Source organism: Neovison vison, chromosome 4, assembly GCF_020171115.1.
Source record: "Neovison vison isolate M4711 chromosome 4, ASM_NN_V1, whole genome shotgun sequence".
NCBI lineage: Eukaryota > Metazoa > Chordata > Mammalia > Carnivora > Mustelidae > Neogale > Neogale vison.
The window spans coordinates 41,321,094-41,393,182 of NC_058094.1; the positions used below are offsets into that span (position 1 = coordinate 41,321,094).

At 42.6% G+C, this 72,089-nt stretch overlaps 1 protein-coding gene, 1 non-coding gene and 2 pseudogenes across 3 annotated transcripts; 2 read left to right on the forward strand and 2 right to left on the reverse strand.

Annotated features, from left to right (window-relative positions):
- The first annotated feature begins 20,162 nt into the window (after positions 1–20,162).
- TRNAS-AGA lies at positions 20,163–20,244 on the forward strand. The gene has a single exon. It is a non-coding gene; the product is annotated as a tRNA-Ser (tRNA).
- A 470-nt stretch (positions 20,245–20,714) lies between these two features.
- Positions 20,715–41,190, forward strand: CFAP418 (cilia and flagella associated protein 418). 2 transcript variants are annotated; one of them, XM_044245257.1, is made up of 7 exons: positions 20,715–20,876; positions 22,835–22,894; positions 23,784–23,871; positions 26,886–26,950; positions 27,496–27,561; positions 35,769–35,864; positions 39,433–41,190. In XM_044245257.1, exons 1-7 carry the CDS (start codon positions 20,722–20,724, stop codon positions 39,584–39,586), a joined length of 684 nt encoding a protein of 227 aa, XP_044101192.1. In that variant the 5' UTR covers positions 20,715–20,721; the 3' UTR covers positions 39,587–41,190. The 2 variants fall into 2 exon arrangements, with proteins under 2 accessions (XP_044101192.1, XP_044101193.1); XM_044245258.1 differs by lacking the exon at positions 22,835–22,894.
- A 722-nt stretch (positions 41,191–41,912) lies between these two features.
- Positions 41,913–43,471, reverse strand: LOC122905314 (annotated as a pseudogene).
- On the reverse strand, positions 43,375–44,443 carry LOC122905548 (annotated as a pseudogene).
- Positions 44,444–72,089: the final 27,646 nt, after the last annotated feature.

Sequence of the window (72,089 nt, forward strand, 5' to 3'; positions counted from 1 at the left end):
GCTGGGAGTCACAAATGCAAAAGTGCTATTGTCTATATTATGTACAGATCTAGAGCCTCTGAAGTTGGCAAAAGAAAACCAGAGATAGGGAAAAAAAGAATACATTTCCAGGGATCAACATGACCGAATAGAACTCATCCTAACTGTACTTTCATGAGCACGTTGGGGGGGTGGTCACCTGGAGAATGGCACTAGTACACAGAAGTGCTAAATAACAATAGCCTAGATAGGCTGGGTGCTTACTATGTGCCAGGCACTCTTCTACGCACTCTCATACATTAACTCCTTTATATCTCAGGAGAGTGGTGTAATCAGCTCCACTTTACAGATGAGGAAACCGAGGTATGGAAAGATTAAGTAACTTTCCTAAGATCCCCAGTGAATAAGAAGGAGAGCTGGGATATTTTACCTAGGCAGTACAGCATCAATTTATTGACTTGAATACTGTGTTATGGGGCCAAACAAAAGAACCCCCTTAAATAAGGGGGCTAAGTTTTGCCTTTCAAGGTCAAAACCACTTGACCTTGGGGCACCTGGGTGGCTCAGTGGGTTGGGGCCTCTGCCTTCAGCTCAGGTCATGATCCCGGGGTCCTGGGATCGAGCCCCGCATCAGGCTCTCTGCTCAGCGGAGAGCCTGCTTCCTCCTGTCTCTCTGCCTGCCTCTCTGCCTACTTATGATCTCTGTCTGTCAAATAAATAAATAAATAAATAATTTTTTTAAATGCACTCTGGGGTCAAATGAGAAACTAAGGAATCTATCAAGTCCTTTTTGCCTTTGAAGTGCCTCCAACAAGGAGGCCAGCGTTTGCAAAGGAGCAGTCATCTAGACCAGTGGAGCAAATCCACTGACATCTTTAAAAGACTCGGAAGGGGGAAAGTTAGGAAGAAGTTGGTATTGTGAAAAAATACTCACCAAGCATCACTCTCCCTTTCATAAACTTGGCACAGCCTCGACAGGCCGACCACATCCACAGGATGCCATGCCTGCGAGGCACGGCAAATATTCTAAAGTGGGTTTCCATCAGGGTAGAAGAAAGGTCAGACGTACAAATCAGCAATAATAAAGGGCAACAGCCTGCCTGAAGCCTTGCCAGGCCCTGCGAACTGTGGGTAGCTCCTAGCACCTGTGGGGCCCTCGCGCCAGGGCGAGGCAGGCAAGGTCCCCTCTCCAATTTCAGAGAGATTTGGAAGGAGGTAAAGGGTGATGAAGCCTGTTGTGCGCAAAAAAAGATCTCATCACAGGGAAAAGCTATACTCACCTGAAAGGGAAAAGTATTTAGCATTAGCGAATAACAGAATACTCTGGGAGCAGATGAACAACGGAGTACAACCCTCAGAGAACAGTCCAAAAACAACCAAAACGGAGATAAGTGCGGTTATTTAGAAAGAGGGAAAAAAATATCTATTTTAAAAAATAGTCCTATACCCAGCTGCATTTTTAAAATGGCTGAAATCTGAAAGTGTATTCGCAAAAGGAATTGACTGGAAAACCAGAGAGGTGTCCTGTGTCTGCTCAGAGTTCTCATTGGATCCTTCTAAGGAAGAGGGAGGCCTATTCTGTCCTTTGTCCTCAGAAGCAGAGTGTCCCGAGCTGGGAAGGGCAACACCACCCAAGCCGCACGGAGCCTATACGGGAAGAAGGAAGACAGTGAAGGTAAACCTGCTGTCCCTCACTGCGTTAGAAAAACTTCCGCAGAACCTTCCCAGTGACAGTACATGCTGAACACACCAAAGAGAAAGGTCCCGTTGCTGTGGGATTGGAGAGTATTCTCTCCTCTTCCTTGTAATGAGGCAAACACTGGGGGATGCCACATGAAAATGAGGAAGCAGGGGGGAGGGAGGATCCTGATGGATCTTGTGTATGCAACATATGGAATAAGTTACTGAAGAAAGTGGCTCGAACAGTGTCTAAAAGTTGAGGAAGGGCGCTCGTATGCTTCTTTGGGAGACAGAGAAGATTGAGGGCGTGGTGAAAAAATAGCAAAACGGGATTAAGATAAACCGAAAACAGAGGAGAAATATTGGGCCAGATGAGCTTTCACCTTCCGTACAATGATTTATGTACTTATGAATAGCTAGACTGGACTTGATTTCTGGGGCTGAAAGTTGCTGGTGAACCCGTACGAAGCCAACATTTCTACAGGAATTCTAGGCAGATCTACAGTTCTACAGACTGCCCGAACATCAGACTTTCATGGTGATGAGGTTCAGTATTTACATGGGACTAACCACTACTAAGTCTCAGACTTGAGTGCCTCACTCTCAGGAGAAGAAAAGATGGAGGGGAGGAGGGAGGGAGAAGTCAAAGGAGAAGGAGAGAAGCCGATTATGCAGAAATCTGAGGAAAGAAGGGGCTCCTTTTATTTTTTAATGCTCTGGTCAAGTCTTTTTTCTCTGTTCTAGAAAAGAGCAGTTTCTATCTCATTTATGACTTATAGGTATCAGAAGTCAGGAGAGACCCAACTGGATCTAACTGGTGGCTTCCATAATAGTTTGGACCAGAGAGGGTTGGGCAGAATAAATACAGCACACTGGTGAGCTAAATGTCAGTGTATCTAACTATCGAATTGTCCACAGGGCTAAGTGGGAGCCAGGATGGTAAGGAAATAAAATGTAAGATTGAGAAATCTGGTGTCAGGTGTCAAGTGCTGGACGGGGAGATGGAGAGAATACAGACTTACCAAGTTTAAGGCCCAAAGAGTCAAAAATTTTGACCCTGAAAGATTTACTAAGGGTTGAGATCCATGGAAGGATTCATGAAATCAATGTAGTCCATTTTTCTCCAGAATTAAAAATAAATAAATAAAATAGGATAGAACAGACTAGGCTAAGATAGGATAAGATATAAAATAAACTATAGTAGACTGTACTAGAGGAGTATTACATTCTGCACTAAGAATAAATATTGTGCAATGAAATTTTTAATTCAGGGGTATTTGTGTGTATGTGTGTGTGCATACATGCATTGGGTTGTTATATAAAATACACATCTTGGGGCACATCGGTGGCTCGGTGGTTAAGCATCACCTTCGGCTCTGCTCATGATCCCAGCATCCTGGGATCAAGCCCTGTGGACTCCTGGCTCAGCAGAGAGTCTGTTTCTCCCTCTCCCTCTGCCTTTCCCCGTTGTTCATGCTCTCTATCTCTCTGTCTCAAATAAATAAATAAAATGCTTAAAAATTGTTTAATAAAATAAAATATACATCTTACCATGTGTGGTGCTTGCTTCGGCAGCACATATACATCTTACCATGTGTGTTTGCCAAAAAAGTCTGAAGCCTCTAGTAAGTAAAAGCGTCAAGGGAAATGGGGGAGGAGGGAGGAAAAAATTGTAAAATTCATGAAAATCAGATTTCTCTGCAAATAAAACAGTTCTAACGCCCTCCTTGAAGAATGGAAGCCCAAAGAAACAAAATAAAGTGCCCAAAGTTCTAGGGTTCATGACAATGCAGAAACTGCAATCTTCATGCCTGTACTATAAGCGCCTAGCATTAAGTTTTTGATTGCCAAGGGATCTATTTCCTAAGACATCCATCTTTTTTTTAATATTTATATTTTTATATTAATTTATTTATTTTCAGCATAACAGTATTCATTATTTTTTCACCACACCCAGTGCTCCATGCAAGCCGTGCCCTCTCTAATACCCACCACCTGGTACCCCAACCTCCCACCCCCCGCCACTTCAAACCCCTCAGATTGTTTTTCAGAGTCCATAGTCTCTCATGATTCACCTCCCCTTCCAATTTACCCCAACTCCCTTCTCCTCTCTAACACCCCTTGTCCTCCATGATATTTGTTATGCTCCACAAATAAGTGAAACCATATGATAATTGACTCTCTCTGCTTGACTTATTTCACTCAGCATAATCTCTTCCAGTCCCGTCCATGTTGCTACAAAAGTTGTGTATTCATCCTTTCTGATGGAGGCATAATACTCCATAGTGTATATGGACCACATCTTCCTTATCCATTCATCCGTTGAAGGACATCTTGGTTCTTTCCATAGTTTGGCGACCGTGGCCATTGCTGCTATAAACATTGGGGTACAGATGGCCCTTCTTTTCACTACATCTGTATCTTTGGGGTAAATACCCAGGAGTGCAATTGCAGGCTAAGACATCCATCTTAAATAAAGGTTTTGTCTGCTGTGTGACACAGCTACCAGCAGAACAGCCAGATAAGGAATTAGGCTTCCCTTCCCCCACTTCCCCACCTTCACTGACTTCAGAGACCTCTGGGTAACCCAAATTACTGAGCACTTGAGTGACCCTCCTTCTCCCTTCTGACACCCTAATTCCTGCTCTTATGCTTTAAATTAGCTAATAAAGAGTGAACTTGCAAAGCTTAGACATCCTACACTCAGTCCCTAATGAAAGCAGAATTCCAGGTTCATTCTCTCTCTCTCTCTCTCTCCCTTTCTCCCTCTCTCCCTCTCTGCACCTCACCCCTTTGATTTGACTTCACTGGGTGACCTTTGGGTGTGCCATAATCCCTTCAGGATTCCTGAGAAATGAACACCCATCTTCAAAATCCCTTGCCGGTTTTGCTGAAGTGGGTCCCATGTAGCCACAACATTGGCCCAGGCTGGGGACATGTCTGCAGGGACCCCCTACAAATAATACCAGCTGGGTCTGGCTAGTGCCACAGGCATTTTTAGCCGAGAGTTATCACAGTATAAGCTGGGACAACACAATAATGCCAGTAAATGCTTGTTTTCCCCTAAACTGTAAGGGAAACGGGTTGAGAGAGGAGACATAGGTGGAAAGGGAGGCACCGCAAGACAAACTTCTGCTTTGAGAACTGTGTTGGGCCAGTACTACCACTAAGCTAGACAACAGACTGGTAATGACAAGTCTCTGTTCTGCCACCCACCTAACTTGGGCACTCAAGTTCCATAACCCCCAGTATTCTTCCTCTGTCAATTGGCACCAAATACTTGAACTAAACCCCACTGAGGGCTACCAGCATCCATTCACTTCTGTTTGTTTCCTAACAGTAGCCAGACTTTATCTCCTTCCTCCATGTGACCCAAGGGTAATGGACTCCACACCCAGCTCCAAGACTGGATCCTGACTAGTCTATGCCAATCCCAGTAATCCCACCTTTCCTCTCCAGTAATTGGCTCAGGCACCCAAGCCAGTCACTGTAGGCCACCCCTGCATTCCCCCACTCTCTTATGCAACGGACACACTGCCCGTGCTGGCTAATCAGGAGAAGAGAATGACTTCTTTTCCATGGTTGTGAAAGAAATTTTTCTTCTCCAGGGTGCCTGGGTGGCTCAGTGGGTTAAAGCCCCCGCCTTCAGCTCAGGTCATGATCCCAGGGTCCTGGGATCGATCCCTGCATTGGACTCTGCTCTATGGGGAGCCTGCTTCCCCCTCTCTCTGGCTGCCTCTCTGCCTACTTGTGATTTCTGTCAAATAAATAAATAAGTATTTTTAAAAAAAGACATTTTTCTTCTTAATGAAATGGGCAACTCCAGTTGCTACTGACAGAGTTCTACTACCATGAGGGAAAGTAGCCTTGGCTGGAGCTGAAGCCCTGGACGGAAGAGTAGAAAGAGAGGACTAACGGAATCCTCACCAACCTGATGGGCTAACAACCATGAGAACACCATACCTCTGGATTTACAGTTGAGACAATTATAATTTTCCTTATTAATTAATGCAATTTTTGAGTCAGGTTTTTGGTTACTCCCTGCTGACTGAACCATAATGCGGTAAGGCAAGAGTGAAGATTAGATATCTATGTAAAAACATGTTATAAACTGCAGAAAATATATACAAATTTTCTCAAAATTATAAAGTTTCAACTAACCTAGATAGAGGGTTTTTTAGGAAAAGTCTTAACTACTATGAGCCTCACCTCCTTTCTTTTGGGATATATTTGCCCTCTATCCTGACCTCTGAACAGGGATTGTATTCTGTAACAACACCTAGTGCATTATCAACACTTAATAAATGCAAAATAATGTTGTGTTAACTACAAATTGCCAGCAGATGTTCTTAAGGCTTTGGAACCTTCAGGTGAAACTGATTGTACAAAATAGTAGTTGAATTATTACATCATCCATCTCAGTAATGAAGACTGTCTGTCTCAGCACTGAGATTTCAGGTTCGACTGTTGCTGCAGGGTTTAAGGTTTAAGGTTTATTCATGCTCAATATGCGTCCCCAAAGGCAGGTTTTGGGAAGAGCCAACAATCAGCTTCTCTGTACATCACCATCTTGAATTATTTTGTTCAAAGACAAAGCTCAGCATCCAAAACAAGATGTCAAACAAGAAGACGTCAAAAAAAGAAGTTTCAGGCTAAAATGAAGTTTAGGAAGACAAGTACTCCCAGCAATGCAGACAAGTAACCAGGAACATTACCCATAAGTGGTTAATAAGAAGACAGAATGGCAAGGTTCTTTAGAAGAGCTAGAAGGAATAATCTCAGGATTCCTGCACCCTCAGAAAATACTCCTCCCACCCAGTGAGTTTTAACCCTGTCTGTTGATTCAAGTCACCTGTGGAGGGTTTTTTGGGGAGGGGGGTGATTAGTACCATATGTCCCTGAGCCCCACCCCAGCTAATTAAATCAAAATTCCTGGGGGAGTACCAACATCATTAATAACACCACTAATATCACCTAGGAACCCACTAGAATGCAGAATCTCAAGCTCCACTCAAGCCCCCATCCAAGACCCACTGAATCATGATTTGCATCTCAACAAGATCCTCAAGTGATTCTTCTGCCCATTAAAGCTGAGATACAGCAAGTTCAGAAAACAAAGTTTCTTTTTACTCTCCTTATAGTTCCAGTGCTAACAGTGTGGAGTAGTAGGGAAGCCCGACTCCACAGAGTCATTCAGCGACCCGGGTTCTTTCTTTTTTTTTTTTTTTTTTTAAAGATTTTATTTATTTATTTGACAGAGAGAGATCACAAGTAGGCAGAGAGGCAGCAGAGAGAGAGAGGAGGAAGCAGGCTCCCTGCTGACCAGAGAGCCCGATGTGGGACTCGATCCCAGGACCCTGAGATCATGACCTGAGCCTAAGGCAGCGGCTTAACCCACTGAGCCACCCAGGCGCCCCCGGGGTTCTTTCTTTTATGTTGCTCTGTCTTCCCTAGGACATTGCTGACTACTGCCTGGATTACTGTGGGGTCCAAACAGCAGCAGGGGAAAAGAGCACTGAAGGAGAACCTTTGATTGCCCTGATGTCTAACACCAGAACTGCTATGCAATATTGCTGCTCTGAAACTTTTTTACAGGACCACATCTAAGTCAAAGGACATTGAGAAATCTAGTCTACTTATGTACCTAGGAAGGAGGAGAGGACAAATTTTGGTGAAAAAAGATCAGTCTCCATGTTGTACACATAGTAAGTGCCCAATAAATGACAGCCATTACCAGAGCTATTATCATTAACCAGGACATATGTTTTACTAGCTTAGAATACAAACAGTGTCACATTTATTTTATTATTCTAGTAAATTGCTTGAGATCCAAAGACCTTATCAGCAGAGAGTCTGAAACTCCTTCCTTAGGGCCTTTCTCATTCCTCCATTCCTACATGGTCCAACATCCTACAGCCTTTTTCAGTTCTAACAGGTCAATCATGCTCCCAAATGCCAGATGAGAGAAATAACTAGAAAGTTCTATTACCTCACCAGTGCCATTGCTTTTGTGGCTACCTCACGGGCATACCAAACACTGGCAAAATTACTGACTTCTACTCAAGACCACTTCTACATATACTAAGGGCTATGGCCAGGGCACTTCCTTTGCCAAACCATAAGCAAAAACCCCTTAATAACACTAACCCTGGGTCAAGAGGTGTCTGCTGGCCTTACATTTTTACAACTAGGGAGGCACTCATGTGACTTTTCCTATTATAATAAAAATCTGCTCCAAGACTGCTGCTGGATGTTAAAGAGGCTGGTACCATTCTTAAAATCTCATTTCACCAGTTCTCAACAGCATCTAACATCTCCTCAAAGCAAGTATCATGATTTCTGTTTATTGCTTCAGAAAGGAGAATCTAAAAGACTCCTTAGTCTCAGTGACCACAAAGCCAGCACTCAAAACCTAGTCTTTCTGGCAAATAATAATAATAATATCTGATGTGCATTAAGCACTTTTTATTCGCCATGTACTTTTACAAAACTTTTAAAAATAAGATACATACAGAAAAGCACACAAATCACAAATACAGAAGTCGGTGAAGTTACACCAGCTGAGCACACCCGCATAGCCAGAACCACAACAGGGAACACAACATTTCCAGCACCCCCAGAAACCCTCCTCATGCTACTTGCTACTCATTCTCCCCAACCAGGACAGTCACTATCCTGTTTCCTAGTTTTGCCTAATGCTGTATACTTTTCTATTACATAAATATGCTGCAATTTATTCTATCCACCTCACTTTTTTTTTTCAATTTATTTATTTTCACGGGGCCGCCGGGCAGCCCCCTCCCGACGGCCGCACAGAGACCGTGGCATGGCGCAGCAACCCCAGCCCCGAGGGTGCGGTGGGCAGCGGAGTCTGGGGGAGAAGGGAACCCTTCTCCCCACGGGCCCGACCGCCCCGACCCGAGGCGGACGGGCGACCCCCAAAGGGTCTTTAAACCTCCGCGCCGGGACGCGCTAGGTACCTGGACAGGGGGTGGGGGAAACAGGCGAGGCAGGAGGGGGGACACGACGCCACAGACCGCCCCGCCAATTTATTTATTTTCAGGAAAACATTATTCATTATTTTTTCACCACACCCAGTGCTCCATGCAATCCGTGCCCTCTCTAATACCCACCACCTGGTACCCCAACCTCCCACCCCCCGCCACTTCAAACCCCTCAGATTGTTTTTCAGAGTCCATAGTCTCTCATGATTCACCTCCCCTTCCAATTTACCCCAACTCCCTTCTCCTCTCTAACTCCCCTTGTCCTCCATGCTATTTGTTATGCTCCACAAATAAGTGAAACCATATGATAATTGACTCTCTCTGCTTGACTTATTTCACTCAGCATAATCTCTTCCAGTCCCGTCCATGTTGCTACAAAAGTTGTGTATTCATCCTTTCTGATGGAGGCATAATACTCCATAGTGTATATGGACCACATCTTCCTTATCCATTCATCCATTGAAGGGCATCTTGGTTCTTTCCATAGTTTGGCGACTGTGGCCATTGCTGCTATAAACATTGGGGTACAGATGGTCCTTCTTTTCACGACATCTGTGTCTTTGGGGTAAATACCCAGGAGTGCAATTGATGGGTATTCAGGTAGCTTCCAGTTTGGGCCCATTATAAATCCTGCGACTGTGAGCATTCTAGTACATGTCTTTTGGTAAATACATGTACTCATACATATTGGATATATACGTAGAAATACATATCCTTGCTCCACAGGGAGCCTGCTTCTCCATCTCCCAATTCCACTTCCATTAGAAGTGGAATTGCTGGGACTAAGGGTATGGATAGTGTTCCACTAGTGGATGCTGAACAGATATGGTTTAAGTCCTTCACATGGATTAGCTCACTGAATCCTCATAATAGTCTTAACAATGAAATACTATCATTAGCCCCCATTTTTACTGAAAAGGAACAGAAGTACTTAAGACTAAATAGGTTAAATAACACAGCCAGTAAACTGATGAATTCCATTTAAATAGGGGTTAAATTCAGGAGGTTTAGGCATGGAGCCTCTACCCATAACCACTACCTTCTGTTCTTAATCCAGGATTCATTCTAGAACTATACCCATATGTCATTTTGCTAACTCATTTCTCCCACCGTGCATTGTTATAAGAATTAGAGCACACATACACACATGCACACAAGATAGTTCTGGGAATGACAAGCATTAACAGTATTGATATCACTGATATAAAACCAGCCATAAGCTAGTCATTTACATGGGCAATTTGTCTATTTACGAAGAGTTCAGATCAACCAAGGATTATTTTTACTCTATTTCTAATGCAATTAAAAATACAAGGTAGGCAAGGCATTCTCAGTTAGATACAGACATTCTATTTTAACTGGGAAACTTGGAGCCTTACTCATCTCAGCTTTCTACAGCAAGTGGCAATTTTACGTAGTTCATCATTCAACATATTATCTGTGCTGCGAGGTCTGAGGGGATGTACACTGGGAAAGGACACATGGGATGAATTAATCCTCGTGGACCTCACTATGAGGGACATTAGAAATAACTATGACTGACTATAATAACAAAAAGTGCCACCAAGTCATTATAGGGCTAGAGATACTGAAGAGAGAAGAAGTCTCATTGACTAGTCAGGGGAGGCTAAAGTGGTGGTTTCATTTTAGCTGAATAATAAAGGATGGATAAGATTCCCCTAAAAAGAAAGTACAGTCAGGGAAGAAGTAATGGAATGAGCAAATGAACAGATACAGGAGGACAACAAATGCTTTTGGAAAACAGCCAATAATGGAGTATGTTAGACACTGAAGCCTATCCTTGACTGAAGAACCACACTGCTAATATTTACTGAGTATGTACTTGTGCATTCTCCTCTGACACTCACAATGGCCTGATGAGGCAGGCACCATTACTCCCTTTTACAGGTAAGAATGCAGGGATATAAAAAATTGTTAAGTTGTTCAAGGTCACGGCACTTGTAAGTGCCACTGACCAACTTTCAGCTGTGGTCCTTCTGACTCCAAAACCCCCACTATACTCTAATGCCTCCCGCCAGGGGTAATGGGAAATGGATCTGAGGGGGAACGAGGTGCCTGGACTTTGTTTGGCAGGCAATGTGAGGCCATCAGAGATTTAGTAAACTAAGGCCACAATCAGAGCAATCCCTACGAATAGAATACTTCAAACTGTGGGTTACTACATTAGTAGGTCATGAAGTCTATTTAAATAGGTTTTAACTAGCACTTTTTAAATAGAAGGATAGATCAGATTGGAATAGAAAATATTAGAATACATCTCACATAGATTACAATAGTTTTATAAAACTTGTGTCTCACTTTAGATAGTTAACATACAGGTAAGTAAGTAGATGATTAGATAGATGGCAGAGAGATCTATGTTTTTATTGTGCAGTCATCTAAAATGTATTTCTTGGGGCACTTGGATGGCTCAGTTGGCTAAGCATCTACCTTCGGCTCAGGTCATGATCTCAGGGTCATAGAATCGAGTCCAGCATCAGGCTCCTTGCTCCACAGGGAGCTTGCTTCTCCATCTCCCTCTACCTGCTTCTCCCCCCACTTGTGCGTGCTCTCTCTCTCCTTCTCTGCCAAATAAATAAAATATTTTTTAAAAATAAAAATAAAATGTATTTCTTGGGGCATCTAAGTAGCTCAGTAAGTTAAGCGTCCAACTCTTGATTTTGGCTCAGGTCATGATCTCAGGGTAGTGGGCTCAAGCCCCACCTTGGGCTCCATGCTCAGCACCAAGTCTGCTTTTCCCTCTCCCTCTCCTCTTCCCCCCAACCGCTGCTCGCACATGCGCTTTCTCGCAAATAAATGTGTAAGATCTTAAATAATTAAATAAAACGTTTCTTACTGTAAATTGGGATAAAAAAATGTGAAGCCTTCAGCTCTAGAAGATTGCCAGGAGCGCAAGCATACAGATTTCATTGGAGAAAGGGTGTCTGTGGGCAGGGAAACCAGTTAGAGGATATTTTCATGTTTTAGTAATGGAGGAAACTAAATTAGGTGGGAGCAGATGGATTCAAAAGAAAGAGTTTGGTGCAATACATATATGTTTTCTCTTACTTAATCTACACTGAAACATCATTCTCCTGTTCCCTGTGCCCTCTACAGGGATCCTCCAAGGACCCTTCTCATTTGCCTGTTTCCTATCAGGAGGCTTAACTTCTATGTTGAAGCCCTCCCCAGGGCTCAAGCAAAGTCATCACTGATGTGTAGGTTTGTTTTAAAGTAATAAAAGTAACTCCTCTCTGCTTGGTCCAGTAGCCTGTCTGTTACAAAATACGTCCTGACTTCAGGGAGAAAACACTAGACAAGCCAGAGAGGTGCAAGACAGTGAAGATGGTCTTTTCCTCTTGGGCTCAAGATTAGAGGCCATCCTGGCTCTCTCAGTAGCTCTGAAGTCCTGCGGTCTCCACCTTGGGCTCCCATTCGGCCCTCACAACATCCTTGCCAGATAAGCACTATATTAGTGACCCCATTTTTTAACAGGTGAAGAAACTGACAATCAGAGAAGAAAAGCAACACCTTCAGGTACCCAGCACCCTCAGCTAGTAAACAAAGGAAATGAGATTGCAACCCAGGCCCGTGTGACTTCTAAAGCCACATGTTCCCCTCCTTTGGCACACTGCCTTTCATTAAACTATGTTTCCTTTGGATTAAGAAACTTTAAATTTTTTAATTTTTTTATTATGTACTTAGCATACAGTATATCGTTAAGTTTTTGTTGTAGTGTTCAGTGATTCATTAGCTGCATACATTACCCAATGCTCGTCACATCACGTGCCCTCCTTAATACCCATCACCCGGTTACTTCATTCCCCCACCCCCTCTCTTCTGTAACCTTCAGTTTGGTTCCCAGGGTCCAGAGTCTCTCATGGTTTGTCTCCCTTTCTGAATTCTTCCCATTCAGTTTCCTCCCCACCCCTTCTTCTATGGTCCTCTGCTCTATTCCTTATATTCCACATATGAGTGGTACCACATGATAATTGTCTTTCTCTGCTTGACTTACTTCACTTAGCATAACCTCCTCCAGTTCCATCCATGTCAATGCAAATGGTAGGTATTCATCCTTTCTGATGGCTGAGTAATATTCCATTGTATACGTGAACCAAAACTTCTTCATCCATTCGCCTATTGAAGGACATCTCAGCCCATTCCACAGTTTGGCTACTGTGGACAATGCTGCTATTAACATCGAGGTGCATGTGCCCCTTCTTTTCACTACATCTCTTTAAATTTTTTAGGACTGCCTTTAGTCTATTATACCAGAGAAAGCTAAGGGATGGAACCATATCAGGTATTTACTGGCCACAACTTAACAGATAAGGAGACTGAATAACAGGAAGTTTCAATGTCTTATCTAAGACATAACCCAGTAAAAGAGCTAGATCCAAAACCTAAGCTAGCAAAGCCAAGTAACAAATTGCTACTGGTTCAAAGAATTTTAATCTAATTGTACTCAGGGCATAGATCTTGGTCTGGATTTCTGTCAGAGGCCACTGTGTAAATGCACTGCACAACTTCTTCCTTGGAACAGACTTTTAATCTTTTCCTAGTTTTCCTAGTTCTAAAACTTGTTAGCATTTTCCTTCACACTCACATCTCATCTTCTCTGTGAACACAGGATGGTTGCTAGAGAATGTTAAGACAGTACAGACAGATTTTACATACACAGAGTAGAGAACTGTAATAACTGTACAATAATGCACACTGGCAAGCATCATATGAACTTATATACACTCAAAGATCCTGAACTGAACAGATATCCCACAGAAAGGATTTAAGAATTAAGTTGCTTGGTTGAGTAAATTTGTCAGCCAAGTCCTTATAAGTAATCAGAAGATCAAATTAAAGCAAACTCCTACCCTTGCCTCAGTTGTTGGGTTTGTTTTTTTTTAATGGGGAGAAGAAAAGATAACCTTAAGATAAATAATGAAAACATGTAAACTATAGTATGATATGATAAAATGAACATGAGTTCTGCAGTGAGACCCAATTTCAAAACCCAGGCTGTAGGACTTAGGACAACTTTACCTCTCTGTCCCTAGCTCTTCAGCTGTGACAATTAAATAAAATAGGTTATATAAAGAGTTCAGGATATGGTAGGTAAGCAATACATTATATAATAGATATGAGACTACTATACCCAATATGATCACTGCCCTTAAGCACACTGACCCCTCAATGCCTGGCTCACAAGAGGACGGAAACCATTGCAGTGTAGCTCAGGCTAAGAGAACTGACCTGACCTGGGCTTATTTATATGAAAGGAGTCCACCAGGCAAAACTCACAGTATTCAAAGGCAGGCTTGGAGCTGATCCAGCCTGACACTTATACCCAAGGGGTTGGAAGTGGAGGCCTGGAAAGACAGTAAGAATGTGTGAGCTGTGGAGATATTCATAGTCAAGTGGGTGACAGAATTTGATTCCAGACAGACTAATTCATGTTGAAGCATAACCTTAGCCATAACCAAAAGAGGCAAGGAGCCACCATGGGCCAAGAATTTGTCAGGGTTCTTGTGGTAAGCTAAGAAATTCCCCTAAAAAAGATGTCCATGTCAAATCCCTGGAATATATGAATGTTCCCTTATTCAGAAAAGAGTCTGAATCTGTAAGTTAAGGATCTGGAAAAGAGGAGCTTGTCCGGGATTATCTGGGAGGGCCCTAAAGGCAATTTTAAAGTCTTCTTTAAAATTGACAAACAAGGGGCACCTGTGTCGCTCAGTCAGTTGAGCATATGACTCTTAATTTCAGCTCAGGTCATAATCTCAGGTTCGTGAGATCGAGCCCCACATTGGGCTCCTCACCAGTGGTGGAGCCTGCTTAAGATTCTCTCTCTCTCTCTCTCTCTCTGTCCCTCCCACACTCCCTTCTCTAAAAAGCAAAAACTGACACACAGAGGAGAAGGCCACGTGAAGACAGAGGCAGAGATTGGAGTGATAAGGCCACAAGCCAAGAGGTGCCGTGGGAAGCGGGAAGAGGCAAGGAACAGATTGTTCCTTGGAAACTTCAGAGGGAGTATGATCCTACCCACAACTTGGTTTCAGCCTCTGGCCTCCGGAACTGAGAGAATAATTTCTGTTGTTTTAAGCCACCGAGTTTGTGGCAATTTGTTGTTGGCAGCCCTAGCAAACTACTGCAGCCCTGGACAAGGGTTTGGGGTTTGGGCGAAGTTTCAGCTCAAGACTAGAAACAGAGTTCAGTCTAAAGGTGGACGGGAAGTCCATCACACGGAGCTTCACGGGGCAGAGGGCGCTGTGGCCATCCAGAGCAGTACTAGATGGAAGCCTGATGGAGAAGAGTGAGCAAGTTCTGGGCTGGCTCAGAGGCTGCTGGGGCTCATCTTGCAGGTGAAATATTTCAGTACCTACAGCCAAGCAGGCAAACAGAAACTGCTAGAACAACTGGTACTGTTCAGCCGATAAATGATAAATATCTTACAGAACGTGGTCACATGTACTCTGAGCTGGTTTAGGGCGGGGAGGGAGGGAAGCCAGAAAATATGCTCCTCCTACTATAGAAGGAATCTGTCCTCTCATTCACATGCCTGTACTAGGGGCGCAGAGGTGAAGCCAGGCCTTGCCCTCCGAGAGCTCTAGATCTGCTCCGGCCCTCCACTGTAGCCCCCACAGTCTCAGAGTAAGACCTCCCAGAACACTCAACAAGACACAGTCTCCTTTAGCCAAGAGCTTCTATGGCTTGAAAAGACCGTTTTGTGCCCATATTAGTAAGAAGGGAGAATCAGGGAAAGAAAGAACTCACCATTTCTACACGCTTCTAAGTCACAGGTTAGAGAATCAGCCTTACTGTTAGAATACAGTGGGACTTCCCTGACTCCCAACAGTACTGTTATAACAGGATTTTGGCTTAGATGTTCTCAAAAGCCACACTACTCCATCCCTTCTTAAGCACTACAGGAGAAACAGGTATATATATAAATATATATATCAGTTATAGTCCCTGTCCTTCAAAGAGCCTGTGTCCTCAGATATAATACGAGATCTAACATAAACACTAAACTATAAAGGGGTGAGTACATTAGAGTGCCACAGATGATCGGAGATCAAGAACGTGAAGAGATAAGAGTTGTTTTTATTGATATGTCAATGCAGGCATGAAAGTGTTCCAAAATGTGAGAATTTCATATTAAACTTATATCACCAATGCCATGGCCATTAGAAAGGGTCTTATCTAGAATAACCATGATGATGATGAAATAAGACAAAGTAATGGTGGCAGTGAAAATCTCTTAATAATCAAAGAATTTCTAAATTGTTTCAATTCTTGCCTTGATTGTTCCTTTTTAAAAATGTAAGAGTTTTATACAAAAATCACTAAAGTCCTTTCCAGCCTCCAAATATTCCTTGGGCGGTTCGCTGTAAGGGAGATAGCTCTGTTGGCTTTATCCTTAGAGATATCCATGAGTTTTCTGTGGATGTGGAGAGATTTTAGACTTTCAGAAACCTACAGGCATCTTTTTTTAAAGCCGTAGATTGGTTGACATGTGGAAACGTGACTGAGAAAACAGAGCGGACTGGTCTGCTTAAAACCCTGGCTCCTCCCTAAAATGCAATATGGCCAATTGGGGGACAGAAGACTGATGGGCAGGAAACCTAAACCCAGGCTGAGAGACACTTCTGATCGCCTCTGTCAGTTTGATTCTCCCTTTGCTTTCATTCTAACACCTAGCCATAATTCCTACTCCCCATCCCACAGAATACTCCTATCGATCCTTTTTTCTTTCTCTTGAATCAGGATTAATTTTCTGAAGGTTGAAAATCATAAAGTAAAACCCAATATGAAACGAGGAGGAGGGAAGAGGGAACTGTAGAACTGAAAGGCATATTTTAATGCTCAAGCCTCAAAAGAAAGGCTAGCCTACTGCCTCCTTGGAGGGATGACAGGTTTGAGCCATGTAAATTAGCACTTGCCTCCTCAGGCTGAATTTTTGGTTGGTTGCTATATAGATGGTAATAAAATACCCAGTTGGGTGGGGCCAAAAACTGTATTACACTCTTAGAGCACATCTGTGAATACCAGCCTCTTGAACAAATGACCATAGTTCACTAGGCTTCTGTGCTGTCAGAGGCTGCTTCCCAAATCCCAACTTTGAACCTAGCTCTGCCATATGGACACATGGGGTCAATGAAAAATAGTGTCCGAGGGGGCCCCAAGCATGAGAAGGCCTGGCAAAAAGTGACAGGTTTTATCCAGGCTGCTGAAGAGAAATGTACTGAGAATGGAAACACTAAGAAGGTGTATGCCTTCAGAACGTGTCTGTGGATCGAAACACACCCTAACAGATTCTTGAGAGAGCCCCTGGCGGCCATGTTAACCTTGGCATTCTTATCATTAAAAGGCTATGCTCATTTCTGGCACCTGACATCGGACACATTGACAGCAATGGGGTTGATGGAAGAGGAAAGAATCTGTTTTGCAGTAAAAAAGAGATTTTTTTTTTTAAAGCAGTTCTCAGATTTCTCAGGCCATTTGAAATCACGCCAGAGAAATACTTGATTTCAGCATTCTTAAGCTCTCTGCGATGATGCTGCAAGTGGTGTCCCCCACGTGTGATGATGTATTTCGGGGCCAGAGTTTTCTCAAGACGTTCCAAGCCTGCAGGCTCCTGATCCTTTTTCAAATTACGAAGATGATAGTATCCCATTGAGGGTTGTGATTAGTCTAAACTCTCCACAGCTGTGAGAGATGAGTGCACAAATTCCAATAAAGATTCCACAAGCTCTGGACTGAATTTACCTACACGACATCGAGGTCGAACTGAGGGGCCACATAAAAGGACCGGAGCTGCCTCAGTGCTATTCTGTTTCTTCCACAGCGTCAGCTGCTGGGGAGCTGGCAATTGTTCTGGGAGGATGCCTCCCCTCACACCATCGTCACTGCCCAGCAGTGGATGTTCGTTTTAGAAGGTCTGGGATGTGTGGGAGTAAAGCAGAGCTGGGAAAATTAAACCCAAGTACATGGGAATTTAAAGAGGCCTTGCAATTCATTATGTGAATAGCCAGGAGGATTATAAAACACCTTGTAACTGAAGGGGTTGGCCTGGAGCTGTGTGGGACAACAGAACCAGCTGTATCACCACCCCTAACTCATTTAGAATGGTGCTAGCAAGAAGACAGACTCGGAGCTCTCTGCAGTGACTTGGAAAAGCCGGCAGGGCTTTGTTTTCTTATTCTGGACACCTTTTTCCTAAAATACTTTCTTAGACTACTAAGCAACATAATAATGCACAGCATGCTCCTTTCAGCATGTTTAATAATTGTCTCATCTGAAAACACTTGGCTATGCTCCTTTATGAAACATCTGACACTAGGCATGCTTTCCAAAACTGTGCAAGACTTAGCAGGACAAGGAATTTACTTCACTGTCTACACATATTAGAAACTATAGAGATAATAAACAAACTCCCTCACTTTAGAAAATAAAAAGACCAAAAGAATATGTAATAGTATTTTTTTAATCTTCTAATGTGATTTGCAGGAATGCAGAATTTTCTAAAGCTATGGATACAGTCATCAAGTATATCCACCACCATTGTTTACAGTCCACTAAAACACACCTGGCATCACTCCTGACATCTAGAGATTTTTAATACTCCACTATCTATCATTTTACAGCTTATCACATAGCCACACACCTATGTGATATGCGACACTTCTCCTTTTGGACACTGAATTTGTTTTCTCTCTCGAAGGCAAACCCGAAAGACAACACCACTCAAGAGGCCCAATGAAGAGTCAAATGAGCTGTAAGCAAAATTCTCAAAGCACCAACCCCTGGATGATCTATCTGTACATGGTATTTTACTAAAATGAAGATGATGGGAATGGAAGAAGGAAACAAGCTCCAATGTTTTCTTATATTCACACAAACAAAACACAACTACAGGCATTTCCACTTTTAGCTTTTCACAGTCCTTCATGCAAATCCTCTACACGCTAATAGATTTTCTGAACTACTAGCCATAACACCTCAGATTTCACCATTTCTAGAGAAAAATCAAATTAAGCCTGTTAAACTGGATGGTAATGATGCATTATACCCCCTGAAACCCATGTTGCAAGGGCAACGTCAGTATCAAATGGCTTAGTCCTGTCTTTCTGCTGGAGGCCAATTCCAAGTACAATCACCCAGCAAGTCAACTTGGAGGGAAGAAAATAATAACTTTAAAAAGTTGAGTAGGAAATCAGACAGTATTCAAGATTCTTATGGATAAAACACAGCTGCAGGCTACAACACAGGAGCCCTACAAATAAGAGGAGAGTTGCCTTCCTGAGAATACTCCAAGTTGGTCTGATAGTAACATTAGTGGCTGCTGGTAGATGACTGACAACCAGCTCATATGGAGAAAAAAACCATGTTTTGTAGCATTTGCAATGTCCCTGATGTAAATACACCCAGGAAGGCTGATTTCAAACTACCCAAGTGACATCCTTGAATGGGAAGTTAAGGAGAGATTCACAGTAACAACCCATTCTACAGTATTTCAGACACAATAGATATAACTAACCTCAACAGTAAAAATTATAATAAAATGTGTGGAAATAACTAGACTACGGTGAATTTTGAGTATTACTTTTGTTTTTAATGTCATTAGTTTAATTGTAAGTTTATATAATTTACTTTTAATGAATGGTTGCATTTAACAACTGGCTTCCAAAATGCATAAAAATGTAAAGGTGGGCTCTAGTGAGCAAGCACCTTTGGCTCAGGCACAGTACTGCCTGCTCTTTGCTCCTCAGGGGCATTAAAGACATTTTGAACACACATCAAACCAAATAAATGAAGCTACTAAATCACTTGGATCAGACTACTTTCAGGGTTTCTGCAAAAAGAGGTGTCCACCTCTTTGCTACCCCACTTTAAAAATACTCAAAGCTCAGGTTACACTGTTTGTAGTACTTACAGGAATATCATTAAATGACAGCTTGCATTTGTAACACGCTATACACTTTTCAAAGTAGAGCTTTAGAGCACGATGGGACAGTCTGATCCTGCGTAGTGGATTTAAATTGGTGGGGAATAATAGCATTTTAATGCCTTATCCAAGAAAAGAGAGTCCCGGGAGCTGTTGGTCTAAGAAGGAGGTGGAGGGATGGAATTGAGAGCCAAGCAAGGAAGCCCAGAGCTGTCCAGACGCCGCTAGGTTCCAGATTCCGTCCTGGAAATGGCTCCGTTGCTGAGAAAGCAAGTGGACGGTAGTACCAGACTTTCCTCCCTCCCCCTGTTTTCGGACTCTAACGAGAAAACTGACTAGAACTCAGTTCTTCCTGATAGAAAAGGGTTGGGTCGCACGGGATATGCTCCAAGAGTATCTCAAAAAGCTAAAATTATTAGAGCCGTAACATTAAAATATGATCTTATCTGACCAAACAGCTTTGAAATGTTTTTCTCCCCATCAAAACATACCTGTTACAGCGTAGACACTTGTGTGCAGAGTCTACATAGATCTTACTGCCAAAATTAACAACAGCAGTAGTCGTGGCCGAGTGGTTAAGGCGATGGACTAGAAATCCATTGGGGTCTCCCCGCGCAGGTTCGAATCCTGCCGACTACGGGAAGGTGAGCTTTTGCTGGTACTTGCTTTCGTTTTGGTGAATTCTCCCCGGCTTTTTCCGCAGATTACTTAAGGGATTTATGAACGGTTGGAATAGAATGGGGACCCCAATTGGGCCGTAAAAGGAGCGCACGAGGGAGCTACGGTGTCGTGTGATTGTGGTTACAACCTGGGCCCAGGAGGGGGAGATGGGCCAAAACACGCCAATCTGGAACGGAAAGCCAACCGTCGCGAGGTCATGCAGCAAGGGACAGCTCTGACCCCTGGCCACGGGGATAGCCCAGCGCCACCAGAAGTCACGGACCCACGGCGTCCTTTGGCTGGAGCGCGTTAGCCCCCAAAGCCTCGCGACGCCTGGGCCGCCTTGGGAAGACGAGCGCATGCGCGGGCCCGGGCGCGCTCGGCGGGTCCCCGCGTTGCCCTGGAAACCACCCGGCGCTGCCGCTACGGGCACCGGGAAAGACGTAACGTTTCAAGATGGCGAAGGATCTGGACGAGCTCTTGGATGAAGTCGAGTCCAAATTTTGCCGACCAGACCCACCGAGACTGGGCATGGTCGAGCGGCCCAGAGGCTGCGGCGGCGGCATTCTCAGCAATGACCGGAACCGAGCCGAGGCGAAAGAGACTCTCAGGTTAACAGGCGGGAGGGGTGAGCTGTCCTGTTAAAGCCTGCTCCACGCCCTGAAGCCGCCCTCTGTCCACGATCTGCAGCTGCCGTCCCTGGTCGGGCCCAAATCCTGAGCTCCCCACCCCCGGGACAGCGCACAACTCAACTCCCTGTCCAGGAGGATTTGGGCATCTCTTACCAAGGCCCAATTCGGCAACCCGGGCAAGCCCCAGGAGGCTAGCCCCGCCCGTGAGAGCCCTCATCCCGTGTCTTTCACCCAGACGGAGTCCGTGGGGACCTAATGGAGGTGGGGAGAGAGAGGTGCAGCTTGGGGGCCCTCCCCTGAGTCCCGAGAGGGCCTCTCTGACCAGCTCTGACAGCCAGAACCGTCCTTATCCCCCACCCGCACCCCGCACCCCCCCCCCCCGGGAGGTGGTCGTTCCCACAGAGAACCTCAGCCTTTCGCCTCTGACCCAATTTCCCAGGCAGTATAATCCTTGGGCGGCTTATTGGAGAAAACGATTCCGTACAATTCTGTCATCATTAACCGTTTGTTTTTTAACTCAGAGAATTGAATGAGATTACATTTATGATAAATGGCTCATTATTGTAAACACTGTATTAATCCAAACCACCTACCTTCTCCCCATGACCCCCAGGTGAAGTCCCAAGGAATCTCAGGCATCCAAATTGATATTTGAGGAGATTTTTTTTAAGTATTCTGGCTTTTGATCCAAAGAACTACCTTTCAAATTTGTTAATCTCTTTGATTCCATATAATCATAAAATAATAGGACTTTCTTTTTCCTCTCATTTTCTCCTCAGTCCCAAAAGGTCAAAATTGTTTCATCAGAATGAATATTGTCCTTACAAGTGATGACTTGTGAGCCTCTGCAGTAACTCTGTTGGACATGTTTGTGAAATTACACAAAGGCAGATTTGGAAGAGCCCAAGGAAGTCATTCTTGTCATTTTATGCCTGCCTCTGTGGTTTCACTGGGTTTTGTTTGGTCTTGGTGTTCATGTGCATGATTTTCCAGAAGTATTTACCCAACAACATTGGTACCCAGTTTATCAGACTTAACCTCTAATGGCATTTGTTAATAAAAATTAACCTTTGGAATATAAAATATTGAGAAGATTCTAAAGCTCAGAAACAGGAGTTCTAAAAATTAGTTGAGTAGTGGGCAGCATTCTAAAAATCAGCTAAAGAGCCAACTAATATGACTACTTTGAAGGGGCTAGGGATTTCTTGGCAATGATTATGCAAATATCACTCATTAATTTGTATGTTATTGTCTTGCATGCTGGAGGTCCTTAGGTACTCATTCCCAGGACATCCACTGTCCCTATCCCACATCAGTGTTACTTTGCAATTTCTTTTGTTCTTTTTATTCATTCACTGGGGGACGGAGAGAATTAATCAAAGAGCTGTCCAGAGCCTGTTCATGTTAGGAGAACTAGTGTGCAGAGGGCTAGAATGTCTTGGAGCAGGCTGCTCAAAATGGAAAGGGTTGAAAAGGTGGATCCTTTTCAAGAACAGGTCCTTTTATGCCTCTCTCCATAGCCTGTTACTGCACTACTGAAATCCATCCATAATGTTTATAGCATCCCACCTCACCTTACTACCTCAGATTTTTCAGTAATACATTTATAAAAGCTGTAGCAAACCAGTACTGTTGTTATTCATGTGTTAAAACTTTTCATTTGGTAATGTAGTTGTAAAGGTAACTTATGCAAAAAACAAACAAACAAAAAACCAGCAGAAAGGGCCCTAAACCTAATACCCAAATACAATCCCTACCTGGTATATAATGTCAAATATAAAAAATTTTATCATGCACCAAAATTGATATTTAAAAATTAAGAACCGATTTATAGTATGAATTTATTAACAGGAGACTATCTGCCAATTGTATAGTGATGCAACTGTTATCTCTTTTCCTAATAATTAAAATACTGAAGTTGTCTATTAAAATGATAGGTCTGCAAGTAATAAAATAAATGACCGTGCAACATCTGGATGCCAGAAACAACTGCTAATGTAAGAGATCAAAACATATACAGGTTGTTAAAGTGTTCAAAATAATAAAGAGAAGTATGTAATTTAAAAAAAAAAAAAACTGCTGTGAGTTGAACTTCAATAATAGGACTAAAGTGGTTCAGGATGATACAGATGGGAATATTTACAAATAATATCTTAACCTCCTAGATAATATTTATGATAATAGCCAACGTTTATTGAGTCCTTTCTATATGCTAAGTGCTTTGTATGTGTTATTTCATTTACTCTCCCCAACCCTCTGACGCAAATATTATCCCCCTTTCACTGACCAGACTAAGACTTAGTAAAAGAGTTAACTTGCCCAAGGTCATATTTCCAAGTCTACCAGGATATTGTAGACCTAGATTTAAGCTTCTATATATAGAGTAGTTGAGATACTCTGTCAAGGGAATATTGTTTGGTTTTGTGGTGTTTTTTTTTTTTTATTATTGATCATCTGATTATATAACCTTCAGTTCCTGTAGTAAAAAGATACGGTTATTTGACTTATAGTGGTAACCTTAGGTAAAAAATTAGAAAGACTCATTAAAATTATCTTTGTTTATAATTCTCAGGTTCTACTTGTAACTGTACATACTTTGTGTTCTTTAAATAAGTCCATAATTTAGAAAAGTGCATGCCTAGCTTTCTCTTGAATATAACTATAGTTTTAAATGACTCATTTCAAGTGTGAAATAGTAATGTACATATGTGAATTTTTACCTGATAAACTACATCTTTGTCTCAACATCTTCAACTATGTCCCTAGAGGGAAAAAATTAATTAACGTCACATTTTCCTCTTATCAACTCTAATAATAGACTATTTAAGCAAAATTCTCCTGATATTGACTTTATCTGTACTTAAGCTTCAGCTGTTTTGTTTTCAGATCAGCAGAAACATTTGAGAAAGAAGATGATCTTGACAGTCTTATTAATGAAATATTTGAAGAACCCAACTTTGACAAAAAACCCTTTGTAAGTTAAGTATTATAAATGTAATTTATAAAAAGTAATTTATAAAAGTAATTCTTTAATTATTTCAAAACATGTTTAGAAGAGTCTGAAAATGTATAGAATGCACAAGTATCTAGTTCTTTGAATTCTGAAAAATACAGTTGTATTAAGGGAATTATTCCACTTAGAGTTGTAGAAGAAATAAAATATTAGAAACTCTCATGTGTTTGCTGTTCATTTCTCAGCAAGAATGAAAAATTAGAAAAGCTGTTAGAGCAGAAGTCAGCTCACAGATGAAGTAGGTTACTTTATTTGTGTATTTAAAGAACACTTTTCTTAGAGACCAAAAATAGCTTTTATTATAGGAATGTGCTCAGATGCAGTGCCTTGCTGTTATCCCATGAACCAATGAGTAAATCATTAGCATTTTAATGTTTAAATGCTTTTATATTTACCAACTTTATAAAAAGCCCATAAAACAGTGTAACAGCCAGCTCTGTAGTTACCACCCATAGTGAACATATCAATGTTTTATGATATTTGTGTCTTTGGATTTTACTTTTAAAGAAATTAAAATTATAGTTTAAGAACTCTCCAGCTCCTACTCTACTGCCTTCCTTCCCAGAGGTAACCTGTCTTTTCCATCCATACTTTTATATTTTAATTATACTTGTATAATCATAAACCATTTTAACTGATGTATAGTAATCCATTATGTAATTCTGCCACAGTTTATCCACTTCCCTGGTAATAGACATTTGGAGTGCACCCAGTTGTGGCTTTTTTATTTTTTTATTTATTTATTTTTATTTTTATTTTTTTGACAGAGATAGCGAGAGAGGAAACACTAGCACAAGCAGGGGGAGTAGGAGAGGAAGAAGCAGATCTCCCACCAAGCAGGGAGCCTGAATACAGGATCAATCCCAGGACCCCGGGATCATGACCTGAGCTGAAGGCAAACACTTAAGGACTGAGCCTCCCATGTACCCCCTAGTTGTTGTTTTTAAAAACAATGTTTCATCGGATATTTTCAAATGTCTTCTTTTACCTACATACAGGAGTTTCTCTAGAATGTGCAAACCTAGAGGAGGAATTGCTTGGTCATTAGGTGTACTCTTCTTCAACTTTTCTACCCATTGCCCAAGTGTTTTCCAGAGTGACTGTCATTTCTTTTCTTTTCATCAGCAGTAGATGAAAATGTGTATACTGTAATTTTTACCAGTGTGGTGGATATAAAATATATTTGTGAGACTTAAGAGGAGACCAAATGGAAGTCTAAATTACAGAGACCACAAAGAACAAAAATCTAAGAATAAATACAATACCAAAGAGGATTTTTTTCAAAGGGGGAAGATTAAAGCCAGATAAACTGAAAATCACTAGGCAGTGGTGGTGGTAAGGATATGGATATGAGCCACTTTTATTTTTGTCAGCCAGACTAAAAATCAAATGACTGATAGAGAGCTTATGATCTTTGCTTCTCTAAATTTAACATTTTCAGTTCATAAGCAGATGGTAGATTAATAAGCTGATGGTCTAGTTGATTAATTTATCAACATAATAACAATGGTGTTAAATACTCTGCAAACAACAATGCATCATCAATGCCAAATAGCAACGCTAGTTTAATTAATAGTGGAGAAGATAACATGATCTTGTTATTTCAGGGATCATCTGAACAATTTGATATTAAGTATTATAGGCTGTATATCTATATGTGAGGCCCTGTCTCTTTACTTCAAGACATTTCAGAAGGAAGGGGGATATTTTTCTACTTTGGCTTTAAGATACACTAATTTGAAATAAGAGTAACTCCTACGATCATGAAGAGGTGTTTACCTCTATGTGCTGCTTCTGTATGCTCCCTTTTTTTAGTTACCATATCCAGTTCTCCAGACTGCAAGGGAAAAAACAACCTAAATAAACCCCTGGAGGAGAGCAGATCTGTGTCAAACATGGATTGGGTGAGGAAAAGAGGTGTCTGTGAAGAGGGGTGCATGCCCACCTTTTCCAGACCAGACTCTGTTCCTGAGAGTACTGCTTCCTCCCCAACCACTCACCCATTCTCTTCGGTTTCTGAACTGCTCTCAGACCCACGCAGGAAAGCCCAAGAATGCCAACAAATGACACAGTGTGCTAACTTCAAGCCATAAGTGGATGGTACACAAAACATTTTTCTCCAAAAAAAAAAAAAAGACACATACATTATTATTTTTCCAGACATGCACCAGAAGTTCTTCCAGTTCTGTTTAACATCAAATAAGAAAGTTCAGGGAAATTGTAAAGTGAAGTATTTTTGCCTCCATTAAATTTCCTCACCTACAAGGTAAAATGAAGGCATGTCTCTGCATAGTTTAAATTGCCTTTTCTCCAACTTCCTTTCCTTGGCGGTGGTCCTAGTATGTGGTTGGTTGATGCTGCTTGGTACCATATACCAGTTAACACTTAATAAATGCTTACTAATGATGATCATGTTATGTAACCATACAGGAACTACTGTATGGTTGTGACAATGTAGTTCTACAATTTCCTTGCATATCTATTGGTTGATACTGTTTTGTTTGATCAAAATTAATATTCCTAAAGTTACCCAGGAGTTTGGCTAGTTTTATTTTTAGTTCAGGTGAGTACCATTCACAGCCTTTAAAAATGAGTCTGAGGTTTTTTCCTCCTCAATTGAATTTTTCCAGGATGAAGTTTTAAATAGCAGATCCTTCATATTATATCACTGAATGTGCTATTACCTGAAGAGTTATAAAGTGACTCTAAATCTTAGCATGCTAATAATGGCAGTATATCAATTTCCTAGACTAAAAATTAGCTGAGTAATTTACAAATTCCTCAGGGAGGTCTACTTCCCTTTTGCCTTTAAAAGGTTTTGATTGTTGTTTTTATTTCAGAAACTTTAAAATGATACAAAATTTTTATTTAAGTCATTTTAAAAATATTGTTGTTATAAAATAAAAATTATTAGTTTTTATGCTAGAACTCTCTAAATTACCCTTGGCCTTTTATTGTTTTTGTTTTTTAAACAGAAATTAAAATCTAAATCTTCAGGTAACACATCTGTCAGAGCTTCCATTCAAGGCCTTGGTAAAAGGTAAGTTGAGATGCTTTAGTGAATTACACACACTAGTGAGCAAACACTATGAGCAAAGTCTAGTATATTTTGTTACCATTTAAACAACAGTGACATTGAACAACAAAGCACTGGTTGGCTTTCAGAAGAAAGACCGATAGCAATATCTTCAGTGTTCTCATGGTCTGTGACCTCTTGGTGTAAAAGAACTTGAATGGAAGATTATTGCTATTGTAAATAATTTTCTGCCACATGAAAAAAAAATAAGTGTGAACAGTTTCTCAGAATTAATGTTCTGTTACATTCTTCAGTGTTTACTTTGTCCCTTATGTTATTTGGCAAACACATTTTTCTGTGACTCATTTTAACTCCTTGAGTGTTCCTGAATGTACAGGTTATATCCAATAATGCAGTTATCCTGGAATAAATGCCTCTTCTTTGAAATAATTGGCCTTCTCAGGAAAATCAACAATTTGATTATAAGAATATAGAGTCAATGAGACCAAATTAACTTCTCATATTTTATTTGTTGTAATTTTTTTCTTCCATCTATCAAACACGTCTAGTTGCAGCCCAGTGTACCTTGGTGGAGCCGCTGCTCCATGTGGAATTGGAACAAATACTTCACAGAGGTAGGATGTCAGATTTTCTTGGGGCACCTGGGTGGCTCAATCAGTTCAGGGTCCAACTTGATTTTCGGCTCAGGTCATGATCTCGGGGTTGTGAGATCCGAGCCTCATGTCGGGCTCCTATCTCAGCAGGGAGTCCGCTTGGGAGTCTCTCTCTCTCTCTCTTCCCTCTCTGCCCCTCCCCTTGCTTGTGTGTCTGCATGTACGCACACTCTCTCTCTCTCAAATAAATCTTTTTTAAAAAGAAAGGAAATAGATTATCTTTCTTATTAGGATTTTTGCAGTTGATACCCTGTTGTTAAGATGTAGTTCTTGGCATCCGTCTCTGTCAAAATCAGAGGTGTATTTTATTAGCCAGTCTGAGAACACTGTACTGAAATGTTTGTTATTCTGGGCAATAGCTTTTAAAAGCTGTGATATTGGGTATGCGTTGTTCTTTGTGTTGATGCCGTTTCTAAGGCCCACTTGAAGTGCCTGGGTCACTCCAGTGCCAGCCTGCTTTCCACGGAATGCCAGGAGAGTGAGCTTCTGCCTTGCCATGTTTGCCATCTGGGCAGCAGAAGCCAGTGGGTGAGACTGGTGAAGCGGTGTGGCCATGCAGCCACATGATGTGTTACCCGCCATCTTGACCAAACACACAGCATGAGAAGGCTATATTTTCGGTACCAAAGAGCTCTCAAACATAGTCGCTTGGTTTTACACATTTAAAATGCAGAAATCCTCCATTCTTTGTCTCTTCCCCACCCCTTACACCCACTATATACTCACTACCTTTCAGGGAAGTCTCGTGGTCATGATACCACCTGCCCCATACTGCTAGCATATTCCATTATCATCGTCTTAATGTGGAGAAACAAATTGGTTTTAAGCATACCTTTCTGTTGTCTTGATACTGTTGATTCTATTTTTGCAGAGGCCTATTCGCCCAGATTATTATATTTTGTCTAGTTATTCCTAAAACACTTCTTTTACTTTCTGTTAATTTTTTAAGAAAGAGAAGAATGAGATACATGATTGCATGTTGACCATGATTTAGGAGGAATAGCAGTTATATTGAATAATAGAAGCAGGATCTAACATTGTCGGAGGATTGTAGTGGTGATGGCCTAGACCGTAGGAAGCCTAGAAAGAAAGGATGTGGGACCAAAGGAAAGTTGAGGAGTCTGGGGAAGCCTGTATCGCATCAAGGCTAACACAAGCCCACTGGGGTGCTGCCTGCTGCAAGGGCTATAAATAACAATTAATAGCAGTGAAATCATTGTGTTTTGAGGGCTCTCTATACAAAGGATTAGAGACACAATCTAGCCCTTCGAGAGGAATCTAGCCGGGTTGCTGTCAATCCTGACTTACCTGTGTAGAGTCACTGGGACTGTCTCTGAGTTTCCAGACCACACCCCCTCCAATCGCAGGCTCTTCCAGTCACCTAGGAACTGCACCAGATTCCCTGTTACCTTCCACTTCCTTCTTTTGCTTCACCCACATACAGCAGAAAGGATAATACCCCTAATACTCTTCTGAGCACATCTCCCCTGTTCAGAGGGAAGATGAGAGTTGCCATTTGTCCCACATTAACTCTAGGGTTACTTGCTTTACCAGATTGTGTTCTTTCTCTTCTTGGTCCCTTCACGTCCAGTGAGAGCCCAAGTCAGATAGTCCACTTCCACCAAAATATTTGTTACCCTCTACTTTCCACTACATTTTTCTGCTTCTGAATATTTTTGCATTTATTCCCTGTCTGGAATGACCCTCCTTTCTAATGTGTGTCCTCACTATCTTATCTGCTTATCTTCAAATTTATTTTGTCATTCTGTTTGAGATTCTTTTTTCTTTTCTTTTTATAGTATTCATTGAATGCCCGGCTTGTCCTAGGCCCTGTGCTAAACACTAGATACAAAAAATAAATAACTAAATAAATAATCAATCATCAATCAATTAAAAAAAAGAAAAGAAAGAAAGAAACCCTCTCCAGGAAAGGAACTGGTAAGAAGCAAATGATAGTACTTAAAGCACAAAGAGAAAGAGCTCTGATGGCAGAATGCCTGAGTTCAGGTCTCACTGTGCCACTTACGAGATGTGACACCTTGAGAGGAAGGATGTATCTTCTAAAACTGGTTTCTTCACCCATTAAAAATCTGAACACACTCCACGGAACTCCTGTGAGGATTAGATGGAATCCTATGTTATAGTCTGCCTGTGGTGTGAAAGATGCCGAAGATAGTTTAAATAGTAGTTTGCAGTCATTCGTGTGTCTTTTTCATCTGTTAGTGCTGCCTTCTCATTGTGTTCTAGTTCTGTGCCAGGAATCCTATATTCTTCCGCTACGTTCCCATTTTATCTCAGAAAATAGTATCAGTGTTTACCTACACGGGTCTTCTAATTTTTAAAATGGCCCTAGGTCGCCTGGGTGGCTCAGTCAGTTAAGCGTCCAACTCTTGATTTCTGCTCAGGTCATGATATCAGGGTCGTGAGATTGAGCCCTGCACTGGGCTCCATGCTGGGCAAGGAGCCTGCTTAAGATATCTCCCTTTGACACTCTCTGTCTCTCAAAAAAATAGAAATAGTAAATAAAAATGGTCTCTAAGATGATCCATTCTGGTTTACTTTTAAAGAGTAAATATTTCATGAAGATTTCCTTTTATATAGTATTTTTTACAGGTACATTGATTTGGTTCTAGCACAGAAGAGTCTTGCTCCAGGTGGAATTTAAGTAGACAAAAGAATGGCCTGTTTTATAGCTTGAGGATCCAGTCACACAATAGTGATCCATGAGCATGATAATATTCGTCAAACTCCTTCCTACCTTCTGCACAGCTACAAGAAGAAAAAAACACATACTGTTTACATATATATGCACAGGTAAATGTGTACATTCACAGTCTTGTCTTGCTCACTATTACAAAGATACCCTATGGACAAACTCTTCATAACACAGATCTGCACCCACAGAAAGATAAGCCTATACTTGTTCAATGTGCACCTAAAACATTTTATGTGTGAAGTACTTTATCCTGTCCAGAGCATTTTTTTATATATGCTTATTGGTTCAGCTCCACAGGAAAAAAAGCAAGATGCAAATAGAGCAAGACTTTTTAACCCCATTTTATAAATGAGGAAATTGAGACACTGGTGTTAAATTCATTGAACACATACTAATGAACCACCTGCTTGCTAGCTCCTACATAATACATAATGTGAAGGGAAAGTGCAGGGTACAATAAGCTTAGATAATCAGCACACTAGCTAATATGAAGGGTTAGAGAATATTTTCCCAAGCAAATAACATTTAATCAGACTACAGTATGAGAAATGAGTTGGCAAAGAGAGGAGACCATTAGAGCCAGAGGGCACAGAGTGTTAGATGATCCCTGAGCTGGAGTAGCTGTGAGTGGGGGAAAGAATCGCTCTTGATGGGGCCGCAGAGGTAGTCAAGGGACATTTGGTGTGGGGGTCCTGGATCCTCTGGCAGATTTTAGGAAAAGTGTGTCATATGCAGTGGAAGGCTTTAGTTGTTTGGGGGGGTTTTTTGGTTTTTATTTTTGGCAGATGGGATGACAATCGAATTTGTGTTTCTAAAGAAAGTCATTTGGGCTGCTGAATGGAAAATGGTTCGGAAGTTGAAGGGGCAAGACAAGAGAAGACAGGAGAAGAGAGGGAGAATAGTCAGCAGGTAGTAGTTACAGTGGTCCAGGAAAGAGACGGGGATGGTAGCTGTGACCTGAGGAGTGAAAGTAGCTGGAGGGAAAAGGTGTCATATTTGTGCCATTTAGAATCTAGAATTGACAGAACTTGGTGTTTAAATGGCTATGGGAAGTAAAAGAATGTTCTCAAGGATGACTTCCAAGTAATGTGTCTTGCCAAGATCAGAAAAGTTATTACAAACCAAGGACTCAAATATGTAAATTGTTCCCGTCCATTATCCTTTCTAGTATACCAATTTACAGAGACCATGTAATGTGTGCAAGAGGGAAGAAACTTAGCTGTTTTTGCTATTGAGGCTACTGTTATTTTCCCACTGTCCAAACAGTGAGGCTTCCTAGACTGCTGTGTAGATCTGGCAGGGTTTAACCGAGAACCAGAGTCTGGGCAGAAGACTATATTGGGCTGTATTTTGGACATTCCCATCATGAACACCTTAAAAATAGTAAAAATTGTATATATTAGCTGGACAGAGGACAAAGCTGTTGGTGACACCTTTATATTTACATTCCCTCCACATTTCCTTTTTTTTTTTTTTTTTTTTAAGATTGTATTTATTTATTTGACAGAGAGAGATCACAAGTAGGCAGGGGCGAGGGGGAAGCAGGCTCCCTGCTGAGCAGAGAGCCCAATGCAGGGCTCGATCCCAGGACTGTGGGATCATGACCTGAGCTGAAGGCAGAGGCTTTAACCCACTGAGCCACCCAGGCGCCCCCATTTCCCTCCACGTTTTAGAAGAAGAATCCTGACAATTTATCTTTCACTAGAATCACGCCCTTTTTTAAAGATACCGTCTTATATACATATAGTTATGGAAAAGAAATATATTTAAGCCCTGAAAATAAGCACTGATTTACATGCCCAGGGCATAAAGGAAATTTAGTCTATTCTGCCTACTTTCTATGTGTTTTATCTGTTTGATTTCCAGATAAAGCTCTGGTTTGGGAGTACTGCTGAATGATTTTAGAGTATAAAGAAGTGAGTCTTTTACTCACTTGGTGGAAAGGAGAAAGAGTGGTAGCACGAAGCATGGTGGCATTAATAAGGTATAGATAAAATCAAGGCATTATTTTCAAGCCAAATCAAATTTTACATTCCTATTTTTTAAACTACTTGTAAGGCTGTATTATTCCATAGATGCCTACTAATTATGATCTAATAGAGTGAATCGTAGCAGCAGAATGATTTCTTAGCTGCAAGTTAGTTTTATTTTTCTCACAGGGCAGTGTTTGTAGGAAAATGTAGTAGTGTGAATAGATTTGAATAAACTACTAAATTTTAAATTAAATTAAAAAGCTGTATTTAACATTATGGTTGAGATTTTATACATACAAAACGTCAGGAAATTCTAAATTATCGTTCCCAAAACGCAATAATTTAGCCAAATTGCACATATGTATTAAAGCATTAAAGTTAACACTCTGTGCAATCATGTAATAAACTACATATGCATAAGAAAGCAAGTTATGGCAGCTTTGGGAGCCATCATTTTGCATTTCCTTACTTGTGCATCAGATATATACAAATTTAATTGTGTTGAATTTCCATATGTACAAATACAACTCAGTTTAAAAGAAAATATGGAATTGTTTATGAAACTTCTATAGATTTTAAGTAGTTATTTTTATGATTAATAATAATTTTTTAAATAAACATTTATTTTCAAAGAAATTTTCAGGCCAAAAATACTTGCAATTTTGAAGTTACCATATCTGAATTTTAGAGGGAAATAAGTGAAAAAAAATCTAATGATGGGGTTTCTTAATTGTTTTTTTATTGCAGAAGTATTGATTGCTTATTTAAAAAATAAAGCAGTTTAAAAATGTGTAAAGAAAAAGCTAATAATCTTCTCTCTCTTCCATTCCCACTACCCCTGAGGCAGCCAGTGTTAGCTGTACAGTATATAACCTTCCACATTTTTCTCCATGTTCTTACAAACTTACAAATACCTATACAGGAAATTTTTTTGGTTGTTTTTACAAAAATAGGCTCATGCTATATATGTTAACTGTGTGCCTTGCTTTGGACATGCCTCTAGGTCAATAGATAAATCTAATTCTCTTTATTGGCTACCTGACAGTCTATATATATTGCGTATTATTCAGCCTTTTCCCTTTTTCATAGGTATCCAAGTGGTATCCTGTTTTTTGCCACTTCAGCAATTCAGCAGTGCAGTAAAAATTCTTGAGCTAAATGGCTTATAGACTGATGTTTTTATTTGTATGTAATTTTTGGTTCCCAAAAATGGGGTTGCTAGAGCAACAGCTAGGCATAATTTTAATTTTAAAATAGTGCTAAGGTTTTTCCCAGAAGATTATAGAATTCACATACCCACCAGGAATGTCTGGGAGTCCTAATTTTTGCTAACTTAATTGGCTAAAATGTTTATTTCTTGGTTGCTTTATATTTTAATTACATTATATTTTAACTAACAAACCCTGTGCAGGGCACTGTTATAAGCACTTTACCAGTGTTAAACGATTAGGTCCATTAACAATTCTGTAAGGTATGTAAGTATTATTATTACCCGCATTTTACAGATGGGGAAACTGAGTCACAGAGAAGTTATTTGAATATAGTTACACAGCTGGTAAATAGTGGAATACATTTGAACCTAGGCAGTCTGTCTTCACAGTCGGTGCTCTTAACTGCTATTCTGTGATACCCGTATGAGAGAGATTGAATATATTTTTAAGTTTTAAGTTTTGTTGTCATTTGTAAGCACTCTTGGTATAGTATAAGTATTTGACTGTGTTGAAAACATTTACTTCCACTCTGTCACTGACTGGTATTTTCACTGTTTTTGGTACCTTAAAATCTTTTATTGGGGTACCCAGGTGGCTTAGTCAGTTAAGCATCTGACTCTGCCTTTTAGCTCAGGTCATGATTTCATGGGTCATGAAATTGAGCCCCACATCGGACTCTGCGCTCAGTGGGGAGTCTCCTTGAAGGTTTTCTGCCCCTACCCCTACATGCGCACATGTGCGGGCACACACTCTCTCTAAAATAAATAAATCTTTAAAAAAAAAGAAAGAAAGAAAAACCTCTTCTTCCTTTTAATTTTTAGATAATCCAATGTATATCTATATTGATTTCAGTTCTTAAGTACTTCAAAGAATGGAAAAAGTTTCTTTTTTTTAAGGTAACCACAGTTATTACATAATCAAATTATTAACAAGAACAGTTCATAAGTATTTCCTTATTTTCAAAGTATTTCTTTGTTATTTTACTCCTAAAGTTACTGTGTAGCTTATGCATTTTTGAGAATTGTGTGGCATTTCATTTTGTCACATTTTCAGTAAGGACCTGTTACGTGCTAAGTGACATTCCAGCACTTCCGCCCCTTTCTCCTGTATCATCAGTGTTTTGCTTTTCACTGCAGCTTTGCCATTAACATAAAAATAATCTTTTTTCCCTCCCTTCTTATATAACCTTCTCTTAACCCCTGTTCTTAACCACCTTCTCACTCCATTTAAAGAACCTGCTCAGATGTACGTACCTTCTCAGTGAGGCCTGTGCAGACTACTCTACTTAAAATTGAAATCCACTCCTTCTTGATACTCCCAGTTTTATTTACTCTACTTATCATTTCAAAATTTGGAATCACTTTTCCTTTTTCTTTTTTTTTTAAGATTTTATATATTTGAGAAAGAGAGAGAGGAAGCACAAGCAGAGGGAGCGGCAGGCAGAGGGACAGGGAAGCAAACCCCCTTCTGAGCATGGAGCCCGATGTGGGACTCGATCCCAGGACCCTGGGATCATGACCTGAGCCCCAGGCAGCTGCTTACGGACTGAGCCACCCAAGCACCCCACTTTTCACCTTCTAACAAACCATGTAATTTAGTTATTATGAGTATCATTTCTTCTCTCATTAGAATATAAGCTCCATGAAAACAGAAGCTCACCAGCATACATAATATGCTTTCAAGAAGTATCTTCTAAGTGAGTGAATGAATGTATTAATGCCAAGTACTAGGGAAGCAGAAGCAAATAAGATACTGTCCCAGTATTAAGTAACTTATGGGGGGACAGATTGATTTCCTATAATGTGGCAAATTCTATGATAGAGGCACCCCTGAAATTTTCAGTAGGAATGGAAGCAACTAAAAGAAGTTTATCTTAAGTGAAGATCTCCCTCAGATCCAATTTGAAAACCACTGCACTAAAAGATCTGCACATCCCTTTTGTTTTATATCTATATAGTATGCATATGTGTGTATGCATATATATGTATATATATATATGTGTGCGTGTGTGTGTATAAGAGCTTAGAAAAATAAGGAGCTTTATACAGAAATTTAACATGTAAGTTTGTGCAGAAACTTAACCTGAGTTTTACCTAAAGATATGTAATCCATCCTTTCATACAAAAATGTTTAGTCACATTAATCTTTACTTTTCTGTTATTTACTCAATAATCTGTAGTATGTAGTGTATCCTATGAATAAATCACCAGATTGCCACATTTAAACGTACCAATAATCTTTAAAGTACTGTTGTTTTTCTCTAAACAGAGCATGTGATCATCTGCGTTGTATAGCGTGTGATTTCTGGGTTGTAAGCTACGATGACTACATGTGGGACAAATCATGCGATTATCTGTTTCTCAGGTATGTTTCCAAAGAACTTCCCTCTGTGAAAAATGTACCAAGCAATAACTTTATATTTCTTATTTTGCTATAACGTCTTTTGGTGGACTTGGCAAGATCATGTGTCCTCCACCTCTTGCATATTTCTGTCATCTCCTCCTCTCCATCTCTCTGTAGTCAGCCTATGTGAGGATATCTTACTTCTGGACAGGAGTATAGTAAAAGCCTTCTTGCTGATTTCTCCGCCTACAATCACTTCTTTCAGACCACCCTTCCCCTTCTGAGAAATAATGCATAACTCTGAGTGTGCCTTGTACATGCCCAAAACTCTTCTGCTTGTGGAATCATGTCCAAGTTCCTTAGTACAGCATTCAAGACCCTTCACCATTCAGCTCCCATCTGTCTGTCACCCGGTGTGTCCTTCCACAGTTTGCTTTTCACCTTCACAAGATTACAGCTGCATCAGAGTACTCAGTACTGCTGTTCCCTGGGACAGTGCAAACTCTTCCCTTCAAGTATCCCAGCATTTATTTACCTAAACCTGACCTGTCCCTCAGGGTACAATTCATTGCACATCCTTCATGATTCCCTTACCTCTCTGTCACCTTGGAAGTAAATTCATCCTTTCCTGTGTGTCCACAGCACTTTGTACATAGTCTAGCACTCACTGTAGAGTGACTGTAGTAGAAGATTGAAAATTTTAGGTCTGCCTCCCTCCTTGGGGTAAGGATAGTGTCTTTCTTATGTTTTTGCAGTTTATGCATTCTTATATACTTACTCCATACCTAATGTTTTTAAGATTTGTAAGTCATAAAAAGGTATTGGAATTATACATCACATGGGGCACCTCTGGGTGGCTCAGTTGGTTAAGCATCTGACCCTTGATTTCAGCGCAGGTCTTCATCTCAGGGTCATGAGTTCAAGCCCCATGTTGGGCTCTGTTGGACATGGACCCTGCTTAAATAAATAAATAAAATTGGGCTGTGAATTATATATCACATTTTCAAATAAGAATTAAGACCTAAACGTTAGAGAGGAGTAGGGAATTTGGGTAAATTGGAAGGGGAGGTGAACCATGAGAGACTATGAACTCTGAAAAACAGTCTGAGGGGTTTGAAGTGGCGGGGGGGTGGGAGGTTGGGGTACCAGGTGGTGGGTATTATAGAGGGCACAGCTTGCATGGAGCACTGGGTGTGGTGAAAAAATAATGAATAATGTTTTTCTGAAAATAAATAAATTGGAAAAAAAAAAAAGAAACAATTTAAAAAAAAAAAAGAATTAAGACCTAAAAATTAATGAAGTGCACACACCATGCATTTTTATCCCTCACCCCAAACCTGAGCCTAAACAAGAATTGTATTTTCTGATGCAAGTAATCAGAATATATTGCATCTCTCTCTAATAGATAAAAAGGTGAGGGTGTTTCTTCCACACCTCTTTTGGCAGCCATTCTCCTGTAAATCCATAGGAGTCTCTTCTACTTGAATTGTTTATTTAAACTCTTTCACATCAAAATTTCACACATTTTGAAATTCAGTCTTATGAAAACTTTGAATCCTCTCTAAGCATACACAAAAATCCAAATACACAAATTCATGGAAAAATTACAGTTTGAGAGATTTCATATTTCCCAACCCGAATGAAGCCTAGTACAGTCCCCAAATCCCAGATCAGGTTAGCCCACTTTTAATCCCACAGTTGGAGAAGTTGACTTTTAATTCAGGTCTGTTTTGCCATTTCTGACTTTTCTCAGTTCTCTGCTCTGGTTAATGTAATGAGTGGTCAGTAATCCCCCTATGTCACCACTGTGAACCACCAATCTTGAGAAAACTAGCATAGAATGACAGAATGCATGTAATGTCAGTGCTGTGGTGAGCTCTCTGTAACTGGGTAGAAGGAGGTAAACTAGTGATATATTCAGAGGAAAGCTAGGGAATGGAAGATTTTCACATCTGATGGCAGGGCTGTGTGAATGAGGATGTGAGCTGCTGAAAGTAAAGGAACGAGGAGAAGATGAAACACTTGAGGAGGAGGGGAGTAAGAGCCAAAGGAAAGCACAAGGAGGTGGTCACCAAAGAAGGCAAGTTAAAAGGCTTGCAGGGTGCCATTGATTGCCTGACATTGCCTGGGGAGCCATTTCTTTTTAGTGGTATCAGTCTGCACATTGGCTTACTTTATTGTCCTTATCTTATAAATGAGGGAGGGAAATGTGTATCTTAGCTCTGACAAGTTCTAGAGTTTTCAAAAAGATATAAGCTATACTTGGTCATCCTGCCATAGTAGCTACATAAGATGCTGTTATTTTCCTACTAAATCATTTTCTTTATGGGAAATTATTTTTCTAAACTTTTAAGATACGCGCATCCTAAAAACAATTTGAAATGCATTAATTAGTGTCCTGGCTATTCATGAATTTTACTCATAAAATCTCTAATTAAGGATTCAGTCAAGTATCAAACAAATTTGTCACGATATATTGCAGATTGAATAAAGAACATTTAGTTTTCCATTTTGTGGAGGTTTTTTTTTTCTGATAAAACTTAGATGATCCATCTCTTCCCCTAGTTTACTGAAAGCAAACAGTTGGCCTAGAAAATCTAGGTTTTGTTAGGTTCAACCTGAATTATGCCTGTATTTTGTACAATACAGTACTGTGTGATGCCCACTGGCCACCAGAGGGCACTTTGTAGCCTTCCTTCTGTTGCAGTGACAGCACTTTGTCTCTTTTCTTAATATTTACTGTATTTCATCATTTTACTTTATATTTTATCATTTTACTTTGTATTTTTTCATCATTTCGTTTTTGGATTTTTCACTTGTTTTCCTGTTACAGAGTAGTTATGTAAATTCAGTACATGGATTGTCATGAAAATCATACTTGATTTTCAGTTCATTAAATTTAAATTAACTTCTCTAGTCTTTCTATAGTAGCATCAAGTCAGACAGTTATCATTTTTTATGATGGTCCTGCCCATTGATTTAATTATGTTAACATTATTGACATTTAATGCAGGATAGACATTTGTTCTGTCGCTAATAGATTATCTTGCTGATCAGTATATCATTGAAACAATTGAAAGATACAGTATTAGTTCAACAAATAGAAATAACAGGCACTTTATGTCTATTTAATGAAAAATGCTATAGTTAACCCATCAGAACCCTATTTATGCCTCTTATATGCCCTCCATTGGCCATAATATTACAGGCTTTTAGAGTATGGTATAAGTGAGCATCTGAGTAGGAAATGTACCACCCTCCCTCCCACTCTCTTCTCATATCATGTCATCTCTGATAGAACAAATCAATAATTCTTCATTCAGCCTTTTAGTTCTCATTTTCTATTACGACAGCTTTAATAAACAGACCTAGAGGACTGCCATTCAAAAGCACTGGATACCAAGGAAATACCATCAGAAAGAACATAGAAGCCTATCTTCTGTTGTTTAGGTGAGAGGGCCACAGTTGTTTAGTGTTCAGATGTGGTAAAAATAGGAAAATAAAGCAATGACAACTTTTTTTTTTAAAGTCATCCAGCTCAAGCAAAACCACTGTGCTAAAATTAAAATCTTCATTTTTTTATTAATAGAAACAACATGCCAGAATTCCACAAATTAAGAACAAAGTTGGTAAAGAAGAAAGGAACACGAGCATATGCCTGCCAGTGTAGCTGGAGAAGTATTGAAGATCTGACTGACCTTCAGACCGATCAACAGCTTCGTTGGGTTTGTGGTAAACATTAAGAATGCAGACTTTTCATATTCAGACTAATGCCTGCAATGAGAGCAATCTCCAGTAATCATCAACATTTTTAGCGAAGATACAAAGCAGTATCATTCCCTTTGGAAAAAGACAAGAAATTTCATTCAATGACTATATAGTATAGATTTTCAAAGACCTAATGAACTTGAGAAGATAATGTGCTTTAACATTTTGGAACTATTTCTTTTTGCTGCATTTCACTTAGTAAGGTAGCAAGTTATCCAAATTCTTTGCTAGCCACTCTCCTGTTAAATGGAAGTTTAATTATGGAGTTTCATACAAATATATAGGCATTCATTAGCAACTGCAAAATTAGTCACTGCTAATACACCTAACTAAATATTCCTCACTTACAGCATTTAAAGAGGATAAAACTAGCCAGTGCATAGAGGTCCCTGAGAGTTGGTGGGGAGGAGGTGTAGGCATCATCTCCTCTGGTCAGATTTGTTGTTGCCAAAGATCAGAATTTAGATGTGGCAGAAACCATGTGATCAGTGGCTAACTGAAGGATTTGAGGGGAGCACAGGTTCATTGTAAATGAAAAGACTGCCTCTGTTGACCTTACCTCAGTAACTCCAAATGATATTACACACAGTAATGATAAGTATATATTCTTATTTTACTTATTTCTTCTCCTTTTGTTCATTTAGATAATCAAAGGGTAGTTTGCTATTTTAGTAAATATTTATATATAAAATTTTTTTGATGTACCTATAATCACAAGGAAAAATCCTAATACGGATAAATCATTATTGGATTTTTTCCAAGTACTTCTCTAGCCTCTGGTGCCTAAAATCCCATCAAGTGAACAGCAACTGAGATATTTGCTCAGGCAGCCTGTTGATTTTCTGGTGGGATCAGGCTGACATACTGTTTGTCAGATGAGAGCTTGAAAGAAGAAATAAATCATAGTGGAACCAACAGGTAATCTGTTGTGCTCCTCCTTGACATCTCTGAGACTGGAGGAACCCTATAATATCAGCATATTCAGGAAATCAAAATTACCAGTTCCCAGCACCATGAAGAAACTCTGGGGGCTTTCCAATCTGCCATAAGCACTTTATTGCGTGTGTCTAAGACACAGTTCAAATGTATGACACAAGGCATGCTGAAAGGGAGTAACTGAAGCAGAGTTGTGATTGCTTAGTCTTATGCTGAATCCATTCCAGTCACCTTACTCAAGTAAGAAGAAAGATTGGCCATTAAAATCCTTTTCCTAGCCGTGACACATGTGCTAATAAGTCTAGCATTGCAGCAAAACCCATAGTGAACTCAACAGTGGCAGATGCTTACATTTTTATATTGACAATGTTTACAGATTTTATCTTTGAATAAACATTTTTTACTCCCTAAAATCTTATCTCTGTGTAATTGTATGAGAAACAAAGGGATTTGATTGAGATATCATTAGTCACAACAATGATGTTTTCTTTTTATTCAAATGAGCAAATGTACTAAATCATTAATTTGAAAATATTTTTTTCTCTTTTGTTATTTCATTACTGTCCTGTATCTTGGATACATTGCTCATGTTTGGCATTCTGTAACATAATTCCCCAATGTCGAAAATGTACATATGAGCTCGTGTTTTTTGTTGGCAATTTACTTTATAAGCTTTTTAATATTGCACAATTTTTAATCCAAAATGTAGAAAGAATATTACTCCACTGGTTGAAATACCAGTGGAGGGCGCCAGGGTGGTTCAGTTGGTTGGGCAACTGCCTTCGGCTCGGGTCATGATCCCAGGGTCCTGGGATCAAATCCCATGTTGGGCTCCCTGCTCAGTGGGGAGCCTGCTTCTCCCTTTCCTTCTGCCTGGCTGTCTGCCTACTTGTGTACTCTCTCTCTCTCTCTCTCTGTCAAATAAATAAATAAAATATTTTTAAAAAATAATAAAAATACCAATGGATAAATTATAACATTGAAATTTAGGCAAAAACACAACCATTTTAATAACAATACAGAAGAAAAACATAGCTTCTGATGAACTATAATTTTAAAATGCAGTCTATAAAACTTCCTAGATGTTTTGCCTATTTGTTTTTAATGTTTATAGTAATTTTCTACATTAGCAATTATCTGTTTTTTGTCAACTCGGTAGCTACTTTCTTTGAACTATATTATACTCTCAGACCCTTATCCTGCCTAGAAATGAATAAACAATAAATAGCTTTATTCTGTATTTAGTTTTTTATCTTTGTAGTAAAATATTCATATAGGGATTAGTTTGAAATAATTTTGGTGATTTCTTATAAAATGTCAATGAAAGAGTTTCAGACCATCCAGTTGAACAGAGAATTTATTTATTTACATTGGAAAGGAGAAACATGCCATAGGTGTAAGTGTGTGTGTACATGCATATATAAAAGAGCATTGGTATTTTTCTTCCAAATGTATAAGGAGTTTTATTTCATAGGACCAATTTTCTTCTGTTTCATATGTCAGTAATCTCCACATTTTGACTATAGGAACTTCTGCTTCTTTATCAGTACCATGGCAATATCATCTAAAATAATTTGAAGTGATCTATAAGTGATAACCTTAGAACAAATGAAATCAACTAATATAGCTCCTTTTCACCTGTGTGTTCTGTGATCTTCTTATTAATCCATGGTCTAATCCGTCATTCTGACAGTAGAGAATCCACAATACACCAGTCCAGGAGATAACCAAAGAATACGGGTTTGGCTGAAGAGATAATGATACTCTTAACGTGTTTATGCTTCTCTTCAGGGTTTGCAGAACCTTTGGTAGCATTTTTATCATCCTCATAGTGATCCAGGGGAACCATTTTCCTTTTTCCTGGTATATCATCCGGTCTTCATCCTCAGATTAGTTAAAAACACTATCTACCGGAAGTTTCTTTCCCTTCACAGAACGAGGCTGACCAGGACTATTGCAGGCACCTCACTTAAGACTTATTGCTGTTTTTGGTCTGTGCTCTTCAGGCTGTTGTTGGTCTGGAGAATTTTCATGAGGAATAATGATACCACAGGGAGACTCCTCCCCAAGAGTGCTGAGGGCCACATTGCCACTGGCCAAGGAGACAGATGGGACAGAGCTGATGGCCTCAGTTGGTTTGAGAAGGCCTTTGCTCTGACTCTTCCTCTTTCTTGGGTTCCTCTCATTTTTCTTCTTTTTCTTACTTTTCTTCTTCCTCAACCTTTGGTTCTGGTTCTTGCTTTACATGTACTTTTCCATGTCCTCTCAGCCTTTAGTTCCAACCTCTGCATCTGGATTCAGCAGGTGCTACCTGAATCTCTAATTCTTCCTTCTCTCTCCTCGGTCCCATTCATCTGCTTCCATTTCCTTTTCCCTATCATGTACCCTTTTCTGAAGAACACATACTTTGTGAGATTTGGGATCATCTATATTGTTATAACTTCTAAGAATTATTTTAGTCATTTAGCCTCTTTTGCTTTTCCCTTCTCTCTTCTCTTTCAGTCTCTTTCTCCTACTCCCGGGTTTTCTTCTGGTCTCTGCTTTCCCAGTTCTGAAGGCACTCTTGGTAAGAAACTTCTTTCTCTCAGAGTTTTCATTCAGATTTTGTTTGTTCATCTGCATCTTTTTCACCCTCTTCACAGTCCTGCTTGTTGTCTTCTCTGCACTCCCCCCCATTCACATTCTTTCTCATCCTCATTCCCTTCCGTGATCCCTCTCTTTCCTCTCAGTCAACTGCCATCCTTATTCCTATCTGAGCTCCTTTCCTAATCACAGTCACGATGCCTGCCCCACTGCCTTCCTGATCCCATTCCTTCTTTTGTTCACACTCTCTCCCTTTCTCATTCCCATTCTCACCTTTCTTGTTCCCATTTACATCTGGTCTGTTTTTTCTCTGTCTCAATTTCCTGTCTGTCTTTTTCCATTTCCTTGTTGCCTTTCTCCCAGTTTCTTGTGTGTGTTTCTCTGAATATGCTGCTTTCTCAGGATATCAGGTCTCTTTTGTGTTCTTCCATTATTATAGGGATTATATCCCCCTTCCTCCTTAGTGGTAAGTAAATAATCGATCAGTGGAGCACTAGAAGTATGTGGAAACTGTCCTCCCCTTTTCTTCTTCTTCCTGGGGTCAGTCAAATTTTTGTGAGGGGGCACTGAGTTCACTGGAGTGTATTGAAACTTCAAAATCCCCTTTGATTATCTGATCTCTTTTGCTTCTTCATCTGAGGCTTCTTATCATTAGTGACAGTTCCTAGCCTGGCATTCCCATAAGAAGCTTTCTTCTTCGCCTTCCATTTACCCAGTTGTGCCTTTATCCTTGCATTAACTTTAACAAGTAGGTTCTGCTCTCCAGTCTGCAGGTTGTACCATAACCTGAGTGCACAGGGGTAGGTTCAGGTTCCTTTAGCTTGAAGTTCTCCAGATGCACCTTGTATTCTTCCAGCTCAAAACCAAGCCACATTTAGCAAGGGGTTATCTTACCAGGCATGTCTGAAGCTTTCTCAGAAATATTACCAACAAAAGTTGTAGTAGTAAGACCACAATTCTCATAAGTTTCCTTAGTCTTTAAGCCTGGATGATTCTTTCTTATTCCCAAATGCTTTCCCATCATAGACACAGTGGATACTAAGCCAGTTGGAGCAGCTGCCGTAATGCTCATTGGTATAGGAATCACTGTGGTCCCTGGAGGTACAGGTGGAGAGTCAGGAAACCATGGGGGTCAGATCCCTGATGGGACTGCTGGGATTCCCAGAGGAGGGTGATTCAAAGGAGGGAGGAAAAATATTCTTAGGCAGCTGTCTGCCACAGAGGAAATGGCACTGTCTTCATGTTCTTTTGGGCTCCAGGTTATGAGTAATCTCCACCGCTTCCACGTTTCTATGTGCTGCTTACCAGGGGACTAGTTCCAAAGTGCCTCCTCATGCAGGCCACAGACACAAGCACACTGTTCAGGGAGCTTCTGGACCATTGATATTCAAAGGAGCAGGTCCAAGTGCCCAAAGAACGAGCCATGTGGTGTACAGCCAGACCCCATATGTTGATGTTAGTAAACTTGGCACCTTTATTCTCTTGGGTCAAAGAAGATGGCATCAGACTTTGATTTTGAACTGTTTTCCCTCCTTTTCTTCATGATCTGATATTTTAAAATATGGAATAAAAAGGTGTTTATATCCAATAAGTACCACGATGTGCTTAGAAGTAACTCTCAAATGCTGACTTTTCTCAGCTGTTACTTTTTCATTTTTTTAAGATTTTATTTTTAAGTAATCTCTGCATCCAACATGGGCTCAAACTGGCAACCCAGAGATCAAGAGTCACATGCTCCACCAGCTGGGCCAGGCAGGCACCCTTCACTTTTTATGTCGAACAAAATTCTGTCAGGCAACACACTACTAATAATCAGCTTCACATATTGTTTAAAATTGTCCTTGAAGGGAACAAAAAAATCAAAATATGTGATCTCTTTTTAGAGATTTAATATATTTATTTGGGTTTGTGGCAATCTTTTGTGCCCTGTCTTAAAAGGTTGCTTGGATATATGGTTGGTAATTAAATTTGTTTTCAGACTTTCCCCAAATGCCATGAGACAATAGATGACAATATGAAATGTTACCAAATCAGAGTTCAGTCATGTCCCTTCAAAGTTACTTAACTTTTGGGGCTTCATTCGCCTCATTTCTATGAATGGTAATATCTCTTTTATAAGCTTGTGTAAGGATTACATTATATGAAAAGTGACTAGCATAGTGTTTAGTGCACAATAAATGCTTAATAAATGTTCTCATTCTTCTTCCCTCTGAAAATAATGCTTGTCTAAATCAAATAGTGCATCATGTTCGGTACAACAAAGCATTTGACCACATGTTCATTTTTTCATTCCCTAAACATTACTTACAAGAAAAGCAGCTATGTTCTCACTTTCATTATATAACTAGTCAATGTAAACATGGCCAGCTTTATTTTTATATAACTTGAAAACTAAAGCTTTCAAAAACAAAACAAAACCAAAAAAAAAAAAACACTCACCCTAGTCTCCTCTTCCTGTGTGGTTTAAACCTAATTGATGGTCATGAAGGCATCTGGGCCTTTCCCAGTACTTCAGCCTATCTGCCTCTGCTTCCCTCCTTTTTCAACCAGATGTATATCCTACCCCTCGTTCCTTAGATATGCCTCACGTTTTACCGCCTTCTTGATGTTCCTATTCTCCCTCATTTTAGCCCATCAAAATCTGACTCATTTGTCAAAGCCTGTACCTTGTACAATTGTCGGAGTGTTGTCCACTCTCAGGGGAGTCCCCACAAAAGAGGGTCCACATGGTCAAACCTATTTGCGTAACGCTAGAACATCAACTTCCTTTTTCACTGTGTTGACATTCATGCTACAGTGCAAATGTGGGTCAACCTGCTGGCACCTTTCTGAACATGATTCAAAGTAATGGCATGGGCATGTGGCAGTATGAAAACCAGTTTTACTTAAGAATGTCCTTGAAAAAGACAGTAAAAATTACTAACTTGATTGATCGGGGCTTTTACAAACAGATCTTTTTCGTATGCTATGTGACTAAATGGGTAGTATGCAAAAAGCACTCGTGCTATTGAGTTGCGAGCCAAACAGACCACTTTTTTTTTTTTAAGATTTTTATTTATTTATTTGACAGAGATCACAAGTAGGCAGAGACGAAGGCAGAGAGAGAGGAAGGGAAGCAGGCTTCCCGCCGAGCAGAGAGCCCAATGTGGGGCTCAATCCCAGGACTCTGGGATCACGACCTGAGCTGAAGGCAGAGGCTTTAACCCACTGAGCCACCAGGTGCCCCCAGACCACTTTTTTTATGGAATTCATTTTTGCATGAAAGAACAACAAACTACGTATTCAGACTTGAATATTTGGCATCCATTTTTGCAAAAATTAACTGAGTGAGTCATATGCAGGAAAATAACTGACATTGTTTTTGCCAGTGATAAAATTCAAGTCTTCAGGCAAAAACAAGGATTTGGGAAAATGTATCAACCACTCTTGAGTATGACATCCTCCCCAATACTTAAAACATTCCTGTCAAGACTAGTGGTGATATGAACAAGTGATTTTTTTTCTGTCCTATTATATAATGCAGTGTGAAAATATTTGGAAGATCTGTATAATTCAGCAAATCAGCATTGCTAAACAACCAATGCATGATATTACAAAACTATGCGTTTAAAATGCAAAATAGGGGCGCCTTGATGGCTCAGTGGGTTAAGCCTCTGCCTTTGGCTCAGGTTTTGATCCCAGGGTCCTGGGATCCCAGGGTCCTGGGATGGAGCCCTGCATCGGGCTCTCTGCTCAGCAGGGAGCCTGCTTCCTCCTTTCTCTCTGCCTGCCTCTCTGCCTATTTGTGATCTCTATCAAATAAATAAATAAAATCTTTTAAAATAAGATAAAATGCAAAATAGACCGATGGATTTTAATGTAACAGAGTACAAAATGTTCATTGATACGATTTTGATACGATTTCAGTTTCCACAGTGCAATTAACTTTTAAGGAACTAGCACTTGTCAAGTTTTGATGTAGTATTGAAGAAGATCCACAGTTCTCTGAAAACACTATTAAAATACTCTTCCCTTTTCCAACTACATGTCTTCATGAGGCTGAATTTTCTTCTAAGGCTTCACCTAAAACAAGACTCCAAGAGCAAATCAGCAGGTGTCTTCTATTAAGTCATAGATTAAAAAGATTGACAGAAACATAAAATGCCACTCTTCTCACTGCCTTTGTTTTGGAAAATGATCATTTTCATAAAAATGTGACAACATGTAATGTGTTTATTATTTTTAGTAGTCTTTAATAATGTTCTCTTTTAATTTCTAATATGGTAAATACCAATAGAAAGAACTGCAAAAACCAAGCTCTTTGGGGTTCACATAATTTTTAAGAGTGTAAAACAGTCTTGAGACCAAAAAGGTTGAGAACTGTTATACAAATCCTTTGTACCCTCCCTACACACATGCCACCTGACCTGAAGATGTGATTCTTCCCCCTTTCATCTGCTTTCAAACTTTCTACTTCTCATACAATACCTTGGGCCCAGTATTGTACCATCCATACACTGAGAGGTAAGGTGCTTGTGGGGAAGCACCCAGATTTTGGGGTCAGAGAGACGGGGTTTCAAAAAGACAATACCTGCATCCTCTTAGAGCTTTCAGTCAGTGGGGGAAAGAAGTCAACCATTAACAGGGTCCTTACAGGGAACAGGCATCTAAAGCAGGTTGGGAGGTAAGGTTCCTCCTCCTTGTAGAAGATGATTCTTAAGCTGTCTTAATATTTTAGAAGAATGACAAGTAAATTGATTTGGCTTTTCTGTAATGAATGTGGAAGAATGGAGTGGTAAGATCTGGAGCTGCCCAGGCAAGTAGGATTGAATTAGGAAACCTGTCCCCTGTACCCCTTAGAATAGAAATTGAGCTAACAGGAAGAATCAGTTGAAAGAGAAGGCTGACAAACACTTTCTCTGAGTGACAAGAATGTGTGTAGTGCTACTGTTTACAATTACTCTTTCTCCTCCCTCCAGAAGGACCACACATCCTCACCTGTTGAACTCAGGGGGTGAAGAATGGCATCCCACACTCTGAGAATGAAAGGACTTCAAGGAGGCATTCCCAAGAAAGCCGTGTTCAGTTAAGGTGGAGGGAGGGCTTGTGGAGTTCACCATAGAACAGGCAAAGTTGTCCAAGACAGAAGGTCGGGGAACAGGGAATGGCAAGAGATGGGTAAGAAGAATGGAGCAGGATTGAGATAAGAGACTGGAAGGAACTTACGTTTCAATCAAAAAACAATAGGGATCAGAGCTCTGGGGGATTGGATCTGAAAGTCTGGTTCAACTAGAAACAAGGTGGTTTCCATGCATGACATAGTCTCATGGCCCTGAGTGGTGACCCAGGCCACGGGACTCTGCTGCATCCAGGTCAGCAGTCTACACACTTTGCTCTCAGTTTTGAAAAGAATTGATACTAATAAAATCCAGATTGTTAGGAAACTTCAAAGCTTATCTCTGGATAGGAAAGTACAAAGTACCCAAGGAAAAAATGTGTTGAAACGTAGTCACTGTCTTCAGAAGGCCATTATAGGCACTCAGTACTAGTGAGTAAGGCCTAAGGACCAAACCCTTTCTATCAAGAATTTGTTCATTAGGGCACCTGGGTGACTCCGTGGGTTGGGTGTCTGCCTTTGACTCAGGTCCTGATCCCAGGGTCTTGGGATCAAGCCTCACACAAGGCTCCATGCTCAGAGGGGAGCCTGCTTCTCCCTCTCCCTCTGCCTGCTGTTCCCCATACTTGTACACATGCTCACTCTCCCTCCCTCTCCCTCTCTTGCTCTCTCTGTCAAATAAATAAAATCTTAAAAAAAAAAATCTGTTCATTAGAACAAGTTGTTATCAGGGAGCCAAGAGGATTCAGACAGATAAGGTTTCAGTTTGCTAGAGGTCAATATCAAATGAAAGGCAAGAAGAATCAACCCATAAGATAGTTTCATTATTCCTCCTTACAGTTGAGGAAACTGAGGCACAGAGAACTTGCCCAAAGACACATGGGTTGTCAATAGCAGATTAGGATGCAAACCTAGATCAACCCAACTATGTCTGTGTGTAGAGGTAAAGGAGAAGCTGTTCTCCACAGAATGAGCTAGAGCAGAACCTCGTTGAGTAATCCAGGGCTTTTCACCCCCGGTTTTCCCCAGTAGAGAGCCCTAATGGACTGAGATGAATACCCCAGACTATCAGTTTTACCAGAAAAATACTTCCAGATATTTTCTATAATTTTGTTTAGAAAAAGCAAGGTACAGTGAGTAACCAGTTGTAGGTAGGTTTCAAGTTGTCACCCAGTGCTGATGGACAGGTGGTAGCTTCCAGGAACAATATGGGGAGGAGGCCAGGTGAGGCACAACAGGAAAGCATTCCATAATCCACTAGTCAAGTCTGCCATGGTCCCAGGGATGAGGAATGAGAGACTACGGTGGATGTGATGACCCCAGGTTCTTGTCTAGCTCAGTGGTTCTCAACTCTGGCTTCAGAGTGAGTCACATGGCAGCTGTAAAAAGTGCTAGTAACCAGGCCCAAGGCCCCGAAATTCTAATTAGTCCATCTGCCATGTGGCCCAAGCATCAGCATTTTTTAAAAACCAGTTATTCCAGTGTGCAGTCAGGACCAATATCTACTAGTAGCAGTAGATCTTGGGCACATCACATTCCTCTTTGGGCTTACTGTCCTTGTCTGTTTAAAAAAAGAAAAGTTATTTGTTAAAAGCTCTTACTGCAGGTATAAAAATATGAGCTTATAGTAGGTAATTATTAATGTCCCTTCTAGGATTAAACACTTTTATGAGTCTTTTTCATGATGTAATCATTCTAAAATAATTATTTCATTCAGGGTTCAGAATATATTATCATTAGTGTTTTTCTTAGTCCCTGGAAACAACCTGGTGTCAATGCTGGTGTTAAGGTTTGAGTCCCATCATAAGCTACTTGCCTTCCATGGGAAAGAATTGCAACCTCCAGATGGAAATGATGCAAATCCTTCCCACTAGGAGAAGCATCTCAGAGCACGTGGCTCTCCCCAAAGTCAGTCATGGGCATCGTCTTCCACTGCAAAGAGTGGCACTCAACTAATAATACCAAGTAGAAATCAGGACTCTAGAAAGTTGACTGAAAACAATTTTAAGTCAATAGAGAAATTATACATAACTTAGGAGCCATTGTAGTTCTTATATTAAAGATTCTTTTTTGAGATTTATTTATTTAAGAGGGGGCAGCAGAGAGAATCTTCAAGCAGATGCCCCTGTAAGCGGGAAGCCTGACGTCCCGCTCGATCTCACAACCCATGAGATCATGACCTGACCCAAAACCGAGAGTCAGACATTTAACCCACATTCCAAAGATTGTTTTTAATTGACATCCATAAGACATGTAGGGAAAATTATAAAAGACTTGCTCTCAAAGAATGTAATGCACTTTTGTTTTTGACATTTTTTTATTGAGGGATGGGGGTTAAACAAGATTTTTCCCAGTAGATTGAGGCATAGCATATTACGATCATCTTCCACCTCAACATCTGATGCTAAGAAAGACCCAGCAAATGCCTTCCAAGTCCCTTCTCTCGGGCCTTGGTTTCCTTCCACTGTTTATTGTATACTCGAGACTACCAGGGCTTCTCTGCACTCAGCTTTTATGGAAGAACACTGGATATTTAATCTAATTACCACCACAAATTTATTCTGAAATATCCCAGGTCTAGTGAAAAAACCCAGGGACTAACAAGGAAGGGATTTGCAGGATCCCACCTGGAAAGGCATGGGTATGTATGCTAGGGAAGCTCCGCACTCTGTCCCCAGTGAAGGAGCCCCATGCCCCTCATTGCCTTTGCGCCTGATGGTCAGCAGGGCTGAGCACAGACCTGGAGTCAGTCTGCCTGGATCTGAGTCCTGACCCTACAACTTCAGGGCACATGATGTTCTGCAAGTCACTTATCCTCCCTGCGCCTCTTCCCCACCAGTGGAAAAGAGATTGTAAGAACACCGACCTCACAGAACTGGTGGGAGGAAACCAGTGAAATAATCCATGGAAAGCATTTAGCATGACACCTGGCACATAGTAAGTGCTCAGTAAGTGTGAATTCTCTGCTAAGTTCTGTCAATATAAAAGTACATACCTTCAAGACAACTTCCTGCCACAAAACTAGATCGGTTTTCTCCTTTGGCATTCTTCTGTTTTGCCTTAAACGTGTTTCACCACCACCAAGTTTCAGTCAGACCCAAAATGACCCATTTCAAGGGAGTGTCAAATCGCAGGAGTATTTTCGCAAAATGAAAGCGTCCGCCCACACTGTGCTCCCTGTGTGGCCAGCAGGCCCAGAGGTCCTGGTCATCACACAGGAGCAGAGTTGGTAAAACGTGGATTATTTCTTAAGGAACTATAATAATCACACAGACCTTTACATGAAATGTCTGACTCTGGTGAATCCCAAACATCAAAATACAGACATCTACAGGCAGAATCTGTACATCAGGCTCTTCACAGCCTAGTGAAATTCAACAAGGGACACCCCGCATTGGCTCATCTTGGGTTATAACATGACCAAAATGGAAACTGCTCATCTGTGTGTTGGTACTTGCGCTAGAAACATACACTTCTCCCAGACAGAGAGTAAGGAAAGTACTTTGCCTAAACTTCCCCTTCTATGGTTTAAAAATTCTTATTGTACTTTCGGGTCAGCTGTTGAGTCATCCAGTCACATTCTGAGTCCAACTCTTCCGTCCTTGAGGCCTGAAGGACCCAGCAGAGGAAGGAGGTCCTGAAGAACTCTTCACAGAGCTACAGCTAGTTAGAGTGGAGAAGAAAGACACAAATTTTGCTCTGAGGGATTAGGGATTTAAAAAGACCCATGGTCAAAAATAAGTAAAGAGATACCTGGGTGGCTCAGCCCATTCAGCAGCTGCTTGGGGCTCAGGTCATGATCCCAGAGTCCTGGAATGGAGTCCCAAGTCAGGCTTCCTGCTCAGCAGGAAGCCTGCTTCTCCCTGTCCCTCTGTTGCTCCCCCTGCTTGTACACTTTCTCTCATTCTCTCTCTCTCTGACAAATAAATAAAATCTTTTAAAAATAATAAAATAATTTTAAAAATAAAAAAAAAAATTTAAGACGCATCTTCTGAGTCCTACCAGACTTGATGAAACTAATAAATCGAGAATCTGGCCCATAGGGGGCAGACCTGCACTAAGGACCGGATAAAATGTCCCCGCTGGGCTGTGGTCTGGGAACAACACCCATAACACTGTTCTAAAATATGATCCATTTCCATTTTCCCTCAGTCGGCCTGCTGTTAAGGATGTCCTGCAGTGGTGGAGTTCCGTGTTTCTTCTCCCGCCAAAAATAGAAACCCTCCGTTGTGTGAACCATCTGTCTGTTTTTAGGAGAAAAGGAGAGGCACCAAACTCCAGATCCCTTTCGCCCTGGACTCGGAACAACCCTCTCCTCGCGGAAGCACTTGTCATCTGGAGCTTAGGGTCCGCCTCTGGGGAAAAATCGGCGCAATTTCAGTAACACCCTTCCAAAAAAGGACTCCTTAAGTACTTCAGGGCACCTAAGTGGATCTAGAGTTCAAGAGGAACCATGAAAGGACTCCTCACCTCCAACGGAAGATGGGCCATCAGGGTCCCGGGCTTGGCAGAGGCAATAGGGGAAGCCACAGGGGTCAGTGCGTTGTGCTGACAGGCTTTCTGAGACGGGAAAGCCCTATCTCCGTGACCTTAGAACATGACTACTCAGCACAAATATTTCCAGAATGCAGTGACTGGGCTTTATTTTTAATTTTATTTATTTAAAGGTACAGAAAAACACAAAAGGAAAAAACCATAATTCTCACTTTTTTGGTGCACTGAAACACACAATATGTGTGAAAAATGCAGAAATCCTTCCACTCTCCCAAGAGGTAAACACTGTTCATTTGGTGCCCATCTTTCTGGATGGGCAGATGAGACATTTACTGATTTTTTTTTTTTTCTTAACAACAATAAAAAAAAAAGATGGCATCCTGTTGGCAGCCTGGGCAACCTCAAGCCCACCATCTGCAGAGGACGGCTCAGAGAGACCAGCCATCTCCCCACAGGGCCTGCTGGCAAAGAAGGCCTCCAGGGGCTGCGCCTCACAACCAGTCAGAAAAGGAATGTTCCAGACACTGATCACAAAACTTCTGACGTCATCTAAATCATTACATTGAGCAAATTACTATATGAACACAAAAGTACAAGCCACGTAAGAGTACAGAGTTTAATGACATATATATTGAAGGTAATATGTAATATATATATTGTATGGGTGTATTGCATATTTTTTCCAGTGTTTTATAAGCACTGTAGGTTCTATAAATTTTAACCCCACACTATTCTCTTACTTGTGAGCAGCGGCTGTGCTTGACCCATCATAAGAGCTGAAAGCCAGGAGCTGCCAATTTTAAGGGACAGGAAGCCTTTCAGTCCTGTCCCTGTATCTCCGTGCCCATATTTATTCCTATCATATCAAAATCTAAACCTGAGCCCTTGGTGAATGTTCCCCTGGGCTTTCTGCATCCCATCCCTTAACATGTGCCCAAGGGTCCATGTCCAGCATCCAGCCCCACACAATAGCCTGGATGCTCCACCATCACCCCACCTCAGGTCTGTGTTCTTCCGGTCATCCCCAAATGCTACCTGTGCCCCCTTCACTACCCTCTGGCTACCGAGACAACCAGAGCTACTACCATGACTGTGCTTCTAAGGTGAGAGCCTTCCCTGTTCTCTCAGGGAGAAGAGACAGCAGCCTCCCTAGGGTCAGGTTTTCAGCTCTGCAGGTGTCCACCGGCCATGAAGTAGTCCACTGCATCGGGAGGGCATGAGGGGGTCCGCCAGGGAGCCTCAGAAGTGCAGGGTGAGCGTGGCAGGAAGCGCGTCACTGCACAGTTAGCTAAATCGTCACATGCTGGCTTGTCTGCTTAACCTGCATGAGCAACAGCGACATACAGGAAGGCACTATATGTGACTGTCCTTGCCAGATACTCCAAATCCCAAGCTCTCTTCAGTGGTTAAGTTTGGCATGTCCTGAAGGTACACGTATTGTTCCCTGATTATTGTAACCTGTGCCTTTTCTTGACAGGTTGCAAGGAGAGAAGACAGCATCTTAAAATGAGAACATTTGAATCAGAAAGAACATCAATCAGACTAGACCATGAGTCCAGCCCCTTCATTTTAAGGTAAGTCAACAGGCTCGGAAAGTTGAGAGGACATGGCTACAGACACATGAATAATGGTGTCAGGAACTTATTTAGGTGAAAGGAGTCAGAAATTATCAAGTCCCACCAGAGGCAGGTGGGCCCCTAGGAAAGAGTATCTTCAATACCCTACCCCTCCTTTTGGCCCAATTCTCTTTACTCTCATCTTGTCAGATGTGTGACCTGCCCAGGCCAGACCTCTCCCAATGTTCCCCTCTTTCTACCGCCCCCTCCCTCAACCAAGACAAACCACTCCTGCCCACACCATCATGGCCTCCCCCACTAAACCAGCTTCCCAAGTTGAAAAACAAGCTGATAAATAAATGCCCCCCAGCCCAGCTGTTAAAAGCTGATAATGGCTCCTAGGGGTGCTGCATTCATGTATATATTTTTTTTAACTTAATTTTTGAAAAGGCTCAATTCATAGGCCTCAAAATACAAACAATATAAAAATCCTCATTCCTCTACCTGCTTTTCATTGAACCAATCCCCATCCCAACTCCACAGGTAATCATTTTTATTAGTTTCTTGTATAACTTTTCAGAGTTTCTTTATATTAATATAAGTAAATACAGATATATATATATACATATATGTATATATATACATATATGTGTGTGTGTATATATATATATTCACAGAGAATTCTTAAGTGTTCCCAGAACTGTAAGCCAAAGAAATCTTGACAGTAGAACTTCAGGCACTCTAAAAATCTCATTGGGCAACAGGTGTTTCCCAGAGCCACTCTTGGCAATGACTTGCAAGGAGCTGCTTTCCTATAGTCTGAGATCCATGCTCTAATGAAAATTAGTTCCAATGGGACTCTGTCACAGGATCATCACCCAGAAAGAACCAAAACCCACTGCCTCCTTTTCAAGTCTGAAAGGACAAAGAGGTGGGGTTGGAGAAGCTCTGGGGCCCCTTTCTTTATGTCTTGATTCATTTATTTTAAACATTCCTATGGACCAGGCCCTGAACTAGGCCCTGGGGACACAGACGTAGTCCCTGCACTCATGGAAAAAGGAAGACAACACAGATCAAGGTTATCATTTATATGATTCTAACTGCAACTGACAGCAAATCCAACCCAAACAGGTCTGTGTTTAAAAAAGAGAACGGAGGGCACCTGGGTGGCTCAGTGGGTTGAGCATCTGCCTTCGGCTCTCATGATCCCAGGCTCCTGGAATCAAGCCCCACATCGGGCTCCTGGCTTCTCCCCCTGCTTATGCATGCACTCATGCTCTCTCTGACCCTGTCAATAAAATCTTTAAATAAATAAAAAATAAAAAGAGAATTGACTGGTTCCTATAAATGCAGCCTGCAAGGATCGATTTGGCTTTAGGAACAGCTTGATTCAAAGCTTAAACGCTGTCATGAGGAGCCATCTCTTACCTTCGCTCCCTCTTGGTTAGTTCAATTCTCAGGCAAGTCACGGTGACCCAGGCAACCTGCAGTTCAATCATTACCAACTTGGACCATTAGAAGTGAATTAGTTAATGATCCCCAAAACTCAAACGAGTATTCAGGGATCGAGTGCCCTTAGCCCTGATTGGCTCATTTAGATCGCCTGCCCATTCCTGGGCCCATCACTGAAGCCAAGGGGGATGAACTATTGCTTAGTGTAGACTAGGTCACTGCTCCCCCAGGGGAGGGGTCAGCTTTACCCACAGCACAGAGGTTGAGAGCGAAGGAGGGGTTGTATCCCAAAATAAAGATACAGTAGCCATACATACAAAATAGGCTGCTGGGCCACAAAAATAGGGACTATCCACCCCATCCATGTAATTACGAGTGAGGAGAATATTTGGAAGGGGAACTACAAGGGGCGATGGGTCACCTGCCCCAGGGTGAGGCAGCTGGCCCCGTGTTCCTTAGGCAAGGAGCAGGCATCCGCCAAGTGGAGGTTATGGGTTCTTAATCATAAAAAGGCAAACTCACGGGAAAGAGACAGGAGAGAGCAAGCCCTTTGGAGGAACTTAAAGATCAACAGTATGACTGGAGCTCAGAGAGCGGGCCTAAGGAATGGCAGAGACGAAAGGAGTGTTGAATGTCACCTGTCACAGTAGCTGGGGACCCAGTGCTACGTGGGCATGAGGATCTAATCTGACTAGGCCTTTTCCGTGCTTAAAACACAGTCTCCAGTTCAACATGGTCTTCAGTGCCCTATCCACTCTCCAGCCTCCTGCCTCTCCTTGCACTCCTTGGCCTCTCCCTGCACTTCTGGCCACACAGCCCCAACTCAGATGAACATTGAGATGGGAAGGGGTCCATGTGCAGACACCAGCCAAAGACCTGTCCTCGGCACCTGCTGGCAGTAGATAGCGGCAGGCAGGGGGAGAAGCCGGGCACTCCGGGCAGCACCTGGCCTCCCCATATTTGCCACGGCTGCCTCGCCCCTGGACACTCACCATGTGAGCTGAGGCCAGGAGAGGGGCTTTCACTGGGTCTGGGGTCAAGAACAAACATGGCGGGTGAGCAGTGACTTTTCAGGGCAAGGAGAGGGCAGTGCAGCAGGGGGCCACAGGCTCAGAAAGGATGATTCCTGAGCCCCACCGGTGGTCTCTGAAAGCAGCTGAGAGCTGATCCAATCTCCAGCTTTGAACTCCTTGAGAAATTTTCTGTAGCTTCTTTCAGGAGGGAGCCACGGGAACAGCAACTTCGTCAGAGTCACAAATATGGGAAGGTGGAGAAAACAAGACGTGAGGGTCAGGATTGCATTTAGTGCCTAATAACTCTTACCTTAGGTTCTGCACAGAATTTTCTCCCTGCTTCCTCTCTGGCTTTTGACCTTTCTGACTTATGTCTAAGCTACCCAGTTTAGATGCGTGTTTTTAATTAAAAATTGCCTCCATCACTTTCTGGAAGTAGATTAATAAATAAGTGAAAGAAAGATATTGGGAAAGTGGATTTGGGGTTTTTTTTGTTTTTGTTTTTGTTTTTGTTTTAATCCACAGAGCCGCCATAGGTGTAAAGTAATTTGCTAGATTAACTCCCGGGCCTCCCGTGTTTTAAAGCATTTCCCTTTCTTACATCCAGGCCATCAAGGCTGAATCAGGGGCGCCATGGGCCAGTGGCCGGCTTCCCCTGCTCTGTCCGTTGCTCACCCCTGCACAGCACACAATTTCTTCCTGCCGCCGGACAAGTCCAGCTGCAGCTGCAAGCACACATCTGTGTTTAGCTAACAGACCCACCAGGCTCACGCTAATCATCTCTTTTGTGCAAAGAGACCAAAAAACGTCCATAAAACCTCGCGGGGGCCCCCATGTCCCGAATGCGGTTTCTGTGCAGTAATCGCCATCTGCGTTTTCTCATTCGTCAGCTAGAAAATTGCGTGCCTCCGGATCCACTCTTAGAATCTGACCTTCTAGAGCAGCCCCTCCAACCCCCCGGGGGCAGACTCTTTGGCTACAACTCCAGACTCCTCCAGGTGCACAGCGACTCCTTCAGATTTGTCCAGTTTCCTAAATCTTAATTTTCTATTTCTTGACATTAGAACCACGTGAAGGCAGCACAGGGATTCTCGTTGGCTGACACCGCGGCTGTCAGAAAACTAGGGAAGTCCTCTCGGCTGCAGGGAAGGCTCCTGTGGGGTCCAGCCCCTGGCGACGCTGAGAGCCACCAACTGGGACACCTACCCTCTTCCCCAGCACCCGCCTGCCCATTTTGCCCTTTTCTCCAGAGCATCTCCAAGCACATTATGGAGATGGCCACCAGCTCTTTCAAGAAGGACTTGATCCTATACGAATGCCTATGCACATGTTCCTAAAAGGCTGAGGGACTGACCCAGGCCTTCTCTTTTTCCCCCCAGACACTGGAGCAGAGCAAAGGGGATGGAAAGGATGGGCTCTAGACCTTTCATCTGATCCTTCCCAGAGCAGGTGCTCCTCCCTGCCGACTGGCCCGCGATTACCAGCACCTGCTAAGCCTTTTCCCAACAGAGAAAATGAGTCCCAGCAAAGAGCCCAACATCATCACCCCCCACATGGAGAAAGGTCAGGACTTGAAATAGCCCCCTTTCATGCTCTCCTCACACCACTTAAGGTCTCCTTGTAAACTAGCCCTGGGTCATTCACCTCCCACACCCAGGCAGCTCCGAGGTGTTTTGCTGGATAAAAGCCCATCCACTCCTGAGACAAAGATGCGCTCCTTCCCCCTCTCTGAAGAAAGCAGCGGCTCCTGCCGTCATCATGGCTGGACATCAAACATCTTCTCCTGCACTTCCGTAAGACTCGGAAGACAGTGAGTGGCCTCTGTGGAGTTGGGGAAGGCTGGAGGCAGCCAGGCTGATTAGGAGAATAAGGCAGGGAACCCTGAGGGACGTGAAGAGGACAGGACATCAGGAGTCAGCTCAGCTGGGGGTGGGGCGGGGGGACTGTTAGGAACGTGGACTCGCAGCCCCCATCCCAGAACTGCTGGGTCAGAATCCATCCTGCAGATCCCTGGGCCATGTGAACGTTCGAGAAGCCCTGATTTCCAGGCAACTCCAAGACTGATCAAATCAGAAGTGAGTCTCTAGTTCATTTCTTTCCTTCTCCCACAGGACCCCTGAGAATAATAAACATTAGGTAGAAAGGTCTTGATGCAAAGTAAGAGAACACACCTTTTCTCACTTCATTCTGGTCAGGATCTCGGGAGGTTGGTGATGCTCTCTCCCTTTGACAGAGGAAGGAGCTATTAAGGAACCAAGACCACTTGCTCAAGGCTACAGTCTCCAAGAGCTGGGATCTCATCACTGGCTGAAACCTGCCTCTTGAAGCGGGAATTCTTTGCTTTGGGAGCTGCATCTAGAACAAAGCCCCAAGCCAGAAACACTCCCTCTGTAAATCCTGGCTGGAACTCCCTTCAGGAATCTGGGCTGAGGCTCCCTGGGGTCAGCCTGCAGGGGTGGGGGCATGGGAGCGGCCCCGGTGGGGCAGAGCTTTGAGCTGCTCCCATGAAATAACTGGGCACAAAGTCCCGGCAACCAGGCCCTTTCGGGCCTGTCCTTCGGCCACAAGCTCCTTTGGAACAAAACAAAGCCCTTTGGGCCTGGGCCTGACTCAGCAGCTTCAGAGGCAGGCTGGGGACACATTGCCCCAGATCTCCTTGCTGCCCCTGTGAGCTCACTTCTTTGGATGCTGCCATGCCTGAGGGTCACAGGGTTACACACACACACACCCCGCACCCCACCCCGCCCTAAAGACTTCTCTCCAGAAATGCAATGTAGAGTCCCTGTCTCTGAACCCCGGACCAGTGTCCCTCCTCCGTGTAATCTGTCCTACTGCCCCAGGCAAAGTCAAAGTCTCCAGGCTCCTACACGAGGCAGCACAAACAATTCTGCAAACTTGTGCCCAGTAACCACGCCGGATACTTCCGTGTACTTCATCTCCTTTTACCCTTAACCTGTGGAGACGGGTACTGTTCCTTCCCTTCCACAGCTGTGACAATGAAGCTAGTGGGTTGTGGAGCTAGGATTTAAACCTGGGTCCTAACTCCAGACCCAGTATTTAACCCCCTAAGAGCCGCATCTCACGTACATTTAGTTGTGGAATTTAGCATATTATTTGATAATTATTTAATTGCATGTGTGTGTGCCTTTTCCACTAGACCATACACCTACCTCCAGGGGTCCCCATCTTATTCACAGCTTGTATCCCAGTGCTTAGCGTGCCCAGAACGTCATCTATGCTAAACACACTGGGCTGAACTAAATTATTCAGCAAACTTTTACCAAGCAAAATCCTACGTGCCAGACCTGGTGCCAAGAACAAGAGGTACAAAGATGAAAAAGAGAGAACAAAGAAACAAACAAAAAACCCTTGCATTGTGGTGCCTGGGTGGCTCAGTGGGTTAAGCCGTTGCCTTCGGCTCAGGTCATGATCTCAGGGTCCTGGGATCGAGTGCCGCATCAGGCTCTCTGCTCAGCGGGGGGCCTGCTTCCCTGCCTACTTGTGATCTCTCTCTGTCAAATAAATAAATAAAATCTTAAAAAAAAAAAAAACCCTGCATTAAACATACAGACCTTGCAGTATAATTAGGGACCTGTAACGCTAGACGGATTAACAAAGTGTGGTGGAGACACAAGGAGGGTGCCCAGGAGTCAGCCTGGAGAAAGGGGTTAGGGGTGACCACCGCAGCTCATGCAGAACCTGAGTGAGATTGGACACAAGAAAGAAATTCAGGGAGGAAAGAGCAAAAGCTGAAGCATGAGGGTTTGAAAGAGCCCATGTCACAAGATCTTAGGGGAATAATAAAGAGCCCTTGGAGGGAGTGGGCTTTCGAAGGGTCCCCCATAAATTGAATTCCTCCCTCCCAAAACACAGACCTCCCCCTTCCCAGACAAAGTCCACCCCAGTCAACAAACATTGGGAAACAGGACCACATGCATCTTTCCTCAGGACAGGAAGAGCAAGATATCCGGCTGAAAGCGCTGTGCCTTTTCTCCCAGGTCAACAAATAGCCCATCCCCCGCCCCAGGAGGGCAGAGGGAGGAGCTTTTTCTTCTATAATCTTCCCTCTGGGGAGTCTGAAATTCCTTCCAGTCCACAGAAAGAGAAAACCTTGGGAATAACAGCCCCCCCCCAAGCCCACCCCTCCAACCTCAGTGTTCAGAGCTGTCACGGGAAGTGCTACAGAGGGCGGTGCCCAAGACTGAATAGGAGGACAGGTAGCCTGGGGCCACACACAGGCACACACAAGGTCCTGGTGCTGTGCTGTGGGGAGAGCTGTACTCCTGAAGGTGATGGCGAGCCACGAAGAATGGTGAGCAGGGTGAACATGGTGAGCATGGTGAACAGGACCAGGAAAGTCACCAGGAAGAGCTGTGGGGGTGAAGAGGGTGGGAGGGTAACCTGCAAGGGTCACCCCAGAACTCTGCCTGGGGCAGCAAAGATGGAAAAAAGAGGGAATCAAGAGGTGTTTGGGTGTTTGGGAGGTGACACACTGGACCAGATGATTAAGTGGGTGTGACAGAAAAAAGGAAAGAGGGAGTCAAGTTTCCCTCCAGGGTTCTGACCAACAGCTGGTCGGGTGATGGTATTGTTCTGGAGGCTGAGCAGAGGGAAAGGGATTGGCAGGGGAAGAAGAGCTCACTGTGGGACACGTTGGGCTTGGGGTCTTGAATATCAGAAGATGCCTCGGAGGTACGGATATCAGGAGGGAAAGCTAAGCTTGGAGGGAGAGACCGGGAGCCAAGGAGGAGAAGGCACATTTCCCAGACAACAGGAGGCTGGTGTGGAAAATAGCATGACAGTGAGTCACCCAGGATGGTCTTTCTCTGCCTGGATCTCCTCCTGCTCCTAGGAAACTCCAGTGCCTCTCACACACATCCCAGGGAAATCTGGGGACCCTGGGTTTGTGTGTGGGGGAAGGGGGGGATAACCTTACATGGACTTACTTCATGAACTAGACCTTTGCTGCCACATGTACCCGTGGTTTTCCCCCTCCCTGTTCTGCTTACTGTGGGCCCCCTGGGCTCAGACATGCCTAGGGCCCTCCAATAGCCATGACACTAGCTAGCCCTGACCCACAGGGCCAGTTCCTGCCATCAAGGGCACTCATGTCTGCATTGAGAAGAACAAATGTGCAACAAGTAAATGAAGTCTGACCACGATGAGAAGTAGTTTCTCTGAAAACCAACAGGAACCAGCTATATCCTAGTCCCTTAGCAGGCCAAGCCCCACACAGGTCAGGACTAACCCACTCAGCCCACACTGTTGCCCAAACCAAAACCACCACCTCCATGACCAGGAAGGTTCCTAGCATCCCCACACCCTGACCCCAGTCCAAGCTTGCCTTCCTTCCTACACCAGGATTAGCATCCTTCCACAATGACTGATGTTGGAACCATCAATTTGCTTTGGAGGGGGGAACCTAACCCCAACCGTGTGGTACAGTCTGAAGGCATAGCCAATATAGGCAGTAATCAGTACCCAGGGTCTGGATCATTCTTTCTTAAATAATATCATTTCTGGGTCCACCATTGGCAAATTCTGTTGGCAATTTACTCTCAAAATACTCTCAAAATCCAGGCAAATTCTAACCACTTACCACCTCCATTGTTCCCAGCCCAGACTCAGCCACCATCGTATCTTGCCTGAATTAGTGCAACAGCCTCCTACCTGGTCTTCCTGTTCCTGCTGTTTAGCCTGTTCTTAACACAGCAGCCTGAGCGAACCTTTATGATCTACCAGACCATGTCACTACTCTGCTCAAAACCCTCCCCTGTCCTCCCCCCTCAGAACAAAACCCAAGTCTTTACCAAGCCCTGAGCTATCAGCCTTAACACACACACACACACATGCACACACATACACACACACTCACACATCCTCAGGATGCTCTGACCTTATCTCTAGGCTGCTGTTCCTTAATCACTGGGCTCCCTTCAACCCTCAAGTGAAGGACCTTTTCTTTCCTCTCAGGACCTTTGCACTCGCTGTTCCCTCCACCTGGAGCACTCTCCCTTGCACAAGGCCATGCATCCCCTACCTTCGATCTCACTACACCATCCCAGTGATCGTGCCTCCTCAAATGTCAACAGCCACGCACACTCATACACACACACTTCCTATCCCTTCACCCATGTAATTTTTCTCCTTTGCATTTCTCACACACATCTTCTTTATTTTGCTGTTTATGCCTGTCTCCATGAAGACAGGATTTTGTCTTTTTCCTTCCCTGCTGACCCCCACCTCCCAGCGCTAGAAGAGTGCTTGTGGATGGGTGTTGGATTAACTCCGTGATCCCTCTGTTGATCTGCGATGGAGGGAACTGGAACAATAGCCGTGTTCTTCCCCAGGAGACATCTAGTCCACTGATAAACACACCCGAGCCGATCCCATTCAGTGGGCCCCCAGACATGTCCAAACATGCCTGAGAACTGGGGGACTTTGTTCGGTTCAAACCAGAGTCCTGCTGGAATGTAGGAAGCAGTCAAAACCTGGGTATGAAAGAGATCCCTGGGTGTTACAGGATTTTTTTTTTCCTTTCAGTGCCCTCAGTTCTTGGTCATGGTGCTTGGAAGAATGAAGAGGTAGACCAGACAGAGCAGTGAGCAGCAAAGTAAAGTTTATTGACCCATAGTACAAAGCCCCCAGAAGAGGGAGGGGACCCAAGGAAGTGGACCGGAGAGGGTTGACAGGGGAGTTTATATAGGGGTTTGTATGGGCTCCCTGGTGGGCTGTTTTAATCTGATTAACCCTCCACATGCCTGTCACCCAATGAGGTTTTTGTCATCTACCTATCAGGCAGGAAAGGGTAGAGGTCTCCTTCCAGGGTGGTATAAAAATCCTTTCAGGGTGGTTTCTCAGGGTGGAGACCCCTCATCCCTGCCTGCCTTTCTTCTAACTCTCTTTCCCGACAGGGATACGGCCCCTGAGCAGAGCAGTGGGGCTGAGGAGCGCTGGGAAAATCCAACATTCTCAAGATGCTGTCAAGTGACAAAAATAAAAACAATCAGTAAGGAGCTTGATGTGCTTTGTTCAAGGGAAAACAACCCCCGGCTTGGGGAACACGGTGCATCTCAGGCACTGGAGAACTCTCCCGAGGGAGCTTGTGTTCTTAGAGCAACAGCTGGGGAACAGGGCGGGACTGGCTGGAAGGTCAGGGCCTTCCTTATAAGGCCAGCAGGTCCTGTTTTCTAGGAAAAGGTAAATGAAAGCTGACTTTGCATGTCACGTTTCCTTGACAGGGAGGCGCTTCTGTCAGTTCAGTGGATATAGACTTGTGAGGTGGCCGAGGCCACGGGGGCAGCCTCCATTTCCTGGGATGGATGAATTACCGGTATCAAGGCCCCAAGAAAATGTAGCTGGCACAGATGACCATGGTGGGGGGGGGGGTGACAAGAGAAAGGGTGGCCAAGAGGACAGAGAATTTCCGAGGAGGGAGGGAGTGGCTGATAGTGAGTCCTGGCCCAAGGCAGCCACCAAGGAGAGGCCCGAAAAAGCCTTATCAGTGGGCACCTTGGCCTAGTTTCCAGGAAAAATAGTAAGAGCAGGAGCCAGACAGGAAAGGGCAGAAGTCCAAAAGGGAGGAAGTGGAGAAAGGGAGGGTAGGCAACTTTTCCACAAACCGGGCTGTGGAAGGATCTCTGTAAAGATCAGTAGAGTGAGACACACGAGGGCTTTTTCAGTTTGGAAGAGAGCCTCATCTTTCTGTACAGGGAGGAAGAAGCCAAGGAAGACAAAGGAACGGAAGGTACAGGAAATGGAGCGGCTACTCAAAGGAAGATGAGAGGTTGGGCCTTGGCTCGGTGAGGAGACCCCTCCCCCTTGGCGATGGGGGCAGAAGGAAAAGGTTGGATTGAAGAAGCTTGCAGGTGTAGAGAGAGGGAAGGAAATGGAGGAGACCATACCTGAGGACCCCTTTTCTGAAAGATCAGAAGCATTCAACTCTTGATTTCGGCACAGGTCATGATCTCAGGGTTGTGAGATCAAGCCCCACGTTGGGCTCCACACTCAGCTGGAAGTCTGCTTCAGATTCTCTCTCTCTCCCTCTCCCTCTGCCCCTACCAACCCTCCAAACTCTCAAATAAATAAAATCTTTAAAAAAAAAAAATAAAAGAGAAGAAGCAGGGTCATTGCTGGGGAGGAGGGTGGGCTTAAGGGAGTCATCAGGGTTTGAAATCTCTGCAAAGGAAATTCAAAGCCCATGGAAGAGGCTTTGAAAGCAGTGTGTGGAGGCAGCTGCCATTGGACACCACGAGTCTGGACTGTGTGGTGTCCATAGGGGCAGGCTCTGCAGACAGCGCTGGGTTCGTCAGGGAGGGAGGGAGCTGGGATTGTGGGCAGAAGAAAGGCAGGACACCATGTGGCCCTGGGAGGTAAACTGAGGGTGTTAAATGCAGAGTCAGAGAACTCAAGATCCTGATGAGGTCCCAGAATAGAATCAGTGGGAGGGAGGAGGGAGCTGGAAGGATAAGGGGTTATGGTCAGAGGACACTACACCCTTCCCCCAGGTAGATCGACAAGCCCCATGCTGTGGCCGCCACCATGGGAGGCTGGAAGGAGGTCACGACTGTTGGCCTGGGAAGGTCACAGAGTGGGTCAGGGGTGCTGAGGACTCCCCAAATGATGCAAGTATTAAAGACCTCAGAGCTTGTGAAGAACCAAGCTGTAGATGGAGGGCACAACAAAGCTGGCAGGGAAGGGCCTGGAAGGAACAGAAAGTTACTGTCAAACACACACCCACCCCTTCTTCCTCAACAATAAGGAGTTTGATTTTTTAGCTGGAATCACTGTCACCCAGACTGTTTAAACACATTGCCCAGCCTAACTGGCAGCTCAGGGTGGCCATGGGCCTGCTCTCTGGTACTTCTGGAAGCCTTCTCGTCTCCTTCGCGCTACGGCCAACCTGGAAATCTCGTGGAATGACAGAAGCTTGAGCTGCATCTTGGGCTGTGAGGATGAGGGTCCCAACCTAGCAATGGCAGACCAGTGAGCAGAGGGAAGCCTGGGTCCCTAAGGACCTCACAAAGCCAACTCATTTGCCCTGGACTGTCTACCTCTGAGACTTGAATTAAAAAATAAAAATCTTGTGTGGCTGAGACACGGTTACTTTAGGTTTTCTGTCAGTAGAGGAACTAAGCCTCCACATTACAGATGGCGTAGGAGGATGGCACAGATTTCAAAGGAAGGTGAGCACGTATTTGCCTGTCAACAGCAAGAAGCTACAAGAACATCAACAGTGGCTTCTAGGCCTAAGGTAAATTGGAGGTATTAAGAACAAAGCGCCTCCACTCACATGGGCTCTAGGCAGTTGTGCTCCTCAGCTGAAGGGAGGAGGAGGAGGAGGAGGAGGGAGGTTCTGCAGAGGTTGAAGCCATGGGGGAGAGTGTTGGTACCGGAAGTGTTTCTAAAAGTCAGACCTGAAAGCCTTGAGAAGGGGGAGCTCAGCTGTGAGAAGCTGGGAGTCTGCAGGTCAGAGCATCCTGTGCTAGACCACAGGAGGGGTCCATACTCGGGACAGAGGTCAACGATGAGAGTCAGGGGTCTCACATTGTTCAATCGAGTTTAGCCAATGTCCTGCTGAACTTGTGAGGTTTGGGGAGACAAAGGTTCCCTGCAGCAGCTGCCTCCTGATGGCAGGGGTGGGCAGCAAAGCAGCCCGGGTTTGGGAGGGCGGGGCAGGGCCAGTCCAGCCTTGAGGACAGGGTAGGAAGAGGAGGACCCCCTCCCCTCACCCCCACCGCCTGGCTGCAGCAGAGAGGTCCTAAGGGTGGGCCATCATCTTCTCGGGCTCATTTCCCCCTTTGTCTTCTTGAGTATTTCAACTGCGTGTTTCCAACCGAATTTCCATATTACATTCAGAGAACTCTAATCTCTATTTTTGAAGGGCAGACCAATAAACCATTGAAAGTATAAGTCCTGGGCAACAAGGGCAACAAGGGCAGCACATGCAAACAGGAGCAGTGTTCCTGATGGGAACTTTGCAAGAAGCTGGCAGAAGCAGTGTCACCTTAGCCAGATTTACAAGGGCTGACGCAGGACCGAGTCCAGAAGCCAGTTACAGGAACTTGGCACTGGGTTAGGTGGGTTAACAATCAAGAATTCTTGCTATGGACACGCGCTCTGGAGCTGAAGAGCTGCCCGGCCCCCACCCCGCCCCACCCAGGGTGAGACGTGGGCAGAGGGCTTGGGGTGGGGTGGGACTGGACTTGATCCTGGTCTCCTGCTGTGGGGAGGGGAGGCTAACAAAGGTCAAGGATCAGCCATGGGCTAAGGAATCCTGCGGGGTTCTGCAGCCACGGCCACTGGCCTGAAACTTATGTTCGTCTTCCCTGAATTAACCCCAGATGGAGAAATTTAGCCACGCTGTGTCACTAACAGCTACTCACATTGTGGGTGCGGCGCCTGCAAGGAGTGAACAGCCTTGATCTTGTAGTCCTCCAACTCCGGAGATAGGTTCTCATTAGAATCACCTGGTGTGCTCTAACCAAAACCAAAAAAAAAAAAAAAAAAAAAAGCCTGATGCTCAGGCCACACCCCAAATCAATAAAATTAGAAGCTGCTGTGGGGGCAGGAACCAGGCACCAGTGGGTTTTAAAGCTCTCCAGATGTTTCCCATGTGCAACCAAAGTTAGAACCTGAGGTTGAGCTGTGGCCAGCCACTTAGCGGCTGAGTGACTCCGGGCAATTTCCGGGACCCGTGCTTCAGTCTTCTCCGGCGTGAAATGCAGCTCCTGCTGCCTTATAGGGTTCAACGCCTGGCCTGTAGTCACTCTTCACGGAGTGCTGCTAGTAGCAGGAGTCGTCAGGGTTCAGCTTGTAAACCCAAACCTGAAACACCATGGTTAGCCTCCCCAGCTGTTTCGGGATTTTTCAAATCTCACTCTCTTTAATAGTGGCATGGTTTGTGGGGGTGGGCATGGGTCTGGTTCTGGGATGCTGGTGGATGACACAGGCTGATTTTTTCTTTCTTTCTTTCTTTCTTTATTTGACAGAGAGAGATCACAGTAGACAGAGAGGCAGGCAGAGAGAGAAAGAGAGGGGAGATTAGCTGGAGTTGTAATGGTTTTAGTATTGCGCCCATGAATCCAGGCAAATCCTAAAGTACAGTGACCTATCCACCCTGGAGGAAGCCAGGGCCACAGGTTAGTTCCACATATCCAGTAGGTTCCGTTTGGAGCTGACCATCTAATGCCAGGTCGCCTTACCCAATCAGTAGCAAAACATTCAGTAGCCTGGAGTACTATTATTTGGGAACACATTTTTAATGATCGCCATCCTCGATACCCTGTGTTATTTGCCCAAGTATCATACGTATGATTCTTTTGTTCCCAGCATAAAACTGCCTTTTGACTGAGCTGTCCAATGGGTGTGGGTATGAAATATGTATCCCAGATTTGATATACGCCATCCTTAGTATAGCCATAAGAAGGGTCTTGTAACTTAGACCCACATTTGATTGGGGAGTTATGGCTTGACAGCAATCCCCTTTCCTTCCAAATTGCTCCATGGGCATGTAGTACCAGGAAGGCATATTTGGAGTCAGTATAAGTGTTAACTCTTAGGCTTCGGCAATTGCAATGTGCTACTGAGCACTATGGCATACCTAGCTTTTCTTATTCTTTTTTATGAAAACTACTGTCATCAGAAAACCAACTGTCATTCGTGTTTTTAACAGGGGCATCTTAAATCTGGCCATATAGAGTAAGCAAGATCAATAACCTCTGAATAGTTTTGCTCTATAGAGAAAGAACAGTGGTCAGGTTCAGTCATACAGGTAACTAGGTTTAAACTTTGACAAGTTTTAAGTATTATTTCTGGCATATCTGTACGTATAGCCCAGTATTTAATAAGTCGGCCTCCATCATCCATTGGTGGCCTTTGGCTTCTAAGACAAATCTGGGCCTGATGTGAAGTCATTATAATCAGGGACTGTCCCATAGTGAGCTTTGAGGCTCTTATAAGAGGGCTGTTCTAGGTTTTGCTAAAGCATCTATTTGCAATTGCACCTCAACAGAGGTGGCCTCTAGGATAAATATGACTAAGGGATGAAACCAATAAGAAGACCTTTGAGTGGTCCAGGCTTAACAATATCCTGACTACAGAGGATCACTGGCAAGTGAGAAAACTTGTGAAGAGATAAGGGGAGTTCCCCATGCATCATCCAATCCAACCATAAAGAAAGTGGGGTCATCCATTGTCTCCACAAGTCCCTAGTTAATCCTATTGAGTGCGGTATGCTGGCTTTTAGGCAATTTCATTATCCCAGCCACACATAAGGTGTTAGTTAAGTTATACAATTGTAGGGGAATCAATCCCATTTTCTAGTTGTTTAATCCTGTGCCGTGGGGTCTGCTAATATCCCCACAAAATAAGATTGACTAAAGAAGCTATTGTGTACCTTCTCTGAAGTTTACCTCAAATTTGTTTAGCTTAGGTAAACATTTAAAGACAATCAAATCTAGAATTTAACATCCATAAAGGTGTTACTAAAACATAATTTTTCTCTCTAAAATAACCCTCATTTCCAGAGATAGCCAAATCAGGACTAATTCACTTGTGAAACAAGTCCAGTTTTAACAAACTTGGCCTAATTATTTACATAAGCTCAGCAAGAACAGTGAGTGTGATCAATATATCTTTTAGAATCTGCTTTGCTGGAACTTTTTATAAGGAATCTCTAGGTTGAACTTTCAGTGGCCTCTCCGGGCCAGAACCCAAGCCCTGTACTTGCCATCAGGCATGCCTGCAATACCTTTGGGCGAATTCCTCTTCCTGAGGCTGCACCTACCAAGGAGTGACATTCTTTACTCACCTGGTGAGGCTGCTGGGAACTCTGTAAGCAAGGTATGAGGCTAACAGTCCCAAGGGGCTTTATGGCTCCAGGTTTCATAAAGTCAACCTTAGTTCCTTTAAACTGTCTGGTCATATCTGAGTCTTTTCAAATATGACACCCCAGTCAAAGCCTTGGTAAAATAACCAGTTTCCAATGGTGTCCTGTTACAAGGAGAACAGATTCTTATTGAACTTATGCAAATGACTGATTGCCATGGAAGAAAGAATACTTAACTGAGACCTTTTGGTTTTAGAGGGTTCAGATAGAGAGAAAAGGTTGAATGCTTTGAGCACTTTTACGTCTCTAGAAGTTACAGATAACTTAAGAAAAAGTATCCCTAGTCTGGAAGAGCAAACATTAGAGAGAACCAGCAATGTTTAAAGACAAAACATTAAGAGACACAACACTATAATCTTTTAGTTCATTTAGTCCCATGTTACTAAATCTGGTGAATGCAGCTTTAGTTAGTTTTGGAAATTCTTACCCATTTCAGTTTTAGGATTTTCAAGTATATCAAATATCTGTATTTGTCCTGAAAGTCCTTTATAGGAATCTCCTTGAAGATAAAACTCATTTTACAAGAGAATTAAAACAATTATAAATGACAAAAACTCAGAATGGATATGGTTAGAGTTGATAACGAGAGTTTACAATTTAGCTGCAAGGAAATCAGGTTACAATTTCTGTGACACATAAAATTCCCATAATTACAATATCAAACGATGATCTCTCAAAACATTAAAACTTTAGGATATGCGTAGAATCTCTAGAAGAGTTATAGCATTTTCCCAAATGTAACCCAAGGTTTGTCACTGGTTCAGTAGTACTTCATGAGCAACTTCGCCTATCAAGGAAAAGCTAGAGTTAAAGAGATTTACAACTTAAATTTTGTCAACATTTGCTAAAATCTTAGAAAGTTTTGAAGCACATGCCTAAATATAATTAGGGATGTTAAACACCTGATAAAACAAAACACAGAAACTGAATTTTCTGGGCAGGCAAAGAGAAAACCATTTACATTTCCTTAACAGCAGATCAATTGATCTAAGAAAACATTGTCCTTTTGAACAGAGACAATTTCAGTCTTGTACCAATGTACCTTTAAAACCCATTCATTTCAATCTTAGTCCATCTTGACCATAGCTAAAATTCCTTTTCTGAAGATTTCCCTTCACAAACCTTCTACAACTTTCCTTTGCATTCAGGTTTTGTCCCAAGTCATTTCCTTCCAAACAACCATCTCACTTAGGACAAAACTACCTTCCCTTACCTTCAACAAAATGTATTCCCATTCCTTAAATCTTTCTTACTTACCTCCTACTTTCCTACAGAGTTTCCCTTATTTCCATCAGTCTTAGTTACACTAAGCAGAATTTGATACTCTTAGAAACCCCTTAGTCTCTAGTGAAGACTAAGTATTAACCAATTGTGAACTGTTACAACAGAATTCTTCAGATGTCAAATTTATGAAACAGTTAAGTGCAAAACACGTTTACCAACAGATTTAAATACTCTTAGTTTCTTTGCAGTTAAGAAGTCAAAAGCACAAACCTACATCCAGTAATTAATGACTTAGCATTTTATCCTGTTTGGTTAAGATATAGATGTCCACAATTCAATTCCATTTGTCATCCAAGCAAAACTTTAAAACTTTCAGGTTACCAAAGACTTTGAAAGCTACTTCAGCAATTACCCATTAAAACTTTGAGACAGACAATTAACCATCAGTTTAGTCATTTCTTTGCTAACAAGTTTTAATAAATAACACAAGCTTATTTGACCTTCAATAAACTTTGGTAGAATAAAAGCTTCACATTTACTGCTGTAACTTCAAAGACGCATCTTATCTTAATTAAACCAACAAACTTAACTTAGTTCCAATAGTGATTCATGTTCCATCTGGACCCAATGTTTACCTGAGACACAAGTGGGAAGATCTGGAGTGGGGTGTGTTAGGTTCAGGGGCTGCTCTTCTTGCTCCTTGACAGTGGAGAGAGAAGGAACCGTGGTGCATGATCTAGAGGCTAGTCATGCAGGCTGCACGCACATTGGTACAGAAACACGTTAAGGGGAAACAGAGGAAACAAAGTGCTGCCAGAAGGCAGAGAAAAGATTCCCGGTTTTAGAGCTCATAAACCCCAACAAAGGAGCAGACGCCAAGCTTGCCCACCAGCAAGGGGGGAGGGGTTAAGCAGTCCAAGTCAGGCCAGAGAACACAGGGAAACTTCCCCGAAACAAAGAGAGTTTCGGCAGCTGCTTGGGAATATTCCTTACGGTCTCGGTCTCTCTGTCTCGAGTTAGACTAACCCCAGTTGGCTCCAGTTATAGCCATTAACACGGGAAGTGAGTGAAGGAGAAGCCCCCACATCTATTAGGAGAAACAGAGAGACAGTCAGAGTCCCCTTTTGCTAAGAATGCCCAACAACCTGGGTTTACTAACTGACTCATTTGGACAAACACATTCCGCAAAAGCCCCTTAGTCTGGGGTCCTGGTACAGAGCAATGAAGGCCTAGGTA

Bases quoted from the DNA above. Each gene is read 5' to 3' on its own strand.
- CFAP418 (XM_044245257.1), top strand. From the start codon at position 20,722: ATGGCGAAGGATCTGGACGAGCTCTTGGATGAAGTCGAGTCCAAATTT. The intron at 22,895-23,783 runs GTAAGAGATCAA...TTTTGTTTTCAG, and splicing joins TGCCAGAAACAACTGCTAAT to ATCAGCAGAAACATTTGAGA. The intron at 27,562-35,768 runs GTAGGATGTCAG...TTCTCTAAACAG, and splicing joins GGAACAAATACTTCACAGAG to AGCATGTGATCATCTGCGTT.